The sequence below is a fragment of the Phragmites australis genome, chromosome 16, assembly GCF_958298935.1.
Source record: "Phragmites australis chromosome 16, lpPhrAust1.1, whole genome shotgun sequence".
Lineage (NCBI taxonomy): Eukaryota > Viridiplantae > Streptophyta > Magnoliopsida > Poales > Poaceae > Phragmites > Phragmites australis.
In genome coordinates, this window is record NC_084936.1 from 2,612,784 (window position 1) to 2,684,872 (window position 72,089).

General features: G+C 44.5%; 3 protein-coding genes across 4 annotated transcripts; all 3 read right to left on the reverse strand.

The window, feature by feature from the left end:
* Window positions 1-14,245: 14,245 nt before the first annotated feature.
* Window positions 14,246-15,740, reverse strand: LOC133896234 (uncharacterized). Of its 2 annotated transcripts, XM_062336796.1 has the most exons (3): window positions 15,461-15,740; window positions 15,302-15,382; window positions 14,246-14,600 (listed from the first exon to the last, which is right to left on the reverse strand). In XM_062336796.1, exons 1-3 carry the CDS (start codon window positions 15,668-15,670, stop codon window positions 14,412-14,414), a joined length of 480 nt encoding a protein of 159 aa, XP_062192780.1. In that variant the 5' UTR covers window positions 15,671-15,740; the 3' UTR covers window positions 14,246-14,411. The 2 variants fall into 2 exon arrangements, with proteins under 2 accessions (XP_062192780.1, XP_062192781.1); XM_062336797.1 differs by lacking the exon at window positions 15,302-15,382.
* A 6,078-nt stretch (window positions 15,741-21,818) lies between these two features.
* LOC133895774 (pentatricopeptide repeat-containing protein At2g15690, mitochondrial-like) lies at window positions 21,819-27,046 on the reverse strand. The gene is made up of 5 exons (XM_062336276.1): window positions 26,260-27,046; window positions 24,466-24,553; window positions 23,856-23,921; window positions 23,106-23,283; window positions 21,819-23,003 (listed from the first exon to the last, which is right to left on the reverse strand). The coding sequence occupies exons 1-4, from the start codon at window positions 26,583-26,585 to the stop codon at window positions 23,278-23,280; spliced, it is 486 nt and encodes a 161-aa protein (XP_062192260.1). The 5' UTR covers window positions 26,586-27,046; the 3' UTR covers window positions 21,819-23,003; window positions 23,106-23,277.
* A 445-nt stretch (window positions 27,047-27,491) lies between these two features.
* LOC133895678 ((E)-beta-caryophyllene synthase-like) lies at window positions 27,492-31,428 on the reverse strand. Its single transcript, XM_062336146.1, has 6 exons — window positions 30,818-31,428; window positions 30,373-30,736; window positions 30,055-30,276; window positions 28,941-29,076; window positions 28,242-28,493; window positions 27,492-28,007 (listed from the first exon to the last, which is right to left on the reverse strand). The coding sequence occupies exons 1-6, from the start codon at window positions 31,221-31,223 to the stop codon at window positions 27,723-27,725; spliced, it is 1,665 nt and encodes a 554-aa protein (XP_062192130.1). The 5' UTR covers window positions 31,224-31,428; the 3' UTR covers window positions 27,492-27,722.
* Window positions 31,429-72,089: the final 40,661 nt, after the last annotated feature.

Consider the following 72,089-nt stretch of genomic DNA (forward strand, 5'->3'; position numbering starts at 1 on the left):
TCCAATGTTAGTACTAGTGTTCTCACCGAATTATTCGGTGTTAATAACTTTTCTGAGCCGTTGGGTTAACGATTAGTACGCGGGTTTGAGGTTATAAATACTTCTACACCTAGTCATTTGAAGGTGTGGTATGCTACTGGAGTCTAGAGAAATTGCATACACATTTGAGAAAACATCCAAGCTACCAAAGTACTTAATGTGATTATTCAAGGCAATTAAACACAAGAGTAGTGAGTGATGAGTGCTTATAGGCCTAGAGAGAGTGTTGCTAGGTCATTGCCTTCCTAGAGAGTAAATCAGGAGGATGAGCCTGGGCCAGACCCCGCATTTGATCTCGTGAGGGACTTCTTTGGGGGCACACCGGACTACGACGTCCTCACGCAGTCCTAGCTGCCCAGTGCTCCACTTCGGACATAGCACACCCAGGAGGAGGCTTCGACACCTTTGATCCCTACTAGGCCTACTGGGCAGGTTGGTTCACCCGATGCCTTGACCTACTCTAGGGGCCACGTGAGGGCGAACCAGTGGCAGCGGCACTGGGACCATGATGGTGGAACTGGCCAACGTCAATAAGGGAGACAACAGTAGGATTGTACCTTTGCTTTTGTAACTTACATATGCATCTTCGATTAGCGAACTATTCTTATATATTCGGATATGTCTACTCTCTATGGTCTACTTACCATGTCATAACTGCATTTCTTGTTCCAATGTGACCATACGCTAGTTGCATTTCTTAATCCAACGTGACCACACGCTACTTTCTATCATCCTTGGCTTTGTATGAACCGTTCACGACAGACTTAGAAAAGTATTTCTTTAAAGCTACTTATACATGAAGTGACCACTCGAAACCTCTGTCGGGAGTCTAGGTTTAGACAAGAAGTGACCACACAACTCAACTTTAACCATGAAATGACAACACCTCTGTCTTGGCGTAATCTGTAGACACGAAGTAACCGCACGACTCAACTTTAACCATGAAATGACAACACCTCTGTCCAGGCGCAGACTGTAGACAAGAAGTGACCACAGAGAAGAGCTTTAACCATAAATTAAATAACAACACATGTATCTTGACACATGTAATCTCTGCCTAGCATCAATGCCATAACTTTTCCATTCTTCAACAGGGAATCCAATGCTCGAGCCTCTCGCAAAGCCCATACACTCACTCCATGCACCTGCCCTCCGCCACCATAAATAACCCCACCTTCATCCATAGATACACCACTCATTTCTCATCCCTCTCAACTACAATGTCTTCCTTAGCTCCACCAAGCCCACCCAAGAAACATTGGGGGATTTTTCATCTCCCAGGGGTCGAACCACCGATGTGCTTCTGTGGCGACCTTTGTAGGCTTCGTGAGTCCCAGGACCTCTCTTACACCTATGGCCTACGCTTCTTCATTTGTGCCAACTACCAATACGACAAGCCTCAACATGGACCGTATGAGTACCCACTGGTATAGCGAATAGATCAGTCATGTGGCACTTTCCACATCTTGTTCCTGATTTCATGCACTGTTTTACTAATATCTCATCTTGTTTTATTTGTTCAGTCTCCTCCACCTATCTGTGATTTCATTGAATGGCTCGACATTGAGCAAAATGAAGACCAGAAGCGGTAGATTGACATGAACATGCGGTGGAGGAGGGAAGTTTACGCATGCCGGAAGTACGAGCAACAGCAAGAGGAACTATGGCTGAAGCGGCATGAAGAGGAGCGCATGAGAAAGGCAACGTAGGATCATACTGCGGCTTAAGCTGAGAGGGCAAGGAAGCGGGAGAGGGTCCGTCGCGCTAAGGCGGCAGGTCCCGCTGCCTTGAGAAAGGACACAAAATTAGATTTTGCATCCTCCCAACAATACGTCACTAAATAATTATTGATACAATTTTACATCAAATATCGATAAATTTACAATGATCTAGAATTTTCAAAATATCACTACTCCATGATGCCATATTTGCCACTTTTTTACCATTCTGATCCAAAATTGCAACATATCAATTTCAAATATTTTTCACCGAATGAATGTGCACTATTTTTAATATTGAGCAATACAAACGTAAAATTAAAAAACAAACTAATTTCACCATATCTGGGTCTACCCGTGCTCACAGAGAGCGATTACTCCCTACCTGCCCTCTGAGAGGGCGGTTAGCCCCAGCCGCCCTTTCAGAGGGCGGTAAGAGGTGGCGCTGCCATCGTGGCCATCCTTACTATCCTCTGAAAGGGCTGCAGCCCTTTTAGAAGATGGTAGACGCCTATTTCTGCAAATATTGACTCAAAAATCTATTTATTTAAATATTTAATAAAAAATATAAAAATAAAAAAAACTCGCTAGACTTGGATGGGGAGAAGCAACGAAGGCCCGAGGAGCACGGGGACTTGGTGTCAGCAACAGAGACTCAGTCCTAGTAGCAGAACGAGCAACCAACGTCACTGGTCAACTTATTTGACTTTGAGTACATGAGTAAACTCATCTTCTATGCGGATCAGTGATACACATTTTTTGTTGACAGCTAATCTAAGATTTCTCCAGCAAGTTAAGAAGAGGATCAATGCATATAGAGATCATTTGCTAATCGACTAATCACTAAAAAATTAGTAAGATTGCAGGTAGTATGAATCGTTAGAACAGATTGGGATGATAGAGTCATTGTATTAAGCTTAGCCTCTCTTCCTAAACTTGTCATTTGCATTGTCAGAGCATGGACACTAGTGCCTAATGGAATCCATTATTTGATTTAAGCACACCATCTGTGTCATACATAATAATTCGAGCAAACAACCAATGAATGGTTTGGCAGTTCCTCTGATCTAAAAAATCTATCACTTCAATTTACACAAGTAACCCTCAAGCTCATATATACATGTAACCATATACAATCAGACCCAAAACCAAAGAAAAGCAACACTACTGCCAATTTAACTTGCAAACAGTCGAACCATACCATGTTTTCATAGCAACCATCATCAAATAAAAATGTGGCTGTAAGAACACATCCAATTGCCTCTAGAAAATATGCAAAACATCACAAACAAAAATTACCTTGAAAATGTCAAAAAAATCAGCAGTGATAACTTTTTCTGCAGTAGTGTACAAAATAATTCAAGTTTCGGTCATTTTTCTACATACTAGAAGGTGTCGTATTCCACATCTCAAACTTCCATCTTACAAATCCACATAAAAACAGTTCAATATTATACCATTGTGTTGTATTTCACTACAATTTTCCATTAAATATTTTTTATTCACATAAAAACAGTTCAATACAAAAACTAACTAAATTAAAAAATTACCTATTGGCAAGCGGTGTGCCGACAGGCCTGTCGGCACTCGGTGTGCCAATATCCCTGTCAGCACACCGCTTGCCGCCAGGCCTGTCGACTTCAATATCGCTGCCGACATACTTGTTTGCATGAACCTAGGGACCCATCAGCACATCGTGTGCCGACGGGCCCTATGGCCCACTACCACGTCAAGCCATGTAGGCTGCTAGCACGAGGAGTGTCGATAGGTCCCTAGTCGATACTCTACATACCGACAAACATCTATTTCTGCAAATTTCAGATTTTAGATATTATTTTTTAATTTTCTAATGAAAAAATATTTAAAAAAAATCAAGGCAATGACCGTTCTCAAGGGTATGTACGTCAAGACACATGACCCTTTCCTTCATGAGGTTTGCACATAACACGAGGCAGATGTGTGTTGGCAAGTGAGGGGCCGTTTGGTAGAGCTATGATTCTGTGGTGAGAGTGATTCTGTGGTGGAAGTAGGGTGGGAGTGATTCTGTGGTGGAAGTGATTCTGTTTGTAAAATCGTTTAGTATGCTAGCAGTGGAATTGATTCCTGAGAGGATATTGTGTTGAAATCGAGAAGAATCGGTCGGAAATCATGTGGAAGCTAGTTTTTTCAGCTCCCATCTCGCTATAAAAAAGGGAAGTGATTTCCGAACAGAATCACTCCCCGACCAGCCCGTTTAGCAGCGCTGGGAGTGATTCCAGAGCAGAATCAGCTCCCAGAGCTCTACCAAATAGGACCTGAATTGCGGTAACCTTGACTAAGAAAAGACCTTTCCTTCACGAGGGAGAAATACTTCCTCTTGGAAGCTAGACAGCCGCGCGCATGCATGCTTCAACTGAAAACACATGCATGCATGTTAGCTCAGTAGTAAGTAGCTAGGAAGTTAGCATGCATGCATGCGCTAACTAATTAGAGTCCAGTTGTGCGAAATTTTACTATAATATATATGATGCGAAATCCTGACACTTGACCATATATAGTTGGTTTATTACTCCCAATTAAAACCTAATCTACTTACTGTGTACTCGGTTGTTTCCCGTCTAACGCTCTTTTTTTTTTTGCACTCGTCTTCGTACCCATATACTCCATCTGTTCAAGAATATAAGGCAGGTTTTATTTCGAATAAGCCAAACTTTATAAATTTTAATTAACAATTAGTTAAAATATACATATTTAATATATAAAATTTGTTTCAATAAATTTGTATTTCAAATTATTTTTAATATAATATTTATTTCATAATCAAATTTTACTATATATTATAGGAGAATATAAGGCCCTAGGAGAGTGAGATGAGGAGCTGGGCAGCACGGCCGTGGTGAGCGTGGCCACGCTAGGAGATGGGGACAACAGTGAGTTCAACGATAGGCCCAAGAGGAGTGAGGTATGGAGCGGGACAGCATGGCTACGGTCAATACAGCTGAGGTAGACGACGGGGACAGCAGCGGGATCGGCGATGGGCTTGAGGGGAGTGAGAAAGGGTGCGGCGAGGTAGGCAATGGAGACGTTGGCGAGATCAGCGATGCCCTAACCTTGACAACGAAAAGGCCTTTCCTTCACGAAGGAGAAATACCTCCTATTGCAAGCAACACAGCCGCGCGCATGCATGCTTCAACTGAAAACACATGCATGCGCTAATTAATTAGAGTCCAATTGTTCCGAATTTTACTATCACAGATATCATGCAAAATCTTGACACTTGACATAGTAGGTACCATGCAAATTAAAAAAAAAGGGGCTAGCTGCCAACCTAATTCTATAGCTCTACCAGTTTCGACAAAGAGCAGTTCCTTTCAAATTTCACACTAATTGCATGTCAATATATACCTGTCAAGACGTGGCCAGAGCAATTTCTCTTTTTATTGCAAACACACGTCATTACTTCGATTTGTGCAAATGAAACACATGGTGCATGCATGTCAGCGGCGCTCTGATAGACGGATGGACATCCTTTCTTTCTCAGTTTCACTATTGATCTTGTGATCGTACCGAAGAATCTCTGCTGACGACTTACAACTCATTGAGTTAATAGTTCAGTCATGCATTCTAGTAGCATAATTTGCTTCTGATTAGATGGATGGACACCCGTTCACTGTTCATCAGTACTAGCTTCGGCAGGGCAAGCAAGCACACCAAAAATATGGATGCATTGAGGTTAATAGTTCAGTCATGCATTCTAGTAACATAATTCGCCTCTGATTAAAATCCAGATGGATGAACACTTGTAGCGAAAATGGTTTTATTAAATTATGATTATGATTTTAGATGATTAATGATAATATAGTTAATGGAATTAATATATTTGTCAAGAATATATGTTAGTAGGTCTCATAGATGCAATACATGAAGAAGTCACCGCAGTCAGGACAAAGTTGGACTGAATTAGAGAAGTTTCGGGAAGATTTGACTCACCGGATGGTTCGGTGCTCTAGGTGTTAAACTCATCGGAGCATATTTGATAAAAGGGGAGAGAGGCCTGAAAACCTCGCCGGAAGGTCCGGTGATCAAAGAAGATACACAACGGAGCATTTTGTCCAAAGAAGATTGCAGCTTCGAAGTTGAAGATCAAAGCACCAGATGGTCCAGTGATCAATGTATTGCACATACTGGATAATGAACAGTGCAAAGAGGCAGAACAAAGTTCAACACATCGAATAGCCCTGTGGAGCGGAGAACGCAGGACGTGGTACAAACCACATCGGTCGTGGGTAGCCAGCCGACGGCACCTGAGACTGTGGAGGCTGACTCTCAGTGCGGGCGCGCTGCGAGCTCCCGCCCACGGAAGACGAGGAACCCCTCTTCCGCCTCTTCTCCTCTTGGTGGCTCTTATACTTGAGCTCCACCGTGATCGACGTGCTCACCAACTCGTTGAAGTCGGCAAACTTATGTGCGGACAACCGGTCCTGCATCTTCGAGTTCAGGCCATTCACGAAGCGACGCTGCTTGCGCGCATCCGTGCTGACCTCCTCGGTAGCGTATTGTGCAAGGTGGTTGAACACCTGCACGTACTCCATCACCGCCCGACCTCCTTGCTTGAGGTCCTCAAACTCCAGCCTCTTAGCCTCCATGAGGCCACTCGGTATGTGAAACGAGCGGAAGGCCTCACGAAACTCCGCCCATGACACGCGGTGATCGGCGGGGTGCATGGCCAAAAAGCCGGACCACCATGCACCCGCCGGGCCCTGAAGCTGATGGGCGGCAAAGAGCGCCTTCTCGTGATCCTCACAGCAAAGAAGGGCGAGCTTCTGCTCGATCGTCCGGAGCCAGTGATCAGCATCCAGAGGATCCTCAGCTCGCGAGAAGACCGGCGGCTGAGTCCGCAAAAAGTCCGAGAAGTCATCTCGGCGCATGGCCCCACCTCCTCCATGGGGAGCCGCGTTGCGCACGAGAGCCTCTAGGAGCGCTTGGTTCGTCTAGAGGAGAGCGTGATTCGCTTGGCGGTTCTGCTCGATCTGCATGAGCACATCCGCCATGGTCGGCGGTGGAGGAGGGTTGTTCTGACCGGAACCCTCCGGGACCTCCCCACCACGCCGAGTAACAACCATTCTGAAATGTAAAACAAAAGGGGGAAACGTCAAATTCCGACTTAGCACAATGCATTCGCCGGATATACTGTTAGAATCCCGTAATACATGAACAAGTATAAATGCATGCATGAATGCTATGAAATGATGCATGCTCGAACCTAGCTACCGCTTCTTTCTCAAAATAAGAACCGCACCTGCAAGCATCAAAATCACAGGCAGTATATAACATCCAGAACGTACCCTTCGCGCTAGAAAGGGTAAGAGCGCGAATGGCCCTTGTACCACATGCCGTACAAGCGACAATCCATACGTCGACAACGACGTATTCACTTCCCGTAGACCCTACGGGACATCTCGTGTAATCACCACACGAGTAGACGACCATGTCTCCCATCGCATGGTGGATGTTCATACGCTATCGCTAGCGTATTCACTTCCCATACGGATCGCCGTACGGGACACGCCGGGCCCCTGCCTCGCATCCGGCTGAGCCCTCGGTGATTAACCGCCACCGAGCGTCGTACCTTACCTTCCGACGATGCAAAGCCGAAGATGCAATGCTCAACATGAACCAATGCAGGGTCGAAAGCGAAACAATGTGGTATAAGACATATAAACGCCACTCATAATACGCATTTTAACTTAGGGGCATAAACGATAGCAGTTTAATACATATTAAATATGAAGAGGCGTAAACATAAATTGTGGGTTGTTTAGGTGGAGTTGTCGACTTACTAAACAACGCACTAATTATGTTTAGGCTACTAAATTAAACCAGGCTTTGATACCAAGCTGTGAAGAACCGTCCAAATAGTATTCTAATTAATCATCAGGAGGATCATTGTTCATAATCACAACCTCGACGATTAACCAGAATACCATTCTGGTAGTCCCGGCACGTGTTTTGTGCTCAGGATCAGAACACATGCCTTCCAACTCAAATATCACAACACAGTTTAATAGAGAGCAAGTAATTAAGCTGTATTACAATACTTAAATATGCAACTGCTTCCACAATTTACAACAAAAGAGGAACAACAACAACTACGCAGCGGAAGATAAACCTATACAACAAAAGAGTATGGAGCCATATGCCCTTAGGCTCCATACCAAAAGCGCCGGAGTTCGGAGTAGAAGGTGCTACTCCTGCCCGCCACCCTGATCGGTAGGCACAAAGTAGCTGAACACTGCCTCTTCCTCGCCAACCTGGGAACCTGAAAGCAACTTAAGGGTAGCACCCCTTAGTACGAAGGTACTAGCAAGTCTTACACAGTATGAGTATATATATATTCTCGACTCCAAGGATCATGCATTTAAAGCTGTAGCAAGGATTAAGACATGTTTAAGTTCATTAAGCGGTAAGCAACCTAGACTCTAGGTGTAAGCAACTGACTTAACCAACCACTGACTCAAACCCTGCCAACCAACTGATCAGAACAGATATACAAACAACAAGTGTATAAAAGTAAACCATTACCACAAAACCACCGACCACATACCGACCAAACCACCCAAACCAACCATGCCACAACCCACATCGAAACTCTACGACCAAACATGGTCGCTTGGTGGAGATAAGCGATAGCAATGCTCATGACCGAGAGCACGGCAGTTCAAACTGATTATACACCCTGCAGGGGGATACTCCTGGACCCACACGACACAGGGACCATACGGCTTGTGCCACCCGCTAAGATGCACACAAGGGGGTACCCATGACAACCTTTCCCAACCAGGCCCAACCATGTGGATCAACCATAGCTCGACGCGGCGGTATTAGAACTACTCCCCGAGCAAATAAATACCGCTAAAAGCCCGGACTCAAACCGGACTCACACCGTCTATGACGAGGCCCACATGACCACGTCTGCGAAGGTAATCAGCTCGCCTACCATTATATCAGCATGTGGTGAGTAAGGTAAGTGCTAAAGCCGACTACACCGACGGTCGGTGCTTAACCGGTGCAAGCGATCCACGGTGTCCGGGTTCCCTCCCCGAACTGCCTGAGGACTCCTCGTGAGCAGATGACACCCCTAACACCGCCCACACATCGTCTCAACTCACCACTCACCAAACCGACTCATCCTCAACACAACCACAAGTGTGAACAAGTAATAAGCCCTAGGCTCGCGACAACGGTGGACGCCGTCGTCGACTTCTACCGGAAAGCCTAAGTACCACTAAGCATAGCGAACTATAATTAGACCTCGACGACACCACTAGGCTCCTAGGAACAACACATGACACGTGACCGAAATGGGATAATGCATCGGCATAGGTTCTACCCAACTCGGTACCCGACACATGCAATGTATACGTAAGCGTAGATAACATATTAAATTTTCAAGTAGACACGGTGCAATATGAACGATGCTTGCCTTGCTGCCCTAGCTGCTACTCATAGCTACCCGAGTCACCATCACCACTGCGGGAACCTCCGGGGATAGCCTCGTTCGCCTCGTTCGCCGGGTCGAAGTTCCCTAAAAGAATCACGCGTGCAATGCAATGAATATGAATGTTATGAAATGAAGGATGCTCCATAGAATGCGATAACAGTGCAAATCATCGGGGCACGAGTTCTAAAGCATCGAAGATTTTTCTTAAATGGGATTACTGCTAAACATTTGAACACTTCTAGGATTAATTAAGCTTAACCCTATATAGAATTGTAACAACACCTAACATGTGGGTGATTATTTTTTCTGGACAGGGAGTATTAAAACATGAATAACAAAATTGGACTCATCAATTTTGGAAATACCAAACTTTAACTATGAATTATCAAAGCCTAGACATATTTCATTAATTCAATAATTCACAGCACACATTTCATGGCCACTGGTATTTTTAATGGATAGATCATATCATAAAAAAACCAACAAAATTTGTTTCATGAATTTTGGAGCTCTACACAATTTCCTATGCATTTTTCAAGATTTCAGCCGATTTATCAACTCAACAGATATTCATTTCGCAATTTCCGAATTTCTCTAATATTCAAATGGACCCACGCTTTTTTCTACCGGCACTGACCTAGCCAGAGCCACTGACCGTGGGCCCAGCTCCCTTGATCGAAGTCAAAATCAGCCCACGGCCGCTGCGCGCGCGCAACTGGCGGACGGCCGACGGCCCTTGTGGTGGCTGCCGGCGGCGAGCGGCAGCCTGAACAGCTCGGCCGAGGGCGGAAATGGCACTAGCGCGAGCACACGGTTACGGTGGGGCACACGTCAACGCCGGCGACGGCCGGAGCACGGCGAGCGGCGGCGCACAGCGGAACGGGCACGGCGGCGGCTCGGTTTAGGCTGCCGGCGGCTAGACAGCGGCGTAATAAGCCCGGCCGAGCACACCTACGAGTTCTACGCGAGCACGTGGACCTAACGGTGTGCTTCCCGGCCGACGAGCTTGACGGCGGCACGACTGGCGGCATGCGCGGGGAGGCGGCGACGGTTCGACCACCGCGGACGCACGCGCCGGTGACGGGACGGAGGGAAAACAGCATGCGCATAAGGTGTACAGGAGCATGGGGAAGCTCACCGTGCAGCGGGTTGGGCCGGAGAAGCGAGGATGTGGCAGGTCGACGGAGGACGGCGGAGCTCGGTTGCCGCCGTTGGGGAAGAAAGCGCGGACGGCTCCAATCCGTGCGGGAAACGGCCGGGGAAGGAGGGGAAACGGCAGAGGAGGGCCTTGGCGACCTCCCTCGATGCTCCACCCTGCTCGGGCTCGGCGGAACACGTCGGTGGCACGCGCTTTTGGCCGGCGGCCGCGGCTCTGCTCGCTCAGCGCTGCGCTGCTCTCTATGCTCGCTGGTGCCGCGCGAGAGGGGAAAGAGAGAGGGAAAGCAGAGGCAGGGAGGGGAGGATAAGGACGCAGCGTTGTGTCCTGGTTTCCGGCGACGTGGCCTGGCCACCGAAGTCATCAAGGGCGGCGCCGCGTGCTCTGTGAGAGCGGGAGAAGGGGGAGCAGCGAGCTGCGCGTGCGAAGGGGATGACAGGTGGGGCCGTGAACAGTGCCGGCAATGCAAAATATCCCCACTACTTTAGCCATCCATTTGAATGCCTTCCCAAGGGTCAAAATTGGTAAAACGAATTTTGTTTGAAACTAAAATTCATAAGGAACCCATTTGAACTTGTTTGACCCAGAATGCTTGAGCCAATTTTGAATAAAATTTGTTTAAAGATGCAACCTTTTCCAACTTGTGATAATTTTTATGCCTTCTAAATATTTCCCAAAAATTTGGAAAAATTCATTTATATTCTTCTCCTGTCATCTACTAATTTCTAAAATTATCACCAGCCCTATGTTCCATAGAAGTTTTGGGAGATGCTTCACAACGCATCAGTTAAACCTAGTTTAACAAAATTCGGTTTAATCCACATTGCATGTCTATACTACCCAAAACAAAAACAAATGATGCTCATGATGCGCATTAGCACTTAATTACATGTTTAGAAACTCTGGGCCGTGACAACATCCAAGCTACCAAAGTACTTAATGTGATTATTCAAGGCAATTAAACACAAGAGTAGTAAGTGATGAGTGCTTATAGGCCTAGAGAGAGTGTTGCCACGTCATTGCTTCCTAGACAGTAAATCAGGAGGATCAGCCTGGGCCAGACCCCACATTTGACCTCGTGAGGGACTTTTTTGGGGGCGCACCGGACTACGACGTCCTCGCACAGTCCTAGCTGCCCAGTGCTCCACTTCGGACATAGCACACCCAGGAGGAGGCCTCGACACCTTTGATCCCTACTAGGCCTACCAAGCAGGTTGGTCCACCCGATGCCTTGACCTACTCTAGGGGCCACGTGAGGGCGAACCAGTGGCAGCGGCACCAGGACCATGATGGTGGGACCGGTCGACGTCAGTGTGGGAGACAACAGTAGGATTGTACCTTTGCTTTTGTAACTTACATATGCATCTTCGATTAGCGAACTATTCTTACATATTCGGACGTGTCTACTCTCTATGATCTACTTACCATGTCATAACTGCATTTCTTGTTCCAATGTGACCGTACGCTAGTTGCATTTCTTAATCCAACGTGACCACACGCTACTTTCTATCATCCTTGGCTTTGTATGAACTGTTCACGATAGACTTAGAAAAGTATTTCTTACAAAGCTACTTATATATGAAGTGACCACTCGAAACCTCTGTCGGGAGTCTAGGTTTAGACAAGAAGTGACCACACAACTCAACTTTAACCTTGAAATGACAACACCTCTGTCTTGGCGTAATCTGTAGACACGAAGTAACCACACGACTCAACTTTAACCATGAAATGACAACACCTCTATCCTGGCGCAGACTGTAGACAAGAAGTGATCACACAGGAGAGCTTTAACCATAAATTAAATAAAACCATATGTATCTTGACACATGGAATCTCTGCCTAGCATCAATGCCACAACTGTTCCATTCTTGAATAGGGAATCCAATGCTCGAGCCTCTCGCCAAACCCATACACTCACTCCATGCACCTGCCCTCCGCCACCATAAATAACCCCACCTTCATCCATGGATACACCACTCATTTCTCATCCCTCTCAACTGCAATGCCTTCCTTAGCTCCACCAAGCCCACCCAAGAAACATTGGGGGATTTTTAATCTCCCAGGGGTAAAACCTCCGATGTGCTTCTATGACGACCTTTGTAGGCTTCGCGAGTCCCAGGACCTCTCTTACACCTATGGCCTACGCTTCTTCATGTGTGCCAACTACCAATACGACAAGCCTTAACATGGACCGTATGAGTACCCATTGGTATAGCGATATAGATCAGTCATGTGGCACTTTCCACATCTTGTTCCCGATTTCATGCACTATTTTACTAATCTCTCATCTTGTTTTATTTGTTCAGTCTCCTCCACCTATCTGTGATTTCATTGAATGGCTCGACATTGAGCAAAATGAAGACCATAAGCGGTAGATCGACATGAACATGCGGTGGAGGAGGGAAGCTTACGCACGCTGGGAGTAAGAGCAACAGCAAGAGGAACTATGGCTGAAGCGGCAGGAAGAGGAGCGCATGAGAAAGGCAACGTAGGACCATACCGCGGCTTAAGCTGAGAGGGCAAGGAAGCGGGAGAGGGTCCGTCGCGCTAAGGCGGCAGGTCCCGCTGCCTTGAGAAAGGACACAAAATTAGATTTTGCATCCTCCCTACAATACGTCACTAAAAAATTATTGATATAATTTTACATCAAATATCGACAAATTTACAATGATCCAGAATTTTCAAAATATCACTACTCCATGTTGCCATATTTGCCACTTTTTTACCATTCTGATCCAAAATTGCAACATATCAATTTCAAATATTTTTCACCAAACGAATGTGCACTATTTTTAATATTGAGCAATACAAACGTAAAATTAAAAAACAAACCAATTTTCACCATATCTCGGCCTACCCGCCGTCACAGAGAGCGATTACTCCCTACCCGCCCTCTAAGAGGGCGGTTAGCCCCAGCCACCCTTTCAGAGGGCAGTAAGGGGTGGCGCTGCCATCGTGACCCAAGACGGTAGACGCCTATTTCTGCAAATTTTGACCCAAGAGTCTATTTATTTAAATATTTAATTGAAAAAATATAAAAATAAAAAAACTCCCTAGACTTGGATGGGGAGAAGCAACGAAGGCCCGATGAGCACGGGGACTTGGTGTCAGCAACAGAGACTCAGTCCTAGTAGCAAAACGAGCAACCAACGTCACTGGTCAACTTATTTGACTTTCACTACCACAAAACAGACTTTCCCCATGGGTTTCAAACCACCACGAAAATAATGAAAACCGCCACGAAAATTATTCCCATGGGTCAACCGTCTGGCAAAATCACTCACGGAACTGACGCCACGGAAATATTTATTTCCTGGCGGGTGCCCGCCCGGAAATAATTTCGTGACAGGAATTCATGACGATGATCCTCATGAAATATCCTGTGTCGTCAGATTTTCAAAGTCGGATTTGTGACGGCCAACCTACACGAAAATTCGACAGGAATATGATTCCTGGCAGTACAAAACCACCAGGGTAATTGTTTATTTCCTGTGGGTTCCAAACCGCCAGGGAAATACATGTTTCCGTGTCCCATTTAAACCCTCAGGAAAAATATATGACCCGCCACAAAAAGTATTCGTTCCCTGTCCAGCTGCACCGCCAGGAAGAAGGCTCCTCACCCACAGGAAAATGTGTTTTCAGGTTAGAACCACAAGGACACAGGAACAGTCACAGTACAATTTGCAAATACACCTCAGCCACAATCAACTCCAGCACACATGGACAGATATCATTCGAGCAAATTGTACACAAGAACAGCATGCACACTCATTCGAGCAACAACCACAAATATATGTGTATATATCCATTCCAAAGATATCATTTCAGCACATGTACACATCCACTCCAGCACCCAAAAGCACAGTAGCTATAGTTTAAGTCTACCAAAATATCAAAAGGTTCGTTGACTAAGTTAACCTGAAGCTAGTCACTAGTTACCAAAAGTACTCCTGGTGCATCTGTTCCGCCTGAACAAAAAAGAGGCCAAAAGCATCAGGTGCTTCATCCAGTTTGACATTCACCATCCATTGTATCCATAGTCATCACTATTGTATCCACCATCCATCTCATCGCGACCATACATGCCATCATAGCCCTCATCACCATAGACGTCATCGCTGCCCTCATCGTCACCATAGTCGTCCAGGTCATTGCCATTGCTGCGCATGTCGTCTGGGTCAGTGGCTGCATGTGATGAACCTGTCCCCTGCAAAAAGAACACAATGTCAATTTGAATTTTGTACATATGTGCTACTGCGGCATTATAGTATATGATACTAGTATAAGTCATAGTTCGAGATTCATAATTCAGGGAAAGTGCTGCGAGTCACTTTTCCTGGTCCCCAGCTAGTCTTTTCCTCATTCTGCATCTTCCAAGGAAGTTAGGATCAAAAGAAATGAAAAAAATAACAGACAATTTTTTGTTTAGCAAAAATAGCAAGATCAAAGGTTCCAGATAGGAATAACAAGCTAGCTAGCTGCTCGTGGAAATCTTTTAGTAAAAAAAAAATCTAGCTTGGATTTCATCTAAGCTAATCTTGTGCATATAACAGCTAGACCTATTTCTTCAGCTTAACTTAGTGTTACAAACCCTAGTTCTCATTTTCCTCATGATGATGATCATAAACATATACCCCTGTGGCTGTTCAAAAATCAAACTAAGATTAGGCATTTGATCATGGTGGTTTTGTGTTTGATATGCAGGGTACATGCATGACTCTCTCTTCTGATCCATGTATGCATTTGGATATGTGGGCACGATGGGAGTTTGGTAAGCATAAAGATATCATTTTTTTTGTTGTGCATGTATTTAAGAATATTCTGGGGGCTATTACCAGTAAATTACTAGGACTGTTCAAAGAGATAAATCTATTGACCGTAGAACTGCTAGCTGGATTGCATTCTGACCTGATGATGACGGGGATCAATATTGGCTAGACGGTTTAGCAGATCAGCAGGTGGTTCTTTTTCAAAGTCCGCATAGAACCTCTGCAATTGAAAAGTAGGCAAATAACCAAAGTTGTACAAGACTAAAAAGATTGTTGGAAGCAAAGAAATAGATATTACCAGGATCAGCTCACGATTGACACTATTTTCCTCCATGAGGAGCACATTTGTCTGCCTCAGTTGCTCATTCGTCTCCTTCAATTGCTCATTTTCTTCGACTAGACTTCCATGAGCTATTTTGGATATGTGGACATTATTGGATTTCACAGCTGCTAGAATGTCAGCCTTTTCTATAACACCATTGGCTATTGGTACACGGCCATGAGGCATGCCATGTCCTATGGAGTATAACACTTTCACATCCAATTCTTGTGAATTCTCATCTGTTTTTGCCCCCGCTTTGTACTCATCCTAAAAACAAAATATCAAAATTACAAAGAATGGAAAAAACTCATCTAAAAAGAATACTAAGCATGAAGAATGTACCAATCACTTTTGTGCTATCTGGCTGCGGATTGGAGCACTTTTTCCACTGCTGTCCACATTTTTCATCCCAGATTTCATTATAGCATATGTGTTTAGAGTGTCAGCTTTCTCATAGCCAAATTTATGTTCCTATAAGACCATCAAACAATAAATAAATTATAATGGACAAGATAGCCATATATTTTTAGAGGACAGAACAAACTCGTCATATAAAATGAATATTCATGCAATAGGCTAACATCTCAACTTAGCTTATAACTTCTGAGGGATAAAAGCCCATAAGTCACCACCACTGAGTTTAGCTTCTCTTTGGCAGCTTCAGACTAAACATACACCTATAAATAAGTTGATTCTTTGGCTCTAGCTTATTTCAATGATAGGTCTAAGCTGAAGCTACACTTGACATGCCTTAGTTATGTAGCTGTTGCCTAATTATCTCTGCAGTGTTTTCTTGCATTGACTTGATAATTTCTACTTTTGAAAAGTAAACAAGGACATGCTTACACTAAGAAGTACTGAAGTAGAGCATTGGATTTACTAAAATGTTGCATTTCTGAATGCAGATGCAACCTCTTAGAAGGGAACTAAGTTCCGGTGTGCGCCCTTTACATGAAACTTTTGTGGCTTTGGTCCGTGTTTTCACCAAGAAGGATCTTTCCACCAGGGGCATGGAGATTCTTGCTGCTATGGAGAGAGATAAGTATGATATTCGCAAGGCTTGGCTAATTCTTGTAGGTTTGGAAATTGACTTCGTTGCATATTCAGTTTATTGGACAGATTATAGAGCGATTGAGCATGACAAGGAAAGCACAAGGATACTGCTACATATATATTCACCGACAAGGAAAGCACAAGGATTTCGTACCAGCAATTGGTGTGTCTCCTCCCATGGCCTTGAACCTCTGTTCTGAGCAACATCTTCAGATTTCAATCTTGATGCTTGAGCTTTCATTCTCTTTTCCTTGTACTCATCAGTGGTCCAATAGTGGGAGAGTTTGGTCCAAACTTCCTTACTGCACCAATCAAACTTACAGGTTAAGTATTGTTCTTCTGTAAGTTCTATGGTCCGTGCTCACTTGTCATCGCAGTCCTCTTACTTTTTGGAAAAGTACAATTTGACAGCATCCAAGCGGGCTTAATACATCATATCAGATACTCTTTTAACTAGATAGGTCTCTAAATTATGGTCAGCTTTTCTCATATCTTGTCGCCTAACCGAGAACAAACTCTGCACATGTGAAAACCAACTAAGTCAGATATGTCCACTCAAATTTCAGAACCCAAAAGATACAAGCTAGTTAGTTTTCTTACCCAGAATTCATACTTAACTAGTCTGGCATGTGATATTCCACGTTCATTCTTTTTCCAAAAATAATCGCTCCATGAAAATACCGGATGTGTATCAACAACTCTGCCTTCCTCATCATGGATCTGGATAATACCCGAGTATAGCCGTTTGAGGATTACTCCAAGCTGTGAGCCATACTTGTAGTCTTTAGGATTGTAATTGGCATAGGTGAACTGACTGTTAGCATATAAACTTCAAATGTTAGTTTGCAATTTTAGCATATATATTCAGTGTGGAATATATATATCCTGTTGTACCAGATACGTGAAATATAAAGCAGAATACACAAATTCAATTGACCACTGCAGCACTGCTACATGATTTATGGTTGGGAAAAACAATATATGACTAACTACCACAATATAAAAACAGCAACCCAGACACCCAGGTTATCGAGCACTTTGGCTCTTCACAATTAACAAGCATATTCACTCTTATCAAATTATTTCCTGTGTGCTCAAAGAATCAATCAATCCATGTTCTGCCAGGAAGGTACATATGAACTTGAAATTAAGCTATAAACATAATACTTCCATCGTATAAGTTCCCTTTTTATGAAAAAGGAATAATCAAATTCTGGAACTTTGGTTCAAAGGAACAAAGACAATGAAGCTTAAGCTATCCGAGAGTTGAGGCTGGCATCAAACATTAGTAAACTGGTCCTTAGAAAACAGTGCTCAGTTCATGTTTAATTAAGAAATTCTCTAAAGAAGGAGGGAACATGACCCATTCTGGTCCTTGAAAAGCTTAGCTCTTGCTCCAGCTAATGTTTATACTTACCTAGAACCCTTAGAAATTAGCTGAACCTTCCCATCACGTGGAGGTAATCTCAGTTGTGTCCTACACCTCTTCCCTCTCCCTCTTTTTGGAGGATCCTCGCTGGCCCGTGTAGTACCAATAGCACCATCATTTGAGTCATCACCACTAGCAGCACTACTCAATTGGGAGTTGGCACCATTAGTACCAACTCTTTGGGAGTCAACATTGTCAGCATCGCTCCTTTGGGAGCTCCCGCCAGTGGCTGCACGCAGGTTACCTGCAAGTTTTCGTGTCGAAGGCCCTGCATCTCCTGCATTACCAAAAAAATTATAAGCTCATTGCAAAAAAAAAAAAAAGATTCAGGACATGTAAATTAATGCAATAGCCAAATGGTAGTTTCACCTTTAACTATCTGCGAGTGCTTAGTCATTAGAATCTCGCACCATAAATTAATGCAATAGCCAAATTCATATATAGCATAAGAGTAATGTAAACTCCAGTAGATATGATCCCCGCTCTCCCAATAAAACCCCAACATCTAGAACAAAGTGACCAAATCGAGGAATGACTTAACAACACTGAACTTCAACTTAAATCATATGAGAAGTGACAAGAAACAGTAAGAGGCATAAACTTGGATGCTACAGAGATAGAAGGACATGTAAATAAAGCTTGGAGGAAATTTAGAGCATTACATACATACAACACAATTTTATTTCCATATAAGAGTATAAGTCAAAAATCATTTGGGTCATAAGGTGGGTGTTCAGGTTGATCATCTTGATCCTCTTCATCATCTTCATCGGTATCTTGATCAGCCATATCTTCTTCATCTGCCGCTTTAATATTCAGTTTGGATAGAAATTTCAAATCCTCTGGATTCGTTATCTCATTTGAGACAATTGAAATTATATTGTCTAGATCTATCCCTAAGTCAACGACAAAAGTTCCTGGCAGCCCATCCTCTTGATAGAATGATATTTCTTGTGTTGGCCCATTAGGAGGATTTGAATAATCAATGATGTCATTTGAAGGAATATAGCTACGCGAAGAAACATGATATGCAATCCACCATTCCGTTAGATCTATTTTGGCCGTACAGGCGTAAGGCAAGTAATAAACCTGTTTAACTTGACTTACCATGACAAATGGTTCAAACACTGAAAGTCTAGAAGTATGCTTAATCTCCACCAACCCTAACTTCTCAGTACGCCTAGCTCCATTTGGTGTTGGATCAAACCAATAACAATCAAATAAAATCATCTCTAGTTGCAAGCCTCCTTCCCATTTTATTCTTATGATGTCCTTAATAACACCATAATACTCCAACTCATTGTTGTTATCATCAAGGCAAGATACACAAACAGCACTATTAACCGTTGTTAACATTGATTTAGTTCTCTCATATGCCTCTGAATGAAATCTATATCCATTCACGTCATAGCATCCATAGCTGGTTACTATTCTGCAAAATCCATAAGATATTTCATGCAAGGCATTATCAACACTACATAACTTCATGCACTGCAAGTTCAAAATAGTATGATATGTTAGTTCTTAGAGTATTCAAATGGCTACATTACTTTAATGTGAAAATTTTCAGCAACATACTTGTTCTTTGAACCAATCGAAAAAATTAGACCCGTATTTCCCACGGCTATTCTTCCACCCATGCAACCATAAGTCACAAAGCTGCTCAGGTTTTGCTTTAATTCGGCTCTTCCATTGTTCCTTCTCAAATTATCTAAGGGAACAAAGTAAGTTAGCATACTGCCAATAAATTATATGGAAAATAAATTAGAGTTTGTAGATTCAAAGTGTGCATACTTGAAGAATTTGTCCATCTCTAGCATATTTGTCAAAATATATAGAAAAGCAACCTCATACTCTTCCGTTGAGAGCTCACGAACACCTCGAGGGCTAATGCACCGACCAGGGCATTGAAAGATTTCAAGGTTGCATGAACTTTGGAAGGTAGAAGCACCATCATCATATCAAGGAATCTTATTTCTAATTGACCGAGCTTGGGGCTTAAAAAAGAGAGAAAGGTAATTTGTGGCCTCTTCAACTAATTCAGCCTCAACAATGCAACCCTCAACACGAGCTTTATTTCGTACTTTCTTTCTAAGCTTTTGAATTTCCCTGCATAAACCAAACAAAGAATGACGAGAAGAATAGTATACCATAAAACATAGTATACTGTTTCTATTTTTACCTCTCATATGGATAGTTCCAACGGGATTGGACATGTCCTCCAAGTCGAGCCTCACGAGAAAGATGAATGATTAGATGTTGCATAGGGGAAGAACCTAGGAGGAAATATCTTCTCCATTTTGAAGAGAAGAACAACAATCTGTTGTTCTAGCGAGCATATGGTATCCTTGCTCAACTCTTTGGCACACAATTGCCAGTAGAAGAAGCTAAGTTCAGCCAAACAGACCCATATGTTTTCCGGAAGAAAACCACGAAATGCAACGGGAAGTAAACGTTCCATGAAGATGTGGTAATCATGGCTCTTTAGGCCAAAGATCTTCTTTTGCAACAAGTTAACCCCCTTCCTAATATTGGCTGCATAGCCATCAGGAAACTTGAGTTCTTGAAACCATTTAAGAATTTTTGGCTTGTCATTCTTATCAATGACAAATGGGGCCCGTGGCTTGTCCCACTTGCCATTTTCCTTCAGCTTCAAATGCAGTGCTGCACGATTGCATATCTCGGCTAAATCTTGCCTCGCCTTCGCATTGTCTTTAGTCTTATCGGGTATGTCAAAGCATGTGTTCCATATAGCTTCAGCCACATTTTTCTCATTGTGCATCACATCAATGTTGTGTAGCAACAGCAATTTATGAAAGTATGGAAGCTGCAAAAACAACTAACATGGGTCCAATTGTGCACTTTACCAAAGTTTCTTGTGTCACCTACGAGTGTATTCATTTGTGCAAATATTTTCTCCCCTGATAAATGCCTTGGAGCCTCATCAAGCACCACTGTGTTCTTACGGAACGCATTAGCTTGAAATCTGAATTCATGGCCTCTAGGTAAGAAGCGCTATGGCAATCAAACCAGCAAGCCTTGTGACCATAACGCAGTTTGAATGCTATACTATCACACAAGTATACTGGGCATGCAAACTTACCATGAGTGCTCATCTAGCAAAGTTACCATAAACAGGAAAATCATGAACTGACCACAGATAGGCGGCTCACATTATAAAGTTTTGCTTGAGTGAAGCATCCCATGTTTTTACCCCCTCCCACAGCCTCATTAGTTCATCAACTAAAGGTTGCATTAGAACGTTTAGTTTCTTTCCAGGGTGTTCAGGACCCGGGACTACAAGGGTAAGGAATATGTACTCTGACTTCATAATCGTGCTTGGTGGAAAATTCAATGGAGTAACAAACACTGGCCAGCAAGATTATGGAGCTGCATTCAAACTGAAGGGCGTGAAACCATCTGTTGCAAAATCAAGCCGCACATTTCTACAGTCACTAGCGAAGTCTGGAAAGTCTTCATCAAATTATTGCCATGCTTCTCCGTCACATGGGTGCACCATCTTACCAAATGTGGACCGCTTGTGAGACTGCATTAGCTTTGCCGTCTCCGCATGTGCATATAACCTTTGTAGCCTATCTGTGATGAGAGGGTACCGCAACACTTTATGTGGGACTCGATTATGGCATTCCTCATAACGAGAGGTATCACAAATATCACACTTGTCTTTATTTTCATTATCTTTATAGTAAAGCATGCAATTGTTATAACAGACATCAATTTTAATATATGTCATACCAAGGCCCTCTAAGAGTTTCTTTGACTGGTAGAAGTCCTTGAGCAACTTAGATTCCAGAGGCAAAAGTTCATGGATTAAATTCAAGTTCGCTTCAAAGTGTGCAATTGACATGTTGTATTGTGATTTCAAAGCGAGCAAGCGTGCTACAGCAGACAGAGATGAGTGTGTTATGTTCTCATGGACCGATTGATCAGCACTAGCAACCATCCTATAAAAGGCTCGAGCACTCTGTTGGCTCCTCATCGATTGGCGGTGAATGGTTGCCGCTAAGTTCAACCAACATATCATCCATGCGGTTAGTTTCTCCAAATCCTTCATCATGTCCACCTTCAAAATGACTATCAACAAGTCTCTCGCCATGTACTGTCAATGTTGCATAGTCATCCTTAAACCCAAATTTACAAAAGTATATCTCTATCGTAAACCTTTTACGCATAACAAAGTTCCAGCACATACTGCATGAACACCTAATGGTTCCACCTACAACCAGATTAGGCATAGAGAATACACGATCTAAGAATTGGTTGGTGTTTTCAATCCAATCATTAAACGGAGCCTGCCCACGAGACCAACCAGCATACATCCACTCACGGTCTACCATGACTTTATTATGTTTAAAAAAAAAGATGAGCAATATCATTCAGTCATGTTGTCTGATTGCTCAAATAATTACAGCTAATGGCATGACACATGAAAAAAAATTCATATGAACAAGCATCACCTTATCAAAAAATTTCTATCTAACACAAGTACTGAACAAGTATATGTTCTGTACATATGAACAACCGTATAAAAAAATTCATATGAACAAGCATCAACTTGTGGAAAAATTGCTACTCTAACACAAGTTAATATTGCAACTTGCAATACAGATCACTAGATAAGAACTAGAAAATAGCGCGCCATTGGCGCACCGTATGGCCCGTCGCTAAGGTAGGAATATGATTGGTCTAAATAGTGCAATGAGTTAGTTAGCAAAAGTAGTGCAATGAATGATAATGCGCTGCAAAAAGATGAAAGTGATTTAAAACAGAAACTAAACACCAAATCTTTAGAGGACGCAAAACAACCATGGTTCGAGGAGCTGTTTTGTTAAGCTCTTATCTGATTGATATTGTAGACGGTCAACGCGAATTAAGCTATTATCTCAATTCCACGAATAAAAGAATTTATTGCAGATGATGATACTCCTTGTCAACGGAGTGCTGCCAATGACTCTTCAATTGGCCTATGCCTCCGTGGACTATTCATCTTGTTTTCCCTGTACTCCTTGATGTCTTCTGCGGTCTAGCAAGCATATACCAATCAGCATGTACACATTTTATTTCTCAAGGATTCATTAACTATTTGGTCAAACTATGTACAGGAGAGATGGAAAGTACCTGGTGATCTACATAGGCTAGCCCTTTCCGTATTAACTGAACAGCATGCTCATACAAAGCTTGGAAATAGTCACGCGTGTATGTTACTTTGTACGGCTCCCATCTCATCCAATGGACAATTTCCTGAATGTGGTCTATGTATTCTTTTCTTTCAGCTTCTGGATTTGTGTCATCAAACCTGTTATTCAAATACATGTCACAAAATGGTAACACAAAAGAACTGAAGTAGCAGCAAATTCTTAGAAATCCAATTCGGCAAAAAAAAAAATCCAAATAAAATCCAGGAAAAAGGAATACTGAAAAATCCAATTGTTTAGGCTGCTAGAGCAGCAGCAACTATTATGAAAAATTCAGAGATCATGATGGAGACATCATATATAGGCATTTTCAACAACTACATTCAGTCACATTGTGTTACTTTGTAATTAACTGCTGAAGCAGTTGATTGACATCTCTAAAAAAGGACATTGAGGAATCAAATTGAACTGATCTAATCTATTTAAACCATATGACTTCAGCGACTGGTGGAACCCCAATATTTTCAGCACTGAAGGCAGTAAGAAAACACATAAATATATAATGCAATATTTCATATAGGTGGAAGTTTGATTGTTTCGTTTGGAGCAAAGTTATACATACAGGAAAGCTAATAAAATCCCATATAAATTATTCATTGGGATCAAGTAGGATACAGTATACAGGTAAGAGATCACATCAAGAATAAAGTGACAATGCAACAAAGGGATATACCTGTATTGAACCATCTCCTATGGCACCCACAATTCGCTTTGGTCTTGCTAGCTTAGGTTTGATGACCTATTTATAAAGTATAAACACCAAGCTTCAACTATCCAGAGTTCAAATGATAGAAGCTTTGTTCATTCCAATAGGAAAATGATGAACTCCAAGCAATCGCATACTAAAAGAAAGCAATTACAGTGCATTCTAGGGCCGCCTGATGTTACTTCATAGAAACAACGCATTAATGTCTGACAAAGACATAATAGATTAAACTACCTACTTTTGACTTTTAAACTCCGACACATCGCACCCACCACCTGTAAGCCCGCAAATGTGACCCTTTGTATTCTTCAGATCACGAATATACATATCACCCTTAACAAACTCGCCTAGCGTAAGCCCTTCCTGGTCATATATTTGATTTGAAGCTTAAATGTCAATAACAATTTTTGAAGCTTATTGGGAAATTCTGTAAGATTACAAAAGTAGAATACCTTGGCCTAAGCTGAACCTGTAACACATAAGAATCGATCTGACGTTGGACTCGAACTTAGGCTATGAACTTGATGGCCCTCAAAGGGTTCTAATTGCCTGAATGATTGCAGCTTTGAATTCATACCTTGGAAATCATACATACGCACTGTATAGTCATAGCTACCAGAGAGAACTCTGGATCCTGCATGGTCAACAGCAAGGGCTGAGACAACCTGCAAAGAAAATAGCATGGTTATTAACCAGCAAAAATACATGTACTGTGGAGAGACTCAGATATTAATGCTAAGAAGCAATCACTTGCAGCTTGGAAAATGGTTTGTAGACCTAAGAATGAAGCTGCACTTGGTGTAATCAAGCTCAGTGTACAAAATGATGTCTTCTGCTTAAGATTTGGACAAATTTTTTAATAAGCATAAACTTCCTTGGGCCAAACACATTTGGGAAAATTATTATGCCAATGGCTAGCTTCCTGGCATGGGACAAAGGGGATCATTCTGGTGAAGTATAATTCATCTATTAGATACTTTCAAAGGAATTGCAACAGTTCAAATAGGCAATGGAGAAACAATCCACAAACAATGTGGATTCCACATTATAATTTTGGATATTCTACTGAACACAACCTTTGAAAGGACATGACAGCGATTCATAAGAATATGAGTACTGGAAGGCTAATTATACATCTTACAGAGTAGCCAGAAACTAAGTTCAAGAAAATGCATGACATATATCAAGTTATTCATATAAAAAGAAGTAGCAGTCTATCCAATACTGGCACAATTAGAGAAAAAATTCATCAAGGTATACTGCACGTAGCTTTTAGTACTATCATCAAGATATGTTTATAGCAACAATTGTCAATAAAGAAACAGCAGTGGAATAGAAGGACTATTGCATTTGAACAGAAACAGAATTAGAAAATTATGCCATGCGGTTAAGAAAATTAAACCTTATGAACATAGAGTAGACAGAACTCATTGAAAAACATGGAGTAGAAAGCAAAGCTTTTGAATCAGATACCTGTGTCACATTTGAGAGAGCCTGCCGGAAGTACTCGGTGAAGTGGAACATTTTTTGTCATTCTTGGCACTGTATAGCTTACATGGTTTTTGATCCACCGTTTAATCAACAATGCTATGACCACAGGCGTAAGGCAAGTATTTTATCTTGTATGCATAAAGGTTTGAAACAGTTACATAATAGCTACTATTTTCAGGCTCCACATGGAGCAAATACCAGCCCGTCCAATCATGTCTACAATGCAAAAATGGTGTTCTGGTGTTGGGATAATCCCAAAAAAATTTTGACATAAGGTGGTAATACTTCCACCCTTTATCAATAAGTCCAGAGTGACTGCAAGCTGATAAAAAAGCAGTAAAAGTGTTTTTTGTGGTTTTCATTCTAGAATCATTCATCTTCCAGAAAAGTTCTATAGATTTGAACCCATGGCCATGGAATACAAAAGCTGATATCATGGAGTTCCGGCCAGCAATTGATTTTTCAGCAGGAGCTTTGAATACTCTGACAGCAATGTCCAGTCTTCCACACTTGCAGTACATATCAACAAGTGATGCTGAAATAAAAAGATAATTTTGCAGACCAGACCTGACGACATGCCCATGTATGCTCTTTCCCTATCTAATATTTCCAAGTCGAGTGCAAGCACAGATAACATCGACTATAGATATTTTATTAGATGCACAATCCTCCATCTTCTGATAGAACTGCAATGCTCTCCAGCCTTTGTTATTCTGCGCGAAACCAGATATCATACAATTCCAGGAGCACAAATTTCTCAGACCAAGCAAACAGGGAGCCGCCCATACGGATCCGCAAAAACGTAGTTCAAAAATCCCCAAATCAAAATGCAAAACCCTGTACGAATCGATCAAAACAGGTTTCCACCCGGTGCGCTCACCTTGGGGAGGCACAAGCATTGAGCACGAGCACGAAAGTGTGGCTGGTCGGCGCCATGCACTCCTTCATCAGCTTGAACAGCCGCAACGCCTCGTCTCCAAGCCCGTTCACGGAGTAGCCGTCGATCATGATATGCCATGAGTCCATGTTCCGTTCAGGCCTATTGTCGAACGTCCTGCGGGCATGGGGCATAGCGGCGCACTTGGCGTACATCTCGAGCAGCTCGTTGTTGACCTTGAGGGCGCCACGGAAGGGAGAGCGGAGGAAGAAGTTGTGCACCTTCCTCAGCTCCTCGAGCAGCTTGTTGTCGGGGGCATTACCTCGCATGTGCTCGCCCGCAGTGAGGGAGACGTGTGCGAGCTGGGGAAGGAGGGCTGCAGCGGAGGCCGATGGGATATGGATCCGGCGCGCCGACGGAGGTACCTGCCAGCAATTACCTTTGCGCGGCGGCGCTGCGGGGGGACGCCTTGTACTCGCCGGTCCTGGTGGCGGCGCCCGCAAACGCCGAGCCGGCACCGTGGGCGGAGGAGCCGGGGTAGGCGCGCTTGGAGGTGGCGGTAGTCTTGGCGGGGGGGGGGGGGGCGGTAGGGGGCCGAGGGAGAGAGCAGCGGCGACGTCCTCAGAGCAGTCGCGGTCGGGGCACTCGGGGCCCGGGAGGCCGAGGCGGAGGGTGAGGCGAGGGATGGGGGAGGAAGAGGTCGGTATCCTTTTGCCGCCAAGGAGGAAGGAGAGCACTGGAGAGGCGGCCGGGCGAGCGGAGAAGTTTGTCGAAGCCTCCGGAAGCCTGTGACACGGTGCGGGGCGAACAGACCGTATCGGATGATCCTGATCTGGTGATGAAGTAATCCGATGGTTCACGATCAAAAACCGACGTGAACATCACCAGAAGCGACGAACGCGCCCGCATTTAGATTGTTAGAGACTAGGGATATGGTCAGGCCCAAGTACGGTCCGATCCAGCCCATCACGTGCGTTTGGAAGAGTAGTCGTCCAGAGGAGGATTATGGGCTATCAGAAAATTTGGTAGATCGGTAGCTAAGAAATGGATCATCAAGCTCAACTGTGATGATGGTGCTTTATCTTTTTTCTTTAAAAGAACAGGAGCCAGAAGTGGCGGATGGGGAGGAATGAATGCGAATGGAACTTTAGTAGCTCCTGGAGTTAGCCATTTCTTTGCTGGAACTGGTGTTTGCATGGATGCGCTGATCAGGTTAATTTGGTCAGACGATGCTGATATACTTGTGTTGGTGGCCAGCGATATATCTTGCCGAGCCTCAAGTTCAATAGAATTTCAAAAAATAAAAACAGCTGTGCGTAGCATACAAACTAATTAAGAGGAGATCATTACATTTATTCGATAAAATATACTACATTATTTCATCAACACTGATCTTAACTGTCCACATTTATACAATGATTTCATATTAAGCTGGCGTGCATGATCATGGCCACTGTCATAAGATTTTAATATATTAGATCCACATACTGTGAATCCAAAGTGTCTTTGATAGTGTATGATTCGGTGTATCCATCTACATCTTTGTATAGAAAATCCATTGTACGTGCCAGATTGACCACCCTGTCCAGAAGCGTCAATGGTTGTGGTTGTCTGAGGCACTCCTCGGTGATGTCCATCCACGCTTCCTCGATTAGTTCTCTGAGCTTTTCTGTTGCCTGTTCTATTGTGACACCATATTCTTTCGCACAAGCTTGCACCGTGGATACCATATTCTTCGATTCTTGTTCTCGCTTCAGAAAAAGAGAATGAGTGAAAAGTTCTTTTTTTAGCGGAACAACAGAGGAGAGAGCCCCCTACTGGTTTTTTCTATTTCATTAAAATAAAAAGTATTTACAGGTGTACAAAGTCCGTAGGCCCAAAGAAAGACCCTATATAGAGTATTTTCAGTGAAAATTTAGGAATGGTTCAGTTAAATTTATTATTTATTTTCACTTATGATATATAGAGTTAAGTAGTACGTATACCTTGTACGACATTATATCATTAGCAAGGCGTGCAATAATGCAAACAGCTCGGATAATCTTTGGATAGGTATAGACCCACTCGATAGCCTCCGTAGTTGCCAGATCTCCCATTGAAATGAATCCCTGGCTCGTTAAGTGCATACAACCACTACTACGTGCCGAAACTTTTAGATGTTCTTCAACAGTGGCTGGCACATATTTCTTATCACGCCATTCCACCTCAGCATGATAACATTTGGCCATGTCGATTACCTAAATACATGTGAAAAATGTAAAGTTCAAATATACATATATGCTAGACTATTTTTCCATTTTTTGTAATGGCTGGCTGCATGCACACCATATGCATTCAAACACACACTACAGCTGGAACTTGGAAGCATGCCAAAATTAAAATTTTCTCTGGAAAATAATTAAGATTAGACCAAGCGGTTACACGTTAAACTTGTAATCTATTACACATGCAAGGTGAAATTTGTAAGATTAGATTAATTTTAGATATTTCATGCTTGTTTATTTGGTATCAAAATAAAATACATAAGTGAATTGATTTTAGATTGCACTGTACAATGTAAGATTTTAAATCTAACAATCGGAAGGATGCACAATGAACATTTAAAGCTACACGCATAATATAACCAAGATTCTTCACAATAATTTGCCTCCTATGTTGTTTCGGTAAGATAACATAAGCCATACCAGTCTTTTTACCAACTTGGCATGTTTGTTCTTTTGAAGTTTCAGCTCTTCCTCCATAGCCTCTACAGTGGTAAGTATATTTATATATAAGGTCCTTAGGTATGCTGGGCATTGCTCTGCTACTTCTTCATCCCACCTGCCATTTCCAACAAATAAATGAGATTTTTTTACCAAATTTTATAACAAAATAGAATATATATACCTTACGTACAAATAATAATGCTTAGTGTGGATAAGCTATATACCATAAGTAAATTGAGATTATGTTTTTCGCAATATTCTTAATATCACAAAGCTTGTGTTTACAAACATAGAAAAGAGATATCCACAAATACTCTTGCACTACATGTATATACTCCCTCGAAGTCCTTTTGTTGTCTTACAGATAATTTTATCTTCACTAAAAATATCTTCACAAAGATTTGAGATCCACAACATGAAAAGGCACAAACTGTTCAAAAACACTTTATGATACTCTAATTTAAATTATTCTATTTAAATATTACAATATGTAAATTGCTTCTCAAAACTATGTTTTAGGACCAATTTGATGTCAAAAGGGCATCGTTTTTGTGGTAGAAGCTAGAAAGTAGTTTAATTTAAGTGTCCATTTTTCAAAAGCGTTATAATATATTATCATATTTTTCACATATAGTATCATAAAAATAAATTATTTAGGGCTACTTCGGAATGTAGGAATGCGAAACCACAAGAACAGAAAAAAAGCACACTAGATTTTAGTAGGAATGTAAATGCAAAACAAAGGATTGCAAAATACAAGAAAATTGTAGGATTGACCGCTTGGAAGGAGCACGTGAAATACACAGGAATTAGAAGAGAGAGATGGGCACACAATAATTTTTCCATGAGGTTGGGCCTCATGTTAGAAATCCTCGAAAATTCCTACTAAACAAGTCATTTCATAGGAATGTTTGAATTTCAATCCTTTGTTCCAAAGAACTGTATAGGAATTTTTCCTATAGGATTCAAATCCTATATATGAGATCGTCCCTCCACTTTTATTTCCTTTAATCCAAAGGAGGCATAGAGTATAGACCTTTGTTACTATATATAATAAGCAGCGTAATGAATTTGAACAATAAGTGATGCTAACCTTTGCAGTGCTGCTAGGAAGACACTGCCTTCTTCTGTGGTGCAATAATTGTCATACAAATCATCAAGTATGGATACCATCGTAAACAGTTGTGTAAGCATTTTTCGTGAACATGAATATTGGGGCTCAAAGAACACTCCGAGCATCCAAAAATGCATCTCCACCATCCTATCTCGTGCATAGCTTGATATATTTGCCTGCGTTTGGAACTCTTTCCACCACCTGTAAATAGATATATATGTATAAGAACATGTATAGAGACATTGATAATGAAAGTACATACTGCAACTTCACTCTGTTATTAGTGACTGTTCTTACAATGTAAGATCTTTTAGCTCCTCACAATATAGAGTTAGTATAATGTTGAAGTCCAACTTTGCAAACTCCAATACCACGTCATTATGGGTAGTCTTTTTCTCGTATATTGAGATATATTGCCTCGCTTCTACTCTTTTGAGTCTCCTGAAAAGAGGTGTTTTCAACGCAAATTTCACCTCTTCTTTCAAGTCTGGTTCGAGATATTCTACAATAGATTGAAGCAGACTCTTGGTGAAAGTAATAATATTATCGAGTATTTCTTCCCCATTCACTCTAAGATATGCGGCATCATACAGCCTTAACAAACATCTTGCATCATTGCTTACAATATATCCTTCATTATCCCTGAACTTCAAAAATATGTCTGCAACATTAAAAAAGGCATCATCAGCCAAAAGTATAGACTACTAAGCAAATAGCCTGTAGCTTGTATTGCTGAACTTACCAGAACAGACGGTGTACCCATGCTTCCTGAGCAAGTAGAACCTCAGCGAGGTGACATAGAGGTCATCAGAAGCTCCATCCTTGTCATCATATACGGCACGAAGCAACTCGTCGATCTCCTTCTTGTAGTGGTAGTCGACTCCAAGCCGCTGCAGCGCGTCGACGAGTTCCAGCTTCCGCGCCAGGTCGGAGGAGGCTGCGGCGTCCAGCAAGATCCGCCTCACCTCCTCCTTCCTGGCCTGCGCCTTCTCCTTCATGGACAGGAGCTCTGCCGGCGTGCACGGCTGGTGGGTGAGGAAGAAGTCGCCCCAGGGGCTCGGGGTGTACGGCCGGGGATTGTGCTGCACGTCCTGCTTCGTCGACTGCGAGGCCAGAGCGATGGGGCCGTGGGTGGTGGTGGTCGCCATAGCAACGGCTGGGGTTGATCACACAGGTTGCTAGGATGCTAGCTAGCGCTGGATGATCGATGCCTGAGCTCGAGGGCGGTGGATGGGTTGAAGAAGATGGCTGGATTCGCTGGCTTTATATAGACGCGCGCGCACAATAATCAGTGATGTAGATCAGAATACCATTCAAAGGTACGGTCATGTCGAGTTGCGGATCGCTACCAATAAAAAAATGCTGCTGAGGCGAAGGCGATGGAATTTTTTTAAATAATATTATTTTATAGGAAAATTGAAAAAATATATCTAAAATCCGAAATTTACAGAAATAGATGTTTGTCGGCACGTAGAGTGCCGACCAGGGACCTATAGTCACTCCACGTGCCGACAACCTACGTGCACTGTGGGCTCAGGGCTTGTCGGCAGTTGAAGAGCCGATAGGTGGTGCGACCAATGCCAGGTTGGCGCCACTTCGGTATTCGACGCACCGCGGAGGCCTGTCGGCACTTAGTTTGTCAGTATCAAAATTATACCGCACAAGCCATTATCGTTGTTATAGTCGGTGTGTGGCTCATCCGTGGTGTGCGCAAATAAAATTGTCGTATTCAATTACTCTTGTCGAATAATTTAGCATTTCAATATTATACCATTGTGTTGTATTTCACTACAATTTTCCATTAAATATTTTTTATTCACATAAAAACAGTTCAATACAAAAACTAACTAAATTAAAAAAAAATTACCTATTGGCAAGCGGTGTGCCGACAGACCTATCAGTACTCGGTGTGCCAATACCCCTGTCAGCACACCGCTTGCCGCCAGGCCTGTCGACTTCAATATCGCTGCCGACATACTTGTTTGCATGAACCCAGGGACCCATCAGCACATCGTGTGTCGACAGGCCCTATGGCCCACTACCACGTCAAGCCATGTAGGCTGCCAGCACGAGGAGTGTCGATAGGTCCCTAATCAGTACTCTACGTACCGACAAACATCTATTTCTGCAAATTTCAGATTTTAGATATTATTTTTGTAATTTTCTAATAAAAAATTATTTAAAAAAAATTCAAGGCAATGACCGTTCTCAAGGGTATGTACGTCAAGACACATGACCCTTTCCTTCATGAGGTTTGCACATAACACGAGGCGGATGTGTGTTGGCAAGTGAATTGCGGTAACCTTGACTAAGAAAAGACCTTTCCTTCACGAGGGAGAAATACTTCCTATTGGAAGCTAGACAGCCGCGCGCATGCATGCTTCAACCGAAAACACATGCATGCATGCATGCGCGCGCTAACTAATTAGAGTCCAGTTGTGCAAAATTTTACTATAATACTCCATCCGATTACAAATATAAATCGTTTAGATTTATACACAAAGATTAAAAAAATAGATTAAATGACCTTGCTACCCTTTATTTATTCTGTATTGGAAAAGATAACTTATTCAATTGTGAGAGCGGTAGCATTTATTAAACAATGGTAAGACGGGAAAAAAAGAAAAAAAATGTATAGAAGTTCGAGAATAACTTATATTTAGAGAATAGTTGAGAAGACTAAAATAATTTATATTTACAATCAGAGGAAGTATATATATGCTACGAAATTCTGACACTTGACCATATATAGTTGGTTTATTACTCCCAATTAAAACCTAATCTGCTATACTGTGTACTCGGTTGTTTCCCGTCTAACGCTCTTTTTTTTTTTTGCACTCGTCTTCGTTGGCCTCGACGAGCTCGTTAAGCACATGTCCTGGGCTTTTGGGGTGTACGGGGGTGTTACCACAAAATTACATCACCTAGCTAGTAGTCAATTTTTACCCATATACTCCATCCGTTCAAGAATATAAGTCAGATTTTATTTCGAATAAGCCAAACTTTATAAATTTTAATTAACAATTAGTTAAAATATACATATTTAATATATAAAATTTGTTTCAATAAATTTGTATTTCAAATTATTTTTAATATAATATTTATTTCATAATCAAATTTTACTATATATTATAGGAGAATATAAGGCCTTACGAGAGTGAGATGAGGAGCTGGGCAGCACGGCCGTGGTGAGCGTGGCCACGCTAGGAGATGGGGACAACAGTGAGTTCAGCGATAGGCCCGAGAGGAGTGAGGTATGGAGCAGGACAGCATGGCTACGGTCAATATAGCTGAGGTAGGCGGCGGGGACAGCAGCGGGATCGGCGATGGGCTTGAGGGGAGTGAGAAAGGGTGCGGCGAGGTAGGCAATGGAGACGTTGGCGAGATCAGCCATGCCCTAACCTTGACAACGAAAAGACCTTTCCTTCACGAAGGAGAAATACCTCCTATTGGAAGCAACACAGCCGCGCGCATGCATGCTTCAACTGAAAACACATGCATGCGCTAATTAATTAGAGTCCAATTGTTCCGAATTTAACTATCACAAATATCATGCTAAATCTTGACACTTGACATAGTACGTACCATGCAAATTTAAAAAAATGGGCTAGCTGCCAACCTAATTCTATAGCTCTACCAGTTTCGACAAAGAGCAGTTCCTTTCAAATTTCACACTAATCGCATGTCAATATATACCTGTCAAGACGTGGCCAGAGCAATTTCTCTTTTTATTGCAAACACACGTCATTACTTCGATTTGTGCAAATGAAACACATGGTGCATGCATGTCAGCGGCGCTCTGATAGACGGAAATGGACATCCTTTCTTTCTCAGCTTCACTATCGATCTTGTGATCGTACCGAAGAATCTCTGCTGACGACTTACAACTCATTGAGTTAATAGTTCAGTCATGCATTCTAGTAGCATAATTTGCTTCTGATTAGATGGATGGACACCCGTTTCACTGTTCATCAGTACTAGCTTCGGCAGGGCAAGCAAGCACACCAAAAATATGGATGCATTGAGGTTAATAGTTCAGTCATGCATTCTAGTAACATAATTCGCCTCTGTTTAAAATCCAGATGGATGGACACTTGTAGCGAAAATGGTTTTATTAAATCATGATTGTGATTTTGGATGATTAATGATAATATAGTTAATGGAATTAATTTATTTATGAAGAATATATGTTAGTAGGTCCTATAGATGCAATACATGAAGAAGTCACCGTAGTCAGAACAAAGTTGGACTGAATTAGAGAAGTTTCGGGAAGATTTGACTCACCGGATGGTTCGGTGCTCTAGGTGTTGAACTCATCAGAGCATATTTGATAAAAGGGGAGAGAGGCCTGAAAACCTCGCCGGAAGGTCCGGTGATCAAAGAAGATACACACCGGAGCATTTTGTCCAAAGAAGATTGCAGCTTCGAAGTTGAAGATCAAAGCACCAGATGGTCCAGTGATCAATGTATTGCACATACTGGATAATGAACAGCGCAAAGAGGCAGAATAAAGTTCAACACATCGAATAGCCCGGTGATAAAGGCTGTACACACCAGAGCATTATTTTCAGAGAGGGTTGCATTGGTTAAGTTGGCTGAAGTCAACTCACCGGATAGTCCGGTGATGAAGTGATGTACGCCGGATGCTTACACCGGTGTAATTTACACAGAGAGGATGCGGTTAGCTCGTATGCTAAGAATAAACTCACTGGATAGTCTGGTGATGGAGACGAAGTATACACCGGTGTATCCGGTATTCACAGAGGCTTGATTGGAGTTCCAACGGCTAGTTTGTGAGAGTGTACTCATCAGATTATCCAATGTTAGTACTAGTGTTCTCACCGAATCATTCGGTGTTAACAACTTTTCTGAGTCGTTGGATTAACGATTAGTACGCGGGTTTGAGGTTATAAATATTTCTACACCCAGTCATTTGAAGGTGTGGCATGCTGCTGGAGTCTAGAGAAAGCTCATATACACTTGAGAAGACATCTGTGAAGAACCGTCCAAATAGTATTCTAATTAATCATCAGGAGGATCATTGTTCATAATCACAACCTCGACGATTAACCAGAATACCATTTCGATAGTCCCGGCATGTGTTTTGTGCTCAGGATCGGAACACATGCCTTCCAACTCAAATATCACAACACAGTTTAATAGAGAGCAAGTAATTAAGCTGTATTACAATACTTAAACATGCAACTGCTTCCACAATTTACAACAAAAGAGGAACAACAACAACTACGCAGCGGAAGATAAACCTATACAACAAAAGAGTATGGAGCCGTATGCCCTTAGGCTCCATACCAAAAGCGCCAGAGTTCGGAGTAGAAGGTGCTACTCCTGCCCGCCACCCTGATCGGCAGGCACAAAGTAGCCGAACACTGCCTCTTCCTCGCCAACCTGCGAACCTGAAAGCAACTTAAGGGCAGCACCCCTTAGTACGAAGGTACTAGCAAGTCTTACACAGTATGAGTATATATATATATTCTCGACTCCAAGGATCATGCATTTAAAGCTGTAGCAAGGATTAAGACATGTTTAAGTTCATTAAGCGGTAAGCAACCTAGACTCTAGGTGTAAGCAACTGACTTAACCAACCACTGACTCAAACCCTGCCAACCAACTGATCAGAACAGATATACAAACAACAAGTGTATAAAAGTAAACCATTACCACCAAACCACCGACCACATACCGACCAAACCACCCAAACCAACCATGCCACAACCCACATCGAAACTCTACGACCAAACATGGTCGCTCGGTGGAGATAAGCGATAGCAATGCTCATGACCGAGAGCGCGGCAGTTCGAACTGATTATACACCCTGCAGGGGGATACTCCTGGACCCACACGACACAGGGACCATACGGCTTGTGCCACCCGCTAAGATGCACACAAGGGGGTACCCGTGACAACCTTTCCCAACCAGGCCCAACCATGTGGATCAACCATAGCTCGACGCGGCGGTATTAGAACTACTCCCCGAGCAAACGAATACCGCTAAAAGCCTGTACTCAAACCGGACTCACACCGTCTATGACGAGGCCCACATGACCACATCTGCGAAGGTAATCAGCTCGCCTACCATTATATCAGCATGTGGTGAGTAAGGTAAGTGCTAAAGCCAACTACACCGACGGTCGGTGCTTAACCGGTGCAAGCGATCTACGGTGTCCGGGTTCCCTCCCCGAACTGCCTGAGGACTCCTCGTGAGCAGATGACACCCCTAACACCGCCCACACCTCGTCTCAACTCACCACTCACCAAACCGACTCATCCTCAACACAACCACAAGTGTGAACAAGTAATAAGCCCTAGGCTCGCGACAACGGTGGACGCCGTCGTCGACTTCTACCGGAAAGCCTAAGTACCACTAAGCATAGCGAACTATAATTAGACCTCGACGACACCACTAGGCTCCTAGGAACAACACATGACACGTGACCGAAATGGGATAATGCATCGGCATAGGTTCTACCCAACTCGGTACCCGACACATGCAATGTATACATAAGCGTAGATAACATATTAAATTTTCAAGTAGACACGGTGCAATATGAATGATGCTTGCCTTGCTGCCCTAGCTGCTGCTCACAGCTACCCGAGTCACGATCACCACTGCGGGAACCTCCGGGGACAGCCTCGTTCGCCTCGTTCGCCGGGTCGAAGTTCCCTAAAAGAATCACGCGTGCAATGCAATTAATATGAATGTTATGAAATGAAGGATGCTCCATAGAATGCGATAATAGTGCAAATCGTCGGGGCACGAGTTCTAAAGCATCGAAGATTTTTCTTAAATGGGATTACTGCTAAACATTTGAACACTTCTAGGATTAATTAAGCTTAACCCTATATAGAATTGTAACAACACCTAACATGTGGGTGATTATTTTTGCTGGACAGGGAGTATTAAAACATGAATAACAAAATTGGACTCATCAATTTTGGAAATACCAAACTTTAACTATGAATTATCAAAGCCTAGACATATTTCATTAATTCAATAATTCACAGCACACATTTCATGGCCACTGGTATTTTTAATGGATAGATCATGTCATAAAAAAACCAACAAAATTTGTTTCATGAATTTTGGAGCTCTACACAATTTCCTATGCATTTTTCAAGATTTCAGCCGATTTATCAACTCAACAGATATTCATTTCGCAATTTCCAAATTTCTATAATATTCAAATGGGCCCACGCCTTTTTCTACCGGCACTGACCTAGCCAGAGCCACTGACCGTGGGCCCGGCTCCCTTGACCGAAGTCAAAATCAGCCCACGGCCGCTGCGCGCGCGCAACTGGCGGACGGCCGACGGCCCTTGTGGTGGCTGCCGGCGGCGAGCGGCAGCCTGAACAGCTCGACCGAGGGCGGAAACGGCACTAGCACGAGCACACGGTTACGGTGGGGCACACGTCGATGCCGGCGACGGCCGGAGCACGGCGAGCGGCGGCGCACAGCGGAACGGGCACGGCGGCGGCTCGGTTTAGGCCGGCGGCGGCTAGACAGCGGCGTAATAAGCCCGGCCGAGCACACCTACGCGTTCTACATGAGCACGTGGACCTAACGGCGTGCTTCCCGGCCGACGAGCTCGACGGCGGCACGGCTGGCGGCATGCGCGGGGAGGCGGCGGCGGTTCGACCACCGCGGACGCACGCGCCGGTGACGGGACGGAGGAAAAACAGCATGCGCATAAGGTGTACAGGAGCATGGGGAAGCTCACCGTGCAGCGGGTTGGGCCGGAGAAGTGAGGACGTGGCAGGTCGACGGAGGACGGCGGAGCTCGGTTGCCACCGTTGGGGAAGAAAGCGCGGACGGCTCCAATCCGTGCGGGAAACGGCCGGGGAAGGAGGGGAAACGGCAGAGGAGGGCCTTGGCGACCTCCCTCGATGCTCCACCCTGCTCGGGCTCGACGGAACACACCGGTGGCGCGCGCTTTTGGCCGGCGGCCGCGGCTCTGCTCGCTCAGCGCTGCGCTGCTCTCTGTGCTCGCTGGTGCCGCGCGAGAGGGGAAAGAGAGAGGGAAAGCAGAGGTAGGGAGGGGAGGATAAGGACGCGGCGTCGTGTCCTGGTTTCCGGCGATGTGGCCTGGCCACCGAAGTCAACAAGGGCGGCGCCGCGTGCTCTGTGAGAGAGGGAGAAGGGGGAGCAGCGAGCTGCGCGTGCGAAGGTGATGACAGGTGGGGCCGTGAACAGTGCCGGCAATGCAAAATATCCCCACTACTTTAGCCATCCATTTGAATGCCTTCCCAATGTTCAAAATTGGTAAAACGAATTTTGTTTGAAACTAAAATTCATAAGGAACCCATTTGAACTTGTTTGACCCAGAATGCTTGAGCCAATTTTGAATAAAAATTGTTCAAAGATGCTACCTTTTCCAACTTGTGATAATTTTTATGCCTTCTAAATATTTCCCAAAAATTTGGGAAAATTCATTTATATTCTTCTCCTGTCATCTACTAATTTCTAAAATTATCACTAGCCCTATGTTCCATAGAAGTTTTGGGAGATGCTTCACAACGCATCAGTTAAACCTAGTTTAACCAAATTCGATTTAATCCACATTGCATGTCTATACTGCCCAAAACAAAAACAAATGATGCTCATGATGCCCATTAGCACTTAATTACATGTTTAGAAACTCTGGGCCGTGACAAACCTCCCCCCCTAAAAAGAATCTCATCTCGAGATTCGGTGCGAGCCGGAGAGGGGACAATGAGCACGCTGCGATGGCTTAGCAAGCTGTGAACCGACATCATGACGCAAAAGATGGAATCCCATGTAGATTTTTATTCAATCATAGAGATGAACACATACATGCGAGAGATTCCAAATACGCTACATTACATTGGTATTACAAATTCTCAAAGAACTCAGGATACTCGGAACGAAGCTGATCTTCCCGCTCCCAAGTCGCTTCCGACTCGGAGTGGTTACTCCACTGAATCTTCAAGAATTTGATTGAACTCCGCCGTGTCTTGCGCTCGGCTTCATCCAAGACTCGCATCGGCTTCTCACAATATGTCAAATCCGGTTGCAATTCTTCGGGCGCAACATCAACGACATCGGTCGGGACTCGTAGGCACTTCTTGAGTTGTGAGACATGAAACACATTATGTACCGCGGAGAGGGACGGCGGCTGTGAGGAACCGTCCAAATAGTATTCTAATTAATCATCAGGAGGATCATTATTCATAATCACAACCTCGACGATTAACCAGAATACCATTCCGGTAGTCTCGGCACGTGTTTTGTGCCCAAGATCGGAACACATGCCTCCCAAACTCAAATATCACAACACAGTTTAATAGAGAGCAAATAATTAAACTGGATTACCATTGTTAAACACGCAACTGCTTCCACAATTTACAACAAAAGAGGAACAACAACAACTACGCAGCGGAAGAAAAACCTATACAACAAAAGAGTATGGAGCCGTATGCCCTTAGGCTCCATACCAAAAACGCCAGAGTTCGGAGTAGAAGGTGCTACTCCTGCCCGCCACCCTGATCGGCAGGCATAAAGTAGCCGAACACTGCCTCTTCCTCACCAACCTGCGAACCTGAAAGCAACTTAAGGGCAGCACCCCTTAGTACGAAGGTACTAGCAAGTCTTACACGGTATAAGTATATATATTCTCGACTCCAAGGATCATGCATTCAAAGCTGTAGCAAGGATTAAGACATGTTTAAGTTCATTAAGCGGTAAGCAACCTAGACCCTAGGTGTAAGCAACTGACTTAACCAACCACCGACTCAAACCCTGCCAACCAACTGATCAGAAGAAATATATGAACAACAAGTGTATAAAAGCAAACCATTCCCACCAAACCACCGACCACATACCGACCAAACCACCCCAATCCAACCATGCCACAACCCACATCGAAACTCTACGACCAAAACATGGTCGCTCGGTGGAGATAAGCGATAGCGATGCTCATGACTGAGAGCGCGGCAGTTCGAACTGATTATACACCCTGCAGGGGGATACTCCTGGACCCACACGACACAGGGACCATACGGCTTGTGCCACCCGCTAAGATGCACACAAGGGGGTACCCGTGACAACCTTTCCCAACCAGGCCCAACCATGTGGATCAATCATAGCTCGGCACGGCGGTATTAGAACTACTCCCCGAGCAAACTAATACCGCTAAAAGCCCGGACTCACACCGTCTATGACGAGGCCCACATGACCACGTCTGCGAAGGTAATCGGCTCGCCTACCATTATATCAGCATGTGGTGAGTAAGGTATGTGCTAAAGCCAACTACACCGACGATCGGTGCTTAACCGGTGGAAGCGGTCTACGGTGTCCGGGTTCCCTCCCCGAACTGCCTAAGGACTCCTCGTGAGCAGATGACACCCCTAACACCGCTCACACCTCGTCTCAACTCACCACTCACCAAACCGACTCATCATCAACACAACCACAAATGTGAACAGGTAATAAGTCCTAGGCTCGCGACAACGGTGGACGCCGTCGTCGACTTCTACCGGAAAGCCTAAGTACCACTAAGCATAGCGAACTAAAATTTGACCGCGACGACACCACTAGGCTCCTAGGAACAACACATGATACGTGACCGAAATGGGATAATGCATTGGCATAGGTTCTACCCAACTCGGTACCCGACACATGCAATGTATACATAAGCGTAGATAACATATTAAATTTTCAAGTAGACACGGTGCAATATGAACGATGCTTGCCTTGCTGCCCTGGATCAGAAAGGTGGGACGCCTCACGATTGCCCACGGCCTTCGGGATCGACGGATCGGCGTTCACTATAGAGAGCAACGCGTGCAATGTAATGAGCATGTATGAAATGCGACCATATAAGAAAAATATGCTCCACAATACATGACAATATTTTTCCCAGATCACACTGTGCAAAACAAGAGTTTTCCCAGTGGTCTCACGACTTTCGAACATGGCATTGACTATTTGTGCTCTAACTAAGCTGAAATACATTTAATCAATAAATAAATTCTCAGAACGTACTTAGTGAGTTTCAACATTTTTAACAAGTAGTTCATGTTCCTACGAAGCCAACGCAACTGGTCTCATAAAGTTCGGAGTTCGTACGAATTAACTATGAATTTTACAAGCTACCAGCTTCCAAGAAAACATGATAACCGTCCTGCGACACTGCTACAGTGCTCGGGGTACCGGGGTGACCAGTGCTCGGGGTACCGGGATGAACCGTGCTCGGTGCTCGGGGTGAACAGTACCGGGGTGTACAGTACCGGGGAGTACAGTACCGGGGAGTACAGTACCGTGCTCGGTGCTCGGGGTGAACAGTACCGGGGAGTACTCGAGATGAACAGTGCCGGGTGCTCGGTGAACAGTACCCGGGAGTGCTCGGGATGAACCGTGCTGGGGTGCTCGGTGAACAGTACCCGGGAGTGCTCGGGTGCTCGGGGTGAACAGTATCCGGATTGCTCGGTGAACAGTACCCGGGAGTGGTCGGGATGTACCGTTCTCGGGTGCTCGGGGTGAACAGTATCCGAAGTGCTCGGGTGAACAGTTCTTGAGCACGGGGAACAGTCCCGGGGAAGTGCTCGGGTGCGCGGGTGAACAGTACCTGGAGTCGGTGAACAGTACCCGGTGCTGGGGTGAACAGTGCTCGGCGCTACAGTAAAAATCAGCCTCGTGTAGCTCTAGAACAGCAGCCATTACGAAGGGAAAAACTGGGCTAAACTAACCTGTGAGTCTCTCTAAATCAAAAGTAAAAATGCCTAGAAGGGTGTACAGGGTCTAGCCTTTGCTCAACCGTCTAGCAACATGATTCATAACTCAAATCCACATAAATCCTCATTTGTTCCCAGACTGAAGAACTTTAAGAACTTTGCAACCCTAGTTCCAAATTCAAAATCTATCCAACCAAAAATGAGCATACTTGCCATGGGAGCCTAGCAGACTCACCCAATGTCCTTTGCTGAGGTTGGTGACCGCCAGATGAAGGAGGAAACGACGGAAAATGGCTTGGAGAAGAGAGGAAAAACTGCTGCTTCCTTGCTTCACTCCGGGTCGATTCCAAGTCCGAGGCAAATTGGCGCCTCGGTATGTTGGCCCATTTCAGATTCTTGCTCGGCGTGGAGAGGTCGCGTACCAGTTGGACTTGCCTCCGTCTCTCTCCGCCGTACACAATGTGTTCCATGTGTCACAATTGAAGAAGTGTCTCCGAGTTCCGACGGAAGTCGTTGATGTTGCACCCCAAGAGTTGCAACCAGATTTGACATATTGTGAGCGACCAATCTGTATCTTGGGTGAAGCAAGGAAGCAGCAGTTTTTCCTCTCTTCTCCAAGCCATTTTTCGTCGTTTCCTCCTTCAACTGGCGGTCACCAACCTCAGCAAAGGACATTGGGTGAGTCTGCTAGGCTCCTATGGCAAGTATGCTCATTTTTGGTTGGATAGATCTTGAATCTGGAACTAGGGTTGCAAAGTTCTTAAAGTTCTTCAGTCTGAGAACAAGTGAGGATTTATGTGGATTTGAGTTAGGAATCATGTTGCTAGACGGTTGAGCAAAGGCTAGACCCTGTACACCCTTCTAGGCATTTTTACTTTTGATTTAGAGAGACTCCCAGATTAGTTTAGCCTAGTTTTTCCCTTCGTAATGGCTGCTGTTCTGGAGCTGAACGAGCTGATTTACTGTAGCGCCGAGTACTGTTCACCGAATCCAGGTACTGTTTACCCCGAGCACACGAGCGCTCCCCGAGTACTGTTCACCGAGCGCCCGAGAACTGTTCACCCCATCACTCCGGGTACTGTTCACCCGAGCACTCTCTCGGGTACTGTTTACCCGAGCACCGAGCATAGCCCACCCCGAGCACTCCCCGGGTACTGTTTACCGAGCACCCGAACACTGTTCACCCGGGCACTCCGGATACTGTTCAACCTGAGCACCCGAGCACGGTTCATCCCGAGCACTCCCGGGTACTGTTCACCGAGCGCGTTCATCCCGAGAACTCATGGGTACTGTTCACCGAGCCCCCGAGCACTGTTCACCCTAGTACCCCCGAGCACTGTAGCAGTGGTCGCAGGGCGGTTGTCAGGTTTTTTTGGAGCTGGTAGCTTGTAAAATTCATAGTTAATTCGTACGAACTCCAAACTTCATGAGACCAGTTGCGTTGGCTTTGTAGGAATATGAACTACATGTTAAAAATGTTGAAACTCATTAAGTACGTTCTGAAAATTTATTTATTGATTAAATGTATTTCAGCTTAGTTAGAGCACAAATAGTCAATGCCATGTTCGAAAGTCGTGAGACCACTGGTAAAACTCTTGTTTTGCACAGTGTGATCTGGGAAAAATATTGTCATGTATTGTGGAGCATATTTTTCTTGTATGGTCGCATTTCATATATGCTCATTACATTGCACGCGTTGCTCTCTATAGTGAACGCCGATCCGTCGATCCCGGAGGCCGTGGGCGATCGTGAGGCGTCCCACCTTTCTGATCCAGGGCAGCAAGGCAAGCATCGTTCATATTGCACCGTGTCTACTTGAAAATTTAATATGTTATCTACGCTTATGTATACATTGCATGTGTCGGGTACCGAGTTGGGTAGAACCTATGCCGATGCATTATCCCATTTCGGTCACGTGTCATGTGTTGTTCCTAGGAGCCTAGTGGTGTCGTCGCGGTCTAATTTTAGTTTGCTATGCTTAGTGGTACTTAGGCTTTCCGGTAGAAGTTGACGACGGCGTCCACCGTTGTCGCGAGCCTAGGGCTTATTACTTGTTCACACTTGCGGTTGTGTTGATGATGAGTCGGTTTGGTGAGCGGTGAGTTGAGACGAGGTGTGGGCGGTGTTAGGGGTGTCATCTGCTCACGAGGAGTCCTCAGGCAGTTCGGGGAGGGAACCCGGACACCGTAGACCGCTTGCACCGGTTAAGCACCGATCGTCGGTGTAGTCGGCTTTAGCACATACCTTACTCACCACATGCTGATATAATGGTAGGCGAGCCGATTACCTTCGCAGACGTGGTCATGTGGGCCTCGTCATAGACGGTGTGAGTCCGGTTTGAGTCCGGGCTTTTAGCGGTATTAGTTTGCTCGGAGAGTAGTTCTAATACCGTCGTGTCGAGCTATGGTTGATCCACATGGTTGGGCCTGGTTGGGAAAGGTTGTCACGGGTACCCCCTTGTGCGCATCTTAGCGGGTGGCACAAGCTGTATGGTCCCTGTGTCGTGTGGGTCCAGGAGTATCCCCCTGCAGGGTGTATAATCAGTTCGAACTACCGCGCTCTCGGTCATGAGCATCGCTATCGCTTATCTCCACCGAGCGATCATGTTTTGGTCGTAGAGTTTCGATGTGGGTTGTGGCATGGTTGGATTGGGGTGGTTTGGTCGGTATATGGTTGGTGGGTTGGTGGGAATGGTTTGCTTTTATACACTTGTTGTTCATATATCTGTTCTGATCAGTTGGTTGGCAGGGTTTGAGTCGGAGGTTGGTTAAGTCAGTTGCTTATACCTAGAGTCTAGGTTGCTTACCGCTTAATGAACTTAAACATATCTTAATCCTTGCTACAGCTTTAAATGCATGATCATTGGAGTCGAGAATATATATACTCATACTGTGTAAGACTTGCTAGTACCTTCGTACTAAGGGGTGATGCCCTTAAGTTGCTTTCAGGTTCACAGGTTGGCGAGGGAGAGGCAGTGTTCGGCTACTTTATGCCTGCCGATCAGGGTGGCGGGCAGGAGTAGCACCTTCTACTCCGAACTCTGGCGTTTTTGGTATGGAGCCTAAGGGCATACGGCTCCATACTCTTTTGTTGTATAGGTTTTTCTTCCGCTGCGTAGTTGTTGTTGTTCCTCTTTTGTTGTAAATTGTGGAAGCAGTTGCGTGTTTAACAATGGTTGAGCATTGCATCTTCGGCTTTGCATCGTCGGAAGGTAAGGTACGACGCTCGGTGGCGGTTAATCACCGAGGGCTCAGCCGGATGCGTGGCAGGGGCCCGGCATGTTCCGTACGGTGATCCGTACGGGAAGTGAATATGCTAGCAATGGCGTATGAACATCCACCATGCGATGGGAGACATGGTCGTCTACTCGTGTGGCGTTTACACGAGATGTCCCGTAGGGTCTACGGGAAGAGAATATGTCGTTGTCGACGTATGGATTGTCGCTTGTACGGCATGTGGTACAAGGGCCGTTCGTGCTCTTACTCTTTCTAGCGCGAAGGGTATGTTCTGGATGTTATAAACTGCCTGTGATTTTGATGCTTGCAGGTGCGGTTCTTATTTTGAGAAAGAAGTGGTAGCTAGGTTCGAGCATGCATCATTTCATGGCATTCATGCATGCATTCATATTTATACATGTATTACGGGATTCTAACAGTATATCCGGCGAATGCATTGTGCTAAGTCAGAATTTGACGTTTCCCCCTTTTGTTTTACATTTCAAGAATGGTTGTCACTCACCGTGGTGGGGAGGTTCCGGAGGGTTCCTGTCAGAACAACCCTCCTCCACCGCCGACCATGGCGGATGTGCTCATGCAGATCGAGCAGAACCACCAAGCGAATCACGCTCTCCTCCAGATGAACTAAGCGCTCCTGGAGGCTCTCGTGCGCAACGCGGCTCCCCATGGAGGAGGCGGGGCCATGCGCCGAGACGACTTCTCGGACTTTTTGCGGACTCAGCTGCCGGTCTTCTCGCGAGCTGAGGATCCTCTGGATGCTGATCACTGGCTCTGGACGATCGAGCAGAAGCTCGCCCTTCTTCGCTGTGAGGATCACGAGAAGGCGCTCTCCGCCGCCCATCAGCTTCAGGGCCCGGCGGGTGCATGGTGGTCCGGCTTTTTGGCCATGCACCCCGCCGATCACCGCGTGTCATGGGCGGAGTTTCGTGAGGCCTTCCGCTCGTTTCACATACCGAGTGGCCTCATGGAGGCTAAGAGGCGGGAGTTTGAGGACCTCAAGCAAGGAGGTCGGGCGGTGATGGAGTACGTGCAGGTGTTCAACCACCTTGCACAATATGCTACCGAGGAGGTCAGCACGGATGCGCGCAAGCAGCGCCGCTTTGTGAATGGCCTGAACTCGAAGATGCAGGACCGGTCGTCCGCGCATAGGTTCGCCGACTTCAACGAGTTGGTGAGCACGTCAATCACGGTGGAGCTCAAGTATAAGAGCCACCAAGAGGAGAAGAGGCGGAAGAGGGGTTCCTCGTCTTCTGTGGGTGGGAGCTCGCAGCGCGCCCGCACTGAGAGTCAGCCTCCACAGTCTCAGGTGCCGTCGGCTGGCTACTCACGACCGATGTGGTTTGTACCACGTCCTGCGTTCTCCGCCCCACAGGTGAACAGTGCCCGGGGTGAACAGTACTCGTCGCTACAGTAAAATCAGCCTCGTGCAGCTCCAGAACAGCAGACATTACGAAGGGAAAAACTGGGCTAAATTAACCTGGGAGCCTCTCTAAATCAAAAGTAAAAATGCCTAGAAGGGTGTACAGGGTCTAGCCTTTGCTCAACCGTTTAGCAACATGATTCTTAACTCAAATCTACATAAATCCTCACTTGTTCCCAGACTGAAGAACTTTAAGAACTTTGCAACCCTAGTTCCAGATTCAAGATCTATCCAACCAAAAATGAGCATACTTGCCATGGGAGCCTAGCAGACTCACCCAATGTCCTTTGCTGAGGTTGGTGACCGCCAGTTGAAGGAGGAAACGACGGAAAATGGCTTGGAGAAGAGAGGAAAAACTGCTGCTTCCTTGCTTCACCCAAAGAACACCAAACAAGTTCAGAACCAGCTCGAATTCCTTTGGGGAAACTGAAAATGAATTAGATGGACGAGTAGTCCTTGAGCTGGTGGTCACGCGAGTACCACATACGTACCTTGATCTTGCTCCTAGAGGTAGGGATCCCAAGGGGAAAAAGGGAGCCTAAGAGAGAGAGTGAGAGACAGCCAACTCCAACTTGCTTCCTCAAAAAGCCTTATATGGTGGAGTGGGTGAGGAGTACGTATGGACAAGTTTGAGGGGGAGAGAGAGAGCTGTTGCCCACTTATAGAGAGATATTTTCCATACAAATGGGCCCCATTCACCTAGAGGAAAAATCCAGACTTGCTTCTAGCTCCTTTATTTCTCTTAGTTTCCTTCTCCCACCTCATTGATCCAAAGTGAGGTGCTCCAGTGACCCAAACTGGAACATGAAGCTGAAATTGCATGCTTTTGGATTAAAACACACAATTACGGATTTCGGGATGTGACAGCGGCAACTCCAATTGATATGCAACCTCTCCACTCCGAGCTAGAATCTGAAATGGTTCAACATACCGAGGCGCCAGTTTGCCTCGGACTTGGAATCGACGAACGCCTTTGAGAGGTGAGACCTTCAGGTACACATGATCCCCCACCTCAAATGTGAGCTCCCGGCGACGTCGATCTGCATAGCTCTTCTGCCTAGACTGGGCCGTGAGAATACTCTTGCGGATATTCTGGATATGGTCTTCTGCCTCCTTGACCAAATCCGAACCTAGAAAAGCCCGCTCACCAGATTCGGACCAATTCAGCGGCGTACGGCACCTCCGACCATAAAGGGCCTCAAATGGCGCCATCTCTATACTAGCCTGGAAACTGTTGTTATACGAAAATTCCGCGAACGGCAGGCATATGTCCCACTTCTTCCCATAAGTGAGCACACAAGCACGGAGCATATCTTCGAGAATCTGATTTACCCTCTCCGTCTGACCATCCGTCTGCGGGTGATACGCCGTGCTGTGGAACAACTCGGTCTCCATAGCCTCCTGGAAATTTCTCCAGAAATGAGAAGTAAACTGTGTACCCCTATCAGAGATGATCTTCTTCAGCACCCCATGGAGGCAAACAATTCTAGTGAGGTACAATTCTGCATACTGCTTAGTAGAATAAGTGGTTCTGACAGGAAGGAAGTGTGAGGACTTTGTCAACCGGTCCACGATGACCCAAATAGAGTCATACCCACTCGAAGTCTTCGGTAAGCCGGTAATGAAATCCATCCCAACTTCCTCCCACTTCCAAGATGGAATGGGCAAAGGCTGGAGTGTGCCGGCAGGCTTGATGTGTTCAGCCTTCACCCTTCGGCAGACGTTGCACTCAGACACATACCTAGCAATCTCCCGCTTCATGCGAGTCCACCAGAAACGGGGTTTCAAATCCTGATACATCTTCGTACTGCCTGGGTGAATGGACAGCAACGAATCGTGAGCCTCATCAAGGATCTTCTTCCTCAGCGCCTCGACCCTCGGAACCACTAGATGGTTCCCAAACCAGATAACGCCCTGATCATCCTCAGTAAAGCACAAGGCCTGCCCGATCTTCCTCTTCTCTCGAATTCGGGCCGTACCCTTATCATCCCTCTGAGCAGCCTTAATTTCATTAATGAGCGTGGACTTGATTTCGAGATTTGCAATAAAACCGTCCGGCACCATATCAAGCCCAAGACGCCAGAAATCATCACACAACGTGGAATCCATCGGCGAGGCTACAAGACAGTGACAATGAGCCTTTCGACTCAAAGCATTGGCGACCACATTCGCCTTGCCAGGATGGTAGTGAACCTCCAGCTCGTAGTCTTTGATCAACTCAAGCCATCTACGCTGCCTCATGTTCAAATCCGCCTGCGTGAAAATGTACTTCAGGCTCTTGTGATCCGTGTAGATACGGCACAAGTTGCCCATCAAGTAGTGGCGCCACATCTTCAGAGCGTGCACGACAGCTGCAAGTTCAAGATCATGTGTCGGGTAGTTCTCCTCGTGACGCTTCAACTGTCGGGATGCATATGCAACGACTCGGTCCTCCTGCATCAAAAACACAGCCGAGACCGATGCCGGATGCGTCGCAATACACATCAAACCCTCTGGTCACATCAGGCTGAGCCAGCACTGGAGCGGTCGTGAGCAGCTTCTTCAACGTCTGGAAAGCAGACTCACAGGCCTCTGACCACTTAAACACGCTGCCTTGCTTCAACAACTCAGTCATCGGCTTCGCAACCTTGGAGAAGTTCTCAATGAATCGGCGGTAATAGCCCGCAAGTCCAAGAAAACTCCAGATCTCACTGACATTCTGGGGCTGAACCCAGTCGAGCACATCCTGCACCTTACTCGGGTCAACTGCCACCTCGTTCTCTGATAGAACATGTCCCAGAAAGGCCACCTCCCTGAGCCAGAACTCACACTTGCTGAACTTGGCGTACAGCTGATGCTCTCGGAGTCTGCCCAAAACAATACGGAGGTGCCCAATGTGTTCTTGTTCAGTCTTGGAGTATATCAGAATGTCTTCGATGAAAACCACGACAAACTTGTCCAACTCCTCCATGAATACCGAGTTCATGAGGTACATAAAGAAAGCCGGCGCATTAGTCAAGCCAAACGACATAACGGTGAACTCATACAAGCCGTATCGAGTAGAGAACGCTGTCTTTGGAATATCGTCTGGCCGAACCTTGATCTGGTGATAGCCCAGCCTCAAGTCAATCTTTGAGGAGACTCGGGCTCCAGTCAAATGATCAAACAAGATGTCAATCCTAGGAAGCGGATACACATTCTTCACCGTAACTGCATTCAGCGGACGGTAATCAACACACATCCGGAGAGTGTCATCCTTCTTCTTCACGAATAGAGCCGAGCATCCCCAAGGTGAGGAACTCGGATGAATGAAACCCTTCGCCAGCAGCTCCTGAATCTGCTTCTTCAGCTCAACTAGCTCAATTGGTGACATCTTGTACATCTTCTTCGAAACCGGGGCCCCACCGAGCACGAGATCAATAGAGAACTCCACTGCCCTGCCAGGCGGCATTCCAGGCAACTCATCCAGAAAGACATCCGGAAATTCCCACACCACAGGAATGGTCTTCATAATCCTGGTGGGGACAGCCTTTATGGCGAACAGGCAGGATTTGACACCCTCTAGCTTCAACTGGATCCGAATACCTGACAGACCATTGAGGGTGACGGTCCGCCGAGCACAGTCCAACACAGCCTTGTTCTTGGAGAGCCAATTCATTCCCAGAATAACATCAATTCCCTTCGAGTTCATCACTAACAGATTGACAAAGTAGGGCACTTCGTTGACTATTACCGCCGCTTTATTCACACACTGGTTGATTAGAACTTTGGCCCCCGGGGCGTCTATAAGATACAGCGTGTGGGTAGCACTGACTCTCAACCCACTCTTCCAAACATAATCCGAAGATATAAAGGAGTGAGAGGCTCCTGAATCAAACAAAACCACTGCAGAAAAGATGTCAGAGTTGAAACTCATATCCAACGTACCCATCAGGACGGTGTCACCCTCCTGAACCTCGTCGGCGGTAGTGTGGCGATCTCGACCACGCTTGGGAACGTGAGTCGCCTACGAAGACTGCGGTGCTGACTGAGCCGGCGGTGGTCGCGGGGCACTCACCGCGGCTCCCGGCCTCGGATACGGGCACTCCCTCGAGAAATGGCCGACGCGGCCGCAGTTGAAGCACGGACCGCCTGAGCCACCGGTCACGCTCACTTGGGAGCCGGCTGGTCGTGCAGCCTGCCCCTGTGGAGCGGAGAATGCAGGACGTGGTACAAACCACATCGGTCGTGGGTAGCCAGCCAACGGCACCTGAGACTGTGGAGGCTGACTCTCAGTGCGGGCGCGCTGCGAGCTCCCGCCCACGGAAGACGAGGAACCCCTCTTCCGCCTCTTCTCCTCTTGGTGGCTCTTATACTTGAGCTCCACCGTGATCGACGTGCTCACCAACTTGTTGAAGTCGGCAAACTTATGCGCGGACAACCGGTCCTGCATCTTCGAGTTCAGGCCATTCACGAAGCGGCGCTGCTTGCGCACATCCGTGCTGACCTCCTCGGTAGCGTATTGTGCAAGGTGGTTGAACACCTGCACGTACTCCATCACCGCCCGACCTCCTTGCTTGAGGTCCTCAAACTCCCGCCTCTTAGCCTCCATGAGGCCACTCGGTATGTGAAACGAGCGGAAGGCCTCACGAAACTCCGCCCATGACACGCGGTGATCGGCGGGGTGCATGGCCAAAAAGCCGGACCACCATGCACCCGCCGGGCCCTGAAGCTGATGGGCGGCGGAGAGCACCTTCTCGTGATCCTCACAGCGAAGAAGGGCGAGCTTCTGCTCGATCGTCCAGAGCCAGTGATCAGCATCCAGAGGATCCTCAGCTCGCGAGAAGACCGGCAGCTGAGTCCGCAAAAAGTCCGAGAAGTCGTCTCGGCGCATGGCCCCGCCTCCTCCATGGGGAGCCGCGTTGCGCACGAGAGCCTCCAGGAGCGCTTGGTTCATCTGGAGGAGAGCGTGATTCGCTTGGTGGTTCTGCTCGATCTGCATGAGCACATCCGCCATGGTCGGCGGTGGAGGAGGGTTGTTCTGACAGGAACCCTCCGGAACCTCCCCACCACGGTGAGTGACAACCATTCTTGAAATGTAAAACAAAAGGGGGAAACGTCAAATTCTGACTTAGCACAATGCATTCACCGGATATACTGTTAGAATCCCGTAATACATGAACAAGTATAAATGCATGCATGAATGCCATGAAATGATGCATGCTCAAACCTAGCTACCGCTTCTTTCTCAAAATAAGAACCGCACCTGCAAGCATCAAAATCACAGGCAGTATATAACATCCAGAACATACCCTTCGCGCTAGAAAGGGTAAGAGCGCGAATGGCCCTTGTACCACATGCCGTACAAGCGACAACCATACGTCGACAATGACGTATTCACTTCCCGTAGAACCTACGGGACATCTCGTGTAATCGCCACACGAGTAGATGACCATGTCTCCCATCGCATGGTGGATGTTCATACGCTATCGCTAGCGTATTCACTTCCCATACGGATCGCCGTACGGGACACGTCGGGCCCCTGCCTCGCATCCGGCTGAGCCCTCGGTGATTAACCGCCACCGAGCATCGTACCTTACCTTCCGACGATGCAAAGCCGAAGATGCAATGCTCAACATGAACCAATGCAGGGTCGAAAGCGAAACAATGTGGTATAAGACATATAAACGCCACTCATAATACGCATTTTAACTTAGGGGCATAAACGATAGCAGTTTAATACATATTAAATATGAAGAGGCGTAAACATAAATTGTGGGTTGTTTAGGTGGAGTTGTCGACTTACTAAACAATGCACTAATTATGTTTAGGCTACTAAATTAAACCAGGCTCTGATACCAAGCTGTGAAGAACCGTCCAAATAGTATTCTAATTAATCATCAGAAGGATCATTGTTCATAATCACAACCTTGACGATTAACCAGAATACCATTCCGGTAGTCCCGGCACGTGTTTTGTGCACAGGATCGGAACACATGCCTTCCAACTCAAATATCACAACACAGTTTAATAGAGAGCAAGTAATTAAGCTATATTACAATACTTAAACATGCAACTGCTTCCACAATTTACAACAAAAGAGGAACAACAACAACTACGCAGCGGAAGATAAACCTATACCCGAGTCACGATCACCACTGCGGGAACCTCCGGGGACAGCCTCGTTCGTCTCGTTCGCCGGGTCGAAGTTCCCTAAAAGAATCACGCGTGCAATGCAATGAATATGAATGTTATGAAATGAAGGATGCTCCATAGAATGCGATAATAGTGCAAATCGTCGGGGCACGAGTTCTAAAGCATCGAAGATTTTTCTTAAATGGGATTACTGCTAAACATTTGAACACTTCTAGGATTAATTAAGCTTAACCCTATATAGAATTGTAACAACACCTAACATGTGGGTGATTATTTTTGCTGGACAGGGAGTATTAAAACATGAATAACAAAATTGGACTCATCAATTTTGGAAATACCAAACTTTAACTATGAATTATCAAAGCCTAGACATATTTCATTAATTCAATAATTCACAGCACACATTTCTTGGCCACTGGTATTTTTAATGGATAGATCATGTCATAAAAAAACCAACAAAATTTGTTTCATGAATTTTGGAGCTCTACACAATTTCCTATGCATTTTTCAAGATTTCAGCCGATTTATCAACTCAACAGATATTCATTTCGCAATTTCTGAATTTCTCTAATATTCAAATGGGCCCACGCCTTTTTCTACCGGCATTGACCTAGCCAGAGCCACTGACCGTGGGCCCGGCTCCCTTGACCGAAGTCAAAATCAGCCCACGGCCGCTGCGCGCGCGCAACTGGCCGACGGCCGACGGCCCTTGTGGTGGCTGCCGGCGGCGAGCGGCAGCCTGAACAGCTCGGCCGAGGGCAGAAACGGCACTAGCGCGAGCACACGGTTACGGTGGGGCACACGTCGACGCCGGCGACGGCCGGAGCACGACTAGCGGCGGCGCACAGCGGAACAGGCACGGTGGCGGCTCGGTTTAGGCCGCCGGCGGCTAGACAGCGGCGTAATAAGCCCGGCCGAGCACACCTACGCGTTCTACGCGAGCACGTGGACCTAACGGCGTGCTTCCCGGCCGACGAGCTCGACGGCGGCACGGCTGGCGGCATGCGCGGGGAGGCGGCGGCGGTTCGACCACCGCGGACGCACGCGCCGGTGACGGGACGGAGGGAAAATAGCATGCGCATAAGGTGTACAGGAGCATGGGGAAGCTCACCGTGCAGCGGGTTGGGCCGGAGAAGTGAGGACGTGGCAGGTCGACGGAGGACGGCGGAGCTCGGTTGCCGCCGTTGGGGAAGAAAGCGCGGACGGCTCCAATCCGTGCGGGAAACGGCCGGGGAAGGAGGGGAAACGGCAGAGGAGGGCCTTGGCGACCTCCCTCGATGCTCCACCCTGCTCGGGCTCGGCGGAACACGCCGGTGGCGCGCGCTTTTGGCCGGCGGCCGCGGCTCTGCTCGCTCAGCGCTGCGCTGCTCTCTGTGCTCGCTGGTGCCGCGCGAGAGGGGAAAGAGAGAGGGAAAGCAGAGGCAGGGAGGGGAGGATAAGGATGCGGCGTCGTGTCCTGGTTTCCGGTGATGTGGCCTGGCCACCGAAGTCAACAAGGGCGGCGCCGCGTGCTCTGTGAGAGCGGGAGAAGGGGGAGCAACGAGCTGCGCGTGCGAAGGGGATGACAGGTGGGGCCGTGAACAGTGCTGGCAATGCAAAATATCCCCACTACTTTAGCCATCCATTTGAATGCCTTCCCAAGGTTCAAAATTGGTAAAACGAATTTTGTTTGAAACTAAAATTCATAAGGAACCCATTTGAACTTGTTTGACCCAGAATGCTTGAGCCAATTTTGAATAAAAATTGTTCAAAGATGCTACCTTTTCCAACTTGTGATAATTTTTATGCCTTCTAAATATTTTCCAAAAATTTGGGAAAATTCATTTATATTCTTCTCCTGTTATCTACTAATTTCTAAAATTATCACCAGCCCTATGTTCCATAGAAGTTTTGGGAGATGCTTCACAACGCATCAGTTAAACCTGGTTTAACCAAATTCGGTTTAATCCACATTGCATGTCTATACTGCCCAAAACAAAAACAAATGATGCTCATGATGCCCATTAGCACTTAATTACATGTTTAGAAACTCTGGGCAGTGACAACATCCAAGCTACCAAAGTACTTAGTGTGATTATTCAAGGCAATTAAACACAAGAGTAGTAAGTGATGAGTGCTTATAGGCCTAGAGAGAGTGTTGCCAGGTCATTGCTTCCTAGACAGTAAATCAGGAGGATCAGCCTGGGCCAGACCCCACATTTGACCTCGTGAGGGACTTTTTTGGGGGCGCACCGGACTACGACGTCCTCACACAGTCCTAGCTGCCCAGTGCTCCACTTCGGACATAGCACACCCAGGAGGAGGCCTCGACACCTTTGATCCCTACTAGGCCTACCAAGCAGGTTGGTCCACCCGATGCCTTGACCTACTCTAGGGGCCACGTGAGGGCGAACCAGTGGCAGCGGCACCGGGACCATGATGGTGGGACCGGCCGACGTCAGTGAGGGAGACAACAGTAGGATTGTACCTTTGCTTTTGTAACTTACATATGCATCTTCGATTAGCGAACTATTCTTACATATTCGGACGTGTCTACTCTCTATGATCTACTTACCATGTCATAACTGTATTTCTTGTTCCAATGTGACCGTACGCTAGTTGCATTTCTTAATCCAACGTGACCACACGCTACTTTCTATCATCCTTGGCTTTGTATGAACTGTTCACGATAGACTTAGAAAAGTATTTCTTACAAAGCTACTTATATATGAAGTGACCACTCGAAACCTCTGTCAGGAGTCTAGGTTTAGACAAGAAGTGACCACACAACTCAACTTTAACCATGAAATGACAACACCTCTGTCTTGGCGTAATCTGTAGACACGAAGTAACCACACGACTCAACTTTAACCATGAAATGACAACACCTCTGTCCTGGCGCAGACTGTAGACAAGAAGTGACCACACAGGAGAGCTTTAACCATAAATTAAATAAAACCATATGTATCTTGACACATGGAATCTCTGCCTAGCATCAATGCCACAACTGTTCCATTCTTGAACAGGGAATCCAATGCTCGAGCCTCTCGCCAAACCCATACACTCACTCCATGCACCTGCCCTCCGCCACCATAAATAACCCCACCTTCATCCATGGATACACCACTCATTTCTCATCCCTCTCAACTGCAATACCTTCCTTAGCTCCACCAAGCCCACCCAAGAAACATTGGGGGATTTTTCATCTCCCAGGGGTCAAACCTCCGATGTGCTTCTGTGACGACCTTTGTAGGCTTCGCGAGTCCCAGGACATCTCTTACACCTATGGCCTACGCTTCTTCATGTGTGCCAACTACCAATACGACAAGCCTTAACATGGACCGTATGAGTACCCACTAGTATAGCGACATAGATCAGTCATGTGGCACTTTCCACATCTTGTTCCCGATTTCATGCACTATTTTACTAATCTCTCATCTTGTTTTATTTGTTTAGTCTCCTCCACCTATCTGTGATTTCATTGAATGGCTCGATATTGAGCAAAATGAAGACCATAAGCGGTAGATCGATATGAACATGCGGTGGAGGAGGGAAGCTTACGCACGCTGGGAGTACGAGCAACAGCAAGAGGAACTATGGCTGAAGCGGCAGGAAGAGGAGCGCATGAGAAAGGCAATGTAGGACCATACCGCGGCTTAAGCTGAGAGGGCAAGGAAGCGGGAGAGGGTCCGTCGCGCTAAGGCGGCAGGTCCCGTTGCCTTGAGAAAGGACACAAAATTAGATTTTGCATCCTCCCTACAATACGTCACTAAAAAATTATTGATACAATTTTACATCAAATATCGACAAATTTACAATGATCCAGAATTTTCAAAATATCACTACTCCATGTTGCCATATTTGCCACTTTTTTACCATTCTGATCCAAAATTGCAACATATCAATTTCAAATATTTTTCACCAAACGAATGTGCACTATTTTTAATATTGAGCAATACAAACGTAAAATTAAAAAACAAACCAATTTTCACCATATCTCGGCCTACCCGCCCTCACAGAGAGCGATTACTCCCTACCCACCCTCTAAGAGGGCGGTTAGCCCCAGCCGCCCTTTTAGAGGGCGGTAAGGGGTGGCGCTGCCATCGTGACCCAAGACGGTAGACGCCTATTTCTACAAATTTTGACCCAAGAGTCTATTTATTTAAATATTTAATTGAAAAAATATAAAAATAAAAAAACTCCCTAGACTTGGATGGGGAGAAGCAACGAAGGCCCGATGAGCACGGGGACTTGGTGTCAGCAACAGAGACTCAGTCCTAGTAGCAGAACGAGCAACCAACGTCACTGGTCAACTTATTTGACTTTCACTACCACAAAACAGACTTTCCCCATGGGTTTCAAACCGCCACGAAAATAACGAAAACCACCACGAAAATTATTCCCGTGGGTCAACCGTCAGGCAAAATCACTCACGGAACTGACGCCACGGAAATATTTATTTCCTGGCGGGTGCCCGCCAGGAAATAATTTTGTGACAGGAATTCATGACGGTGATCCTCACGAAATATCCTGTGCCGTCAGATTTTCAAAGTCGGATTTGTGACGGCCAACCTACATGAAAATTCGACAGGAATATGATTCCTGGCGGTACAAAACCGCCAGGGTAATTGTTTATTTCCTGTGGGTTCCAAACCGCCAGGGAAATACATGTTTCCGTGTCCCATTTAAACCCTCAGGAAAAATATATGACCCGCCACAAAAAGTATTCGTTCCCTGTCCAGCTGCACCGCCAGGAAGAAGGCTCCTCACCCACAGGAAAATGTGTTTTCAAGTTAGAGCCACAAGGACACAGGAACAGTCACAGTACAATTTGCAAATACACCTCAGCCACAATCAACTCCAGCACACATGGACAGATATCATTCGAGCAAATTGTACACAAGAACAGCATGCACACTCATTCGAGCAACAGCCACAAATATATGTGTATATATATCCATTCCAAAGATATCATTTCAGCACATGTACACATCCACTCCAGCACCCAAAAGCACAGTAGCTATAGTTTAAGTCTACCAAAATATCAAAAGGTTCGTTGACTAAGTTAACCTGAAGCTAGTCACTAGTTACCAAAAGTACTCCTGGTGCATCTGTTCCGCCTGAACAAAAAAGAGGCCAAAAGCATCAGGTGCTTCATCCAGTTTGACATTCACCATCCATCGTATCCATAGTCATCACTATTGTATCCACCATCCATCTCATCGCGACCATACATGCCATCATAGCCCTCATCACCATAGACGTCATCGCTGCCCTCATCGTCACCATAGTCGTCCAGGTCATTGCCATTGCTGCGCATGTTGTCTGGGTCAGTGGCTGCATGTGATGAACCTGTCCCCTGCAAAAAGAACACAATGTCAATTTGAATTTTGTACATATGTGCTACTGCGGCATTATAGTATATGATACTAGTATAAGTCATAGTTCGAGATTCATAATTCAGGGAAAGTGCTGCGAGTCACTTTTCCTGGTCCCCAGCTAGTCTTTTCCTCATTCTGCATCTTCCAAGGAAGTTAGGATCAAAAGAAATGAAAAAAATAACAGACAATTTTTTGTTTAGCAAAAATAGCAAGATCAAAGGTTCCAGATAGGAATAACAAGCTAGCTAGCTGCTCGTGGAAATCTTTTAGTAAAAAAAAAAATCTAGCTTGGATTTCATCTAAGCTAATCTTGTGCATATAACAGCTAGACCTATTTCTTTAGCTTAACTTAGTGTTACAAACCCTAGTTCTCATTTTCCTCATGATGATGATCATACACATATACCCCTGTGGCTGTTCAAAAATCAAACTAAGATTAGGCATTTGATCATGGTGGTTTTGTGTTTGATATGCAGGGTACATGCATGACTCTCTCTTCTGATCCATGTATGCATTTGGATATGTGGGCACGATGGGAGTTTGGTAAGCATAAAGATATCATTTTTTTGTTGTGCATGTATTTATGAATATTCTGGGGGCTATTACCAGCAAATTACTAGGACTGTTCAAAGAGATAAATCTATTGACCGTAGAACTGCTAGCTGGATTGCATTCTGACCTGATGATGACGGACATCAATATTGGCTAGACGGTTTAGCAGATCAGCAGGTGGTTCTTTTCCAAAGTCCGCATAGAACCTCTGCAATTGAAAAGTAGGCAAATAACCAAAGTTGTACAAGACTAAAAAGATTGTTGGAAGCAAAGAAACAGATATTACCAGGATCAGCTCACGATTGACACTATTTTCCTCCATGAGGAGCACATTTGTCTGCCTCAGTTGCTCATTCGTCTCCTTCAATTGCTCATTTTCTTCGACTAGACTTCCATGAGCTATTTTGGATATGTGTCTATTATTGGATTTCACAGCTGCTAGAATGTCAGCCTTTTCTATAACATCATTGGCTATTGGTACACGGCCATGAGGCATGCCATGTCCTATGGAGTATAACACTTTCACATCCAATTCTTGTGAATTCTCATCTGTTTTTGCCCCCTTCTTTGTACTCATCCTAAAAACAAAATATCAAAATTACAAAGAATGGAAAAAACTCATCTAAAAAGAATACTAAGCATGAAGAATGTACCAATCGCTTTTGTGCTATCTGGCTGCGGATTGGAGCACTTTTTCCACTGCTGTCCACATTTTTCATCCCAGATTTCATTACAGCATATGTGTTTAGAGTGCCAGCCTTCTCATAGCCAAATTTATGTTCCTATAAGACCATCAAACAATAAATAAATTATAATGAACAAGATAGCCATATATTTTTAGAGGACAGAACAAACTCGTCATATAAAATGAATATTCATGCAATAGGCTAACATCTCAACTTAGCTTATAACTTCTGAGGGATAAAAGCCCATAAGTCACCACCACTGAGTTTAGCTTCTCTTTGGCAGCTTCAGACTAAACATACACCTATAAATAAGTTGATTCTTTGGCTCTAGCTTATTTCAATGATAGGTCTAAGCTGAAGCTACACTTGACATGCCTTAGTTATGTAGCTGTTGCCTAATTATCTCTGTAGTGTTTTCTTGCATTGACTTGATAATTTCTACTTTTGAAAAGTAAACAAGGACATGCTTACACTAAGAAGTACTGAAGTAGAGCATTGGATTTACTAAAATGTTGCATTTCTGAATGCAGATGCAACCTCTTAGAAGGGAACTAAGTTCCAGTGTGCGCCCTTTACATGAAACTTTTGTGGCTCTGGTCCGTGTTTTCGCCAAGAAGGATCTTTCCACCAGGGGCATGGAGATTCTTGCTGCTATGGAGAGAGATAAGTATGATATTCGCAAGGCTTGGCTAATTCTTGTAGGTTTGGAAATTGACTTCGTTGCATATTCAGTTTATTGGACAGATTATAGAGCGATTGAGCATGACAAGGAAAGCACAAGGATACTGCTACATATATATTCACCGACTAGGAAAGCACAAGGATTTCGTATCAGCAATTGTTGTGTCTCCTCCCATGGCCTTGAACCTCCTCTGTTCTGAGCAACATCTTCAGATTTCAATCTTGATGCTTGAGCTTTCATTCTCTTTTCCTTGTACTCATCAGTGGTCCAATAGTGGGAGAGTTTGGTCCAAACTTCCTTACTGCACCAATCAAACTTACAGGTTAAGTATTGTTCTTCTGTAAGTTCTATGGTCCGTGCTCGCTTGTCATCACAGTCCTCTTTCTTTTTGGAAAAGTACAATTTAACAGCATCCAAGCGGGCTTAATACATCATATCAAATACTCTTTTAACTAGATAGGTCTCTAAATTATGGTCAGCTTTTCTCATATCTTGTCGCCTAACCGAGAACAAACTCTGCACATGTGAAAACCAACTAAGTCAGATATGTCCACTCAAATTTCAGAACCCAAAAGATACAAGCTAGTTAGTTTTCTTACCCAGAATTCATACTTAACTAGTCTGGCATGTGATATTCCACGTTCATTCTTTTTCCAAAAATAATCGCTCCATGAAAATACCGGATGTGTATCAACAACTCTGCCTTCCTCATCATGGATCTGGATAATACCCGAGTATAACCGTTTGAGGATTACTCCAAGCTGTGAGCCATACTTGTAGTCTTTAGGATTGTAATTGGCATAGGTGAACTGACTGTTAGCATATAAACTTCAAATGTTAGTTTGCAATTTTAGCATATATATTCAGTGTGGAATATATATGTCCTGTTGTACCAGATACGTGAAATATAAAGCAGAATACACAAATTCAATTACCAGATACGTGAAATATAAAGCAGAATACACAAATTCAATTGACCACTGCAGCACTGCTACATGATTTATGGTTGGGAAAAACAATATATGACTAACTACCACAATATAAAAACAGCAACCCAGACACCCAGGTTATCGAGCACTTTGGCTCTTCACAATTAACAAGCATATTCACTCTTATCAAATTATTTCCTGTGTGCTCAAAGAATCAATCAATCCATGTTCTGCCAGGAAGGTACATATGAACTTGAAATTAAGCTATAAACATAATACTTCCATCGTATAAGTTCCCTTTTTCTGAAAAAGGAATAATCAAATTCTGGAACTTTGGTTCAAAGGAACAAAGACAATGAAGCTTAAGCTGTCCGAGAGTTGAGGCTGGCATCAAACATTAGTAAACTGGTCCTTAGAAAACAGTGCTCAGTTCATATTTAATTAAGAAATTCTCTAAAGAAGGAGGGGCCATGACCCATTCTGGTCCTTGAAAAGCTTAGCCCTTGCTCCAGCTAATGTTTATACTTACCTAGAACCCTTAGAAATTAGCTGAACCTTCCCATCACGTGAAGGTAATCTCAGTTGTGTCCTACACCTCTTCCCTCTCCCTCTTTTTGGAGGATCCTCGCTGGCCCGTGTAGTACCAATAGCACCATCATTTGAGTCATCACCACCAGCAGCACTACTCAATTGGGAGTTGGCACCATTAGTACCAACTCTTTGGGAGTCAACATTGTCAGCATCGCTCCTTTGGGAGCTCCCGCCAGTGGCTGCACGCAGGTTACCTGCAAGTTTTTGTGTCGAAGGCCCTGCATCTCCTGCATTACCAAAAAAATTATAAGCTCATTGCAAAAAAAAAAAAAGATTCAGGACATGTAAATTAATGCAATAGACAAATGGTAGTTCCACCTTTAACTATCGGCGAGTGCTTAGTCATTAGAATCTCGCACCATAAATTAATGCAATAGCCAAATTCATATATAGCATAAGAGTAATGTAAACTCCAGTAGATATGATCCCCACTCTCCCAATGAAACCCCAACATCTAGAACAAAGTGACCAAATCGAGGAATGACTTAACAACACTGAACTTCACTTAAATCATATGAGAAGTGACAAGAAACAGTAAGAGGCATAAACTTGGATGCTACAGAGATAGAAGGACATGTAAATAAAGCTTGGAGGAAATTTAGAGCATTACATACATACAACACAATTTTATTTCCATATAAGACAATATAAGTCAAAAATTATTTGGGTCATAAGGTGGGTGTTCAGGTTGATCATCTTGATCCTCTTCATCATCTTCATCGGTATCTTGATCAGTCATATCTTCTTCATCTGCCGCTTCAATATTCAATTTGGATAGAAATTTCAAATCCTCTAGATTCGTTATCTCATTTGAGACAGTTGAAATTATATTGTCTAGATCTATCCCTAAGTCAATGACAAAAGTTCCTGGCAGCTCATCCTCTTGATAGAATGATATTTCTTGTGTTGGCCCATTAGGAGGATTTGAATAATCAATGATGTCATTTGAAGGAATATAGCTGCGCGGAGAAACATGATATGCAATCCACCATTCCGTTAGATCTATTTTGGCCGTACATGCGTAAGGCAAGTAATAAACCTGTTTAACTTGACTTGCCATAACAAATGGTTCAAACACTGAAAGTCTAGAAGTATGCTTAATCTCCACCAACCCTAACTTCTCAGTACGCCTAGCTCCATTTGATGTTGGATCAAACCAATAACAATCAAATAAAACCATCTCTAGTTGCAAGCCTCCTTCCCATTTTATTCTTATGATGTCCTTAATAACACCATAATACTCCAACTCATTGTTGTTATTATCAAGACAAGATACACAAACAGCACTATTAACCGTTGTTAACATTGATTTAGTTCTCTCATATGCCTCTGAATGAAATCTATACCCATTCACGTCATAGCATCCATAGCTGGTTACTATTCTGCAAAATCCATAAGATATTTCATGCAAGACATTATCAACACTACATAACTTCATGCACTGCAAGTTCAAAATAGTATGATATGTTAGTTCTTAGAGTATTCAAATGGCTACATTACTTTAATGTGAAATTTTTTAGCAACATACTTGTTCTTTGAACCAATCGAAAAAATTAGACCCGTATTTCCCACGGCTATTCTTCCACCCATGCAACCATAAGTCACGAAGCTGCTCAGGTTTTGCTTTAATTCGGCTCTTCCATTGTTCCTTCTCAAATTTTCTAAGGGAACAAAGTAAGTTAGCATGCTGCCAATAAATTATATGGAAAATAAATTAGAGTTTGTAGATTCAAAGTGTGCATACTTGAAGAATTTGTCCATCTCTGGCATGTTTGTCAAAATATATAGAAAAGCAACCTCATACTCTTCCGTTGAGAGCTCACGAACACCACGAGGGCTAATGCACCGACCAGGGCATTGAAAGATTTCAAGGTTGCATGAACTTTGGAAGGTAGAAGCACCATCATCATATCAAGGAATCTTATTTCTAATTGACCAAGCTTGGGGCTTAAAAAAGAGAGAAAGGTAATTTGTGGCCTCTTCAACTAATTCAGCCTCAACAATGCAACCCTCAACACGAGCTTTATTTCGTACTTTCTTTCTAAGCTTTTGGATTTCCCTGCATGAACCAAACAAAGAATGACGAGAAGAATAGTATACCATAAAACATAGTATACTGTTTCTATTTTTACCTCCCATATGGATAGTTCCAACGGGATTGGACATGTCCTCCAAGTCGAGCCTCACGAGAAAGATGAATGATTAGATGTTGCATAGGGTTGAAGAACCCAGGAGGAAATATCTTCTCCATTTTGCAGAGAAGAACAACAATTTGTTGTTCTAGCGAGCATATGGTATCCTTGCTCAACTCTTTGGCACACAATTGCCGGTAGAAGAAGCTAAGTTCAGCCAAACAGACCCATATGTTTTCCGGAAGAAAACCACGAAATGCAACGGGAAGTAAACGTTCCATGAAGATGTGGTAATCATGGCTCTTTAGGCCAAAGATCTTCTTTTGCAACAAGTTAACCCCCTTCCTAATATTGGCTGCATAGCCATCAGGAAACTTGAGTTCTTCAAACCATTTAAGAATTTTTGGCTTGTCATTCTTATCAATGACAAATGGGGCCCGTGGCTTGTCCCACTTGCCATTTTCCTTCAGCTTCAAATGCAGTGCTGGACGATTGCATATCTCGGCTAAATCTTGCCTCGCCTTCGCATTGTCTTTAGTCTTATCGGGTATGTCAAAGCATGTGTTCCATATAGCTTTAGCCACATTTTTCTCATTGTGCATCACATCAATGTTGTGTGGCAACAGCAATTTATGAAAGTATGGAAGCTGCCAAAAACAACTAACATGGGTCCAATTGTGCACTTTACCAAAGTTTCTTGTGTCACCTACGAGTGTATTCATTTGTGCAAATATTTTCTCCCCTGATAAATGCCTTGGAGCCTCATCAAGCACCACTGTGTTCTTACAGAACGCATTAGCTTGAAATCTGAATTCATGACCTCTAGGTAAGAAGCGCTATGGCAATCAAACCAGCAAGCCTTATGACCATAACGCAGTTTGAATGCTATACTATCACACAAGCATACTGGGCACGCAAACTTACCATGAGTGCTCATCCAGCAAAGTTACCATAAGCAGGGAAATCATGAACTGACCACAGATAGGCGGCTCGCATTGTAAAGTTTTGCTTGAGTGAAGCATCCCATGTTTTTACCCCCTCCCACAACCTCATTAGTTCATCAACTAAAGGTTGCATTAGAACGTTTAGTTTCTTTCCAGGGTGTTCAGGACCCGGGACTACAAGGGTAAGAAATATGTACTCTGACTTCATAATCGTGCTTGGTGGAAAATTCAATAGAGTAACAAACACTGGCCAGCAAGAGTATGGAGCTGCATTCAAACTGAAGGGCGTGAAACCATCTGTTGCAAAAGCAAGCCGCACATTTCTACAGTCACTAGCGAAGTCTGGAAAGTCTTCATCAAATTATTGCCATGCTTCTCCGTCACATGGGTGCACCATCTTACCAAATGTGGACCGCTTGTGAGACTGCATTAGCTTTGCCGTCTCCGTATGTGCATATAACCTTTGTAGCCTATCTGTGATGGGAAGGTACCGCAACACTTTATGTGGGACTCGATTATGGCCTTCCTCATAACGAGAGGTATCACAAACATCACACTTGTCTTTATTTTCATTATCTTTATAGTAAAGCATGCATTTGTTATAACAGACATCAATTTTGATATATATCATACCAAGGCCCTCTAAGAGTTTCTTTAACTGGTAGAAGTCCTTAAGCAACTTAGATTCCAGAGGCAAAAGTTCATGGATTAAATTCAAGTTCGCTTCAAAGTGTGCAATTGACATGTTGTATTATGATTTCAAAGCGAGCAAGCGTGCTACAGCAGACAGAGATGAGTGTGTTGTGTTCTCATGGACTGATTGATCAGCACTAGCAACCATCCTATAAAAGGCTCAAGCAAACTTTATTGGCTCCTCATCGATTGGCGGTGAATGGTTGCCGCTAAATTCAACCAACATATCATCCATGCGGTTAGTTTCTCCAAATCCTTCATCATGTCCACCTTCAAAATGACTATCAACAAGTCTCTCAACATGTACTGTCAATGTTGCATAGTCATCCTTAAACCCAAATTTACACAAGTATATCTCTATCGTAAACCTTTTATGCATAACAAAGTTTCAGCACATACTGTATGGACACCTAATGGTTCCACCTACAACCAGATTAAGCATAGAGAATGCACGATCTAAGAATTGGTTGGTGTTTTCAATCCAATCATTAGACGGAGCCTGCCCACGAGACCAACCAGCATACATCCACTCACGGTCTGCCATTACTTTATTCTGTTTAAAAAAAAGATGAGCAATATCATTCACTCATGTTGTCTGATTGCTCAAATAATTACAGCTAATGGCATGACACATGAAAAAAAATTCATATGAACAAACATCACCTTATCAAAAAATTTCTATCTAACACAAGTACTGAACAAGTATATGTTCTGTACATATGAACAACCGTATAAAAAAATTCATATGAACAAGCATCAACTTGTGGAAAAATTGCTACTCTAACACAAGTTAATATTGCAACTTGCAATGCAGATCACTGGATAAGAACTAGAAAATAGCGCGCCATTGGCGCACCGTATGGCTCGTCGCTAAGGCAGGAATATGATTGGTCCAAATAGTGCAATGAGTTAGTTAGCAAAAGTAGTGCAATGAATGATAATGCGCTGCAAAAAGATGAAAGTGATTTGAAACAGAAACTAAACACCAAATCTTTAGAGGACGCAAAACAACCATGGTTCGAGGAGCTGTTTTGTTAAGCTCTTATCTGATTGATATTGTAGACGGTCAACGCGAATTAAGCTATTATCTCAATTCCACGAATAAAAGAATTTATTGCAGATGATGATACTCCTTGTCAACGGAGTGCTGCCAATGACTCTTCAATTGGCCTATGCCTCCGTGGACTATTCATCTTGTTTTCCCTGTACTCCTTGATGTCTTCTGCGGTCTAGCAAGCATATACCAATCAGCATGTACACATTTTATTTCTCAAGGATTCTTTCACTATTTGGTCAAACTATGTACAGGAGAGATGGAAAGTACCTGGTGATCTACATAGGCTAGCCCTTTCCGTATTAACTGAACAGCATGCTCATACAAAGCTTGGAAATAGTCACGCGTGTATGTTACTTTGTACGGCTCCCATCTCATCCAATGGACAATTTCCTGAATGTGGTCTATGTATTCTTTTCTTTCAGCTTCTGGATTTGTGTCATCAAACCTGTTATTCAAATACATGTCACAAAATGGTAACACAAAAGAACTGAAGTAGCAGCAAATTCTTAGAAATCCAATTCGGCAAAAAAAATCCAAATAAAATCCAGGAAAAAGGAATGCTGAAAAATCCAATTGTTTAGGCTGCTAGAGCAGCAGCAACTATTATGAAAAATTCAGAGATCATGATGGAGACATCATATATAGGCATTTTCAACAACTACATTCAGTCACATTGTGTTACTTTGTAATTAACTGCTGAAGCAGTTGATTGACATCTCTAAAAAAGGACATTGAGGAATCAAATTGAACTGATCTAATCTATTTAAACCATATGACTTCAGCGACTGGCGGAACCCCAATATTTTCAGCACTGAAGGCAGTAAGAAAACACATAAATATATAATGCAATATTTCATATAGGTGGAAGTTTGATTGTTTCGTTTGGAGCAAAGTTATACATACAGGAAAGCTAATAAAATCCCATATAAATTATTCATTGGGATCAAGTAGGATACAGTATACAGGTAAGAGATCATATCAAGAATAAAGTGACAATGCAACAAAGGGATATACCTGTATTGAACCATCTCCTATGGCACCCACAATTCGCATTGGTCTTGCTAGCTTAGGTTTGATGACCTATTTATAAAGTATAAACACCAAGCTTCAACTATCCAGAGTTCAAATGATAGAAGCTTTGTTCATTCCAATAGGAAAATGATGAACTCCAAGCAATCGCATACTAAAAGAAAGCAATTACAGTGCATTCTAGGGCCGCCTGATATTACTTCATAGAAACAACGCATTAATGTCTGACAAAGACATAATAGATTAAACTACCTACTTTTGACTTTTAAACTCCGACACATCCCACCCACCACCTGTAAGCCCGCAAATGTGACCCTTTGTATTCTTCAGATCACGAATATACATATCACCCTTAACAAACTCGCCTAGCGTAAGCCCTTCCTGGTCATATATTTGATTTGAAGCTTAAATGTCAATAACAATTTTTGAAGCTTATTGGGAAATTCTGTAAGATTACAAAAGTAGAATACCTTGGCCTAAGCTGAACCTGTAACACATAAGAATCGATCTGACGTTGGACTCGAACTTAGGCTATGAACTTGATGGCCCTCAAAGGGTTCTAATTGCCTGAATGATTGCAGCTTTGAATTCATACCTTGGAAATCATACATACGCACTGTATAGTCATAGCTACCAGAGAGCACTCTGGATCCTGCATGGTCAACAGCAAGGGCTGAGACAACCTGCAAAGAAAATAGCATGGTTATTAACCAGCAAAAATACATGTACTGTGGAGAGACTCAGATATTAATGCTAAGAAGCAATCACTTGCAGCTTGGAAAATGGTTTGTAGACCTAAGAATGAAGCTGCACTTGGTGTAATCAAGCTCAGTGTACAAAATGATGTCTTCTGCTTAAGATTTGGACAAATTTTTTAATAAGCATAAACTTCCTTGGGCCAAACTCATTTGGGAAAATTATTATGCCAATGGCTAGCTTCCTGGCATGGGACAAAGGGGATCATTCTGGTGGAGAAGTATAATTCATCTATTAGATACTTTCAAAGGAATTGCAACAGTTCAAATAGGCAATGGAGAAACAATCCACAAACAATGTGGATTCCACATTATAATTTTGGATATTCTACTGAACACAACCTTTGAAAGGACATGACAGCGATTCATAAGAATATGAGTACTGGAAGGCTAATTATACATCTTACAGAGTAGCCAGAAACTAAGTTCAAGAAAATGCATGACATATATCAAGTTATTCATATAAAAAGAAGTAGCAGTCTATCCAATACTGGCACAATTAGAGAAAAAATTCATCAAGGTATACTGCACGTAGCTTTTAGTACTATCATCAAGATATGTTTATAGCAACAATTGTCAATAAAGAAACAGCAGTGGAATAGAAGGACTATTGCATTTGAACATAAACAGAATTAGAAAATTATGCCATGCGGTTAAGAAAATTAAACCTTATGAACATAGAGTAGACAGAACTCATTGAAAAACATGGAGTAGAAAGCAAAGCTTTTGAATCAGATACCTGTGTCACATTTGAGAGAGCCTGCCGGAAGTACTCGGTGAAGTGGAACAGTTTTTGTCATTCTTGGCACTGTATAGCTTACATGGTTTTTGATCCACCGTTTAATCAACAATGCTATGACCACAGGTGTAAGGCAAGTATTTTATCTTGTATGCATAAAGGTTTGAAACAGTTACATAACAGCTACTATTTTCAGGCTCCACATGGAGCAAATACCAGCCCGTCCAATCATGTCTACAATGCAAAAATGGTGTTCTGGTGTTGGGATAATCCCAAAAAAATTTTGACATAAGGTGGTAATACTTCCACCCTTTATCAATAAGTCCAGAGTGACTGCAAGCTGACAAAAGAGCAGTAAAAGTGTTTTTTGTGGTTTTCATTCTAGAATCATTCATCTTCCAGAAAAGTTCTATAGATTTGAACCCATGGCCATGGAATACAAAAGCTGATATCATGGAGTTCCGGCCAGCAATTGATTTTTCAGCAGGAGCTTTGAATACTCTGACAGCAATGTCCAGTCTTCCACACTTGCAGTACATATCAACAAGTGATGCTGAAATAAAAAGATAATTTTGCAGACCAGACCTGACGACATGCCCATGTATGCTCTTTCCCTATCTAATATTTCCAAGTCGAGTGCAAGCACAGATAACATCGACTATAGATATTTTATTAGATGCACAATCCTCCATCTTCTGATAGAACTGCAATGCTCTCCAGCCTTTGTTATTCTGCGCGAAACCAGATATCATACAATTCCAGGAGCACAAATTTCTCAGACCAAGCAAACAGGGAGCCGCCCATACGGATCCGCAAAAACGTAGTTCAAAAATCCCCAAATCAAAATGCAAAACCCTGTACGAATCGATCAAAACAGATTTCCACCCGGTGCGCTCACCTTGGGGAGGCACAAGCATTGAGCACGAGCACGAAAGTGTGGCTGGTCGGCGCCATGCACTCCATCAGCTTGAACAGCCGCAACGCCTCGTCTCCAAGCCCGTTCACGGAGTAGCCGTCGATCATGATATGCCATGAGTCCATGTTCCGTTCAGGCCTATTGTCGAACGTCCTGCGGGCATGGGGCATAGCGGCGCACTTGGCGTACATCTCGAGCAGCTCGTTGTTGACCTTGAGTGCGCCACGGAAGGGAGAGCGGAGGAAGAAGTTGTGCACCTTCCTCAGCTCCTCGAGCAGCTTGTTGTCGGGGGCATTACCTCGCATGTGCTCGCCCGCAGTGAGGGAGACGTGTGCGAGCTGGGGAAGGAGGGCTGCAGCGGAGGCCGATGGGATATGGATCCGGCGCGCCGACGGAGGTACCTGCCAGCAATTACCTTTGCGCGGCGGCGCTGCGGGGGGACGCCTTGTACTCGCCGGTCCTGGTGGCGGCGCCCGCAAACGCCGAGCCGGCACCGTGGGCGGAGGAGCCGGGGTAGGCGCGCTTGGAGGTGGCGGTAGTCTTGGCGGGGGGGGCGGTAGGGGGCCGAGGGAGAGAGCAGCGGCGACGTCCTCAGAGCAGTCGCGGTCGGGGCACTCGGGGCCCGGGAGGCCGAGGCGGAGGGTGAGGCGAGGGATGGGGGAGGAAGAGGTCGGTATCCTTTTGCCGCCAAGGAGGAAGGAGAGCACTGGAGAGGCGGCCGGGCGAGCGGAGAAGTTTGTCGAAGCCTCCGGAAGCCTGTGACACGGTGCGGGGCGAACAGACCGTATCGGATGATTCTGATCTGCTGATGAAGTAATCCGATGGTTCACGATCAAAAACCGACGTGAACATCACCAGAAGCGACGAACGCGCCCGCATTTAGATTGTTAGAGATGTGTTCAATGGGACACTTAATATGAGAAGTAACATCAGCTCACTACTGCACATTATTAATTTCACAAATAATGAAATCAGCGATCTAACATAGACCTAAGTTTTTCAAAAATAGGGTAGGAGCTTTGCTATTCATTAAAGAAGAATAGAGTGTTACGACAAAAGATACCGCTCTCACCAAGCCGGCAGCAAACGGCCACTAAATTACCATTGAATTCACTATGAACCGAAGATAACCTAATTTCAGTTATACCTTCACATGGGGAGTGTGCTTTGTACTGGTTACCATTAATAGACAAGTTCAAGTAGAGAACAGAATGATAGAATCTAAGTGCAGATACTGACGTTTTTATGATAGAACCTAATTTCAGTTATACCTCCTCTCGTTCAGCTTTATGAGTTTTCTTTGGATCATTTTCCTGAGATCTTTGGTCAAGAGACCTGCAGCCAAAAAACTGTCAGAAAACAGAAGTGAAATGTAGCGGCAATAAAAATGGGTACACTGAGTGAGGAGGTGCACTACTAGAGGAAATAAACTTGAGAAAATAATAGACAACAAGAGGATTCAGATTTCAGAATAATATGAAGGTGAAAATGTACAAATAGCCCAACTTAGAGTCACTGAAAAATCCTAAGACTAGGTAACTCTGAACACTGACAGTTATCTGAATATCAAATTAGAATAGGACATGTTCAGAACTTTTTTTAGTTTGTCAACTAAATTGAATTGAAGTTTAAAACAGTAGCAACCTAGGGGTTATAGACATGATTTTTATGTGGCAACCATTAAACTTCATACAAAAGGTGCCTAACTGCTAACCTCTATGATTACTATGGTCCTAGAGGTCATACCACAGGTCATGAACTACACCTTGTTTTCATTCGTTACCTGAATTGGATTGGAGGTGCAGACGGTGCAGTGGCCTCCTCGCCTGGCCTCGTCCGGCGTCCATGCAGCAGGCTCCTCGCGCGGCCTCCTCCAGCATCAGTGCAGCTGCCACCTCGTGCGTCCTTGTCCGGCGTTGGTGAAGCGGTCTGGATCGGTGCAGCTGCCTCCCCCAAGGTCGATGTAGGGCTCCAAGGATGATGCAGTGATGGGACGAAGGAGATCGGGAGGAGGCGGGTGATTTGGGGGCACCACGACGATGGATTTGGACGGGCAGCGGCGCAGGGGCTTGAACGGGACGGGGCCGGCGCAAATTCGGCAGCTGGACGGAGGGGGGTTGAAAGCACAGGGGGGGCGAAGGCTGGAGAGGCGGCGGCGGGGGCTAGAGAGGTGGGTCGCGTTTGGGGCTGGAGAGGCGGCGGTGGGGGTTGGAGAGGTCGATGGCGGGGGGGGGGGCTGGAGAGGCGGCAGCTGGGGCTGGAGAGGCAGCGGCGGGGCGCGTTTGTGCTGGACACGCGGCGGTGGGGGCTGGAGAGGTGGGTGGCGGGGGGGGGGGGCTGGAGGGTCGCGTTTAGGGTTGGACACAGGTGATTTTTTTTTTGAGAGGGGACCAGGTGGTGTCAATTAACGCGCGCGATGTTGAAAAAGTAACGCGCCAGCGGAGACTTACGCGCAGGAAACTAATTTTCC

Bases quoted from the DNA above. Each gene is read 5' to 3' on its own strand.
- LOC133895678 (XM_062336146.1), bottom strand. From the start codon at position 31,223: ATGGCGACCACCACCACCCACGGCCCCATCGCTCTGGCCTCGCAGTCG. The intron at 30,737-30,817 runs GTAAGTTCAGCA...TTAATGTTGCAG, and splicing joins TGGGTACACCGTCTGTTCTG to ACATATTTTTGAAGTTCAGG. The intron at 30,277-30,372 runs GTAAGAACAGTC...ATCTATTTACAG, and splicing joins GAGCTAAAAGATCTTACATT to GTGGTGGAAAGAGTTCCAAA.
- LOC133896234 (XM_062336796.1), bottom strand. From the start codon at position 15,670: ATGCCTCATGGCCGTGTACCAATAGCCAATGGTGTTATAGAAAAGGCT. The intron at 15,383-15,460 runs GTAATATCTATT...TTTCAATTGCAG, and splicing joins TCAATCGTGAGCTGATCCTG to AGGTTCTATGCGGACTTTGA. The intron at 14,601-15,301 runs GTCAGAATGCAA...TTCTTTTTGCAG, and splicing joins TTGATCCCCGTCATCATCAG to GGGACAGGTTCATCACATGC.
- LOC133895774 (XM_062336276.1), bottom strand. From the start codon at position 26,585: ATGCGAGGTAATGCCCCCGACAACAAGCTGCTCGAGGAGCTGAGGAAG. The intron at 24,554-26,259 runs GTGAGCGCACCG...TTTTCTTTGCAG, and splicing joins AATGCTTGTGCCTCCCCAAG to GTTGTCTCAGCCCTTGCTGT. The intron at 23,922-24,465 runs GTATGAATTCAA...CTTTATAAATAG, and splicing joins GCGTATGTATGATTTCCAAG to GTCATCAAACCTAAGCTAGC.